General features: G+C 42.2%; 2 protein-coding genes across 3 annotated transcripts; both read left to right on the forward strand.

The window, feature by feature from the left end:
* The first annotated feature begins 25,237 nt into the window (after positions 1 to 25,237).
* hyal4 (hyaluronidase 4) lies at positions 25,238 to 48,797 on the forward strand. Its single transcript, XM_015965658.3, has 4 exons — positions 25,238 to 25,374; positions 41,814 to 42,803; positions 44,004 to 44,093; positions 47,778 to 48,797. The coding sequence occupies exons 2-4, from the start codon at positions 41,847 to 41,849 to the stop codon at positions 48,276 to 48,278; spliced, it is 1,548 nt and encodes a 515-aa protein (XP_015821144.1). The 5' UTR covers positions 25,238 to 25,374; positions 41,814 to 41,846; the 3' UTR covers positions 48,279 to 48,797.
* spam1 (sperm adhesion molecule 1) lies at positions 25,240 to 56,312 on the forward strand. 2 transcript variants are annotated; one of them, XM_070544500.1, is made up of 4 exons: positions 25,240 to 25,374; positions 52,254 to 53,169; positions 54,675 to 54,764; positions 55,455 to 56,312. In XM_070544500.1, the coding sequence occupies exons 1-4, from the start codon at positions 25,367 to 25,369 to the stop codon at positions 55,782 to 55,784; spliced, it is 1,344 nt and encodes a 447-aa protein (XP_070400601.1). In that variant the 5' UTR covers positions 25,240 to 25,366; the 3' UTR covers positions 55,785 to 56,312. The 2 variants fall into 2 exon arrangements, with proteins under 2 accessions (XP_070400601.1, XP_015821145.1); XM_015965659.3 differs by lacking the exon at positions 25,240 to 25,374 and adding an exon at positions 48,921 to 50,064 and having other exon boundaries at positions 55,455 to 56,311.
* Positions 56,313 to 72,089: the final 15,777 nt, after the last annotated feature.

The raw sequence follows: 72,089 nt of genomic DNA on the forward strand, positions 1-72,089 counted from the left end.
ATCATTAGCTGTAGCTCAGTGTCAGGTTGTCTGCAAGTGAAGCTGGTGGAGACTAAACACGGCTCCTCTCCTCCTACCGAGTCTCTGAGCTAACATTTTACCTTGTTGGAGCTCACACGTGACTTTTAGAAGAGTTTAGAGTAAAGTTAAAGTCCCATCAGTTGTCACACGCGCTGATGTGTGTGCAGAATTTGTTCTCCGCATTTGACCCGTCCCCTGGGGGAGCGGTGAGCTGCAGACACTCTACCACTAGGCTGTTTGGTACGACCCAAAACATGTGTGATTCTGTCCTGATTCACCTTTTATCCCCCATGTTTAGTTTATTAAATCTATGTTTTATGACTGAACTTACAAAATGTACAGAAATTCAGCGACAGAATATAAAAGTGGATGCTTAAGATGCAATGTTGATGTGAACGATTCAATGACACGTTTTACTTAATTTTGGGAAGTACCCCTGTAAACACCAAAAACTCACTTAGATCTCAAATTCACGCTTTATTTCATCACCTAAAATAAATTGGTGCTTTATGCATTCATATGATAACTGATGTTGATGATGAAGTGTCTGTTATTGACTTGTAATTTCCTTGTGGTTAATCTGGAAGCTGCAGCAGATCCAACACAGAGCTAACCAGCTAACTTCAACTAAAGAAATAATAAAATTAGTAAATTGTTTGTATGGATACGGCACTTTTCTCGGGTTCTACAGCCCCCCAAGACGCTTTACACCACCGTGGTGGGTCGGGCGTCAGATGGAAACGATCTTGAATACAGGGGGGGAATCAATGACCTTGTCAGCTGTTCTGAACAGATCCATCTTTGCATCAATGCCATCAAGACAAAGAAGCTGGTGATTGACTTCAGCAAGAAGTCACCCCTAAATCTCTGGTGGACATTCAGAACATTGAATCAATGGAGTACGAATTCCACTGATATGAATGTGCTCTACAAAAGGCTCTAAGTCATCCTCACCTGCTAAAGCAGCTGAGATCTTCTGGGGTGAACAAGTCTCGTTTAAGGACCTTCTACGACACTGTGGTAGCATCTGCTGTCTTTTCTGCTGTGGACTGCTGGTGTGGGGGAATGGCAGACTGGGACAGGGGGAACTTAACCAACTGGTCAAGAGGGACAGCTCTGTCCTGGTCTGGGAGGAGAGGAGAGGATGTTGTCTCAGCTGACATCCATTCTGGATAACTCCTTCCACCCAGTGCATGAGACAGTACGAGCACCGAGCTGCTCGTTCAGCAGTAGACTCCTACACCCACAGTGTAGGAAGGAGCGCTACAGCTGGCAGCTGTCCGACTCCATAACAGTTTAGTACTGGTTATTTATGCATCTCCTGCTTACCTGACATATAATCTGTTTAGTTGCTGTTACCCATTCTCAGCTTGATTGTACGGTGCATACGTCACCAGGATCATTCACACACACCCCACACCTGAGTACAAACTTCTGTACATTGTTATACACATTCCTGTGATTTTAACCAGGACACACATATTTTGTGTGATTGATAGCTGGTGTGTATAGGGCTATTTTCTGTCTTCTTTTGTATTGCTTTTGCTATAAGAGCTGTGTAACACTATTTCTCATTCATGGGATAATAAAGTTCTATTCTATTCTATTCTATTCTATATTTCTGGGCTCTATTTCCCTGGTTTTGCTGCCTCCCCATCAGCGTCATCTGCCGCTGCTGCCGCTGCTGATTACAGGGAAAGTAAGGAAGTGGCTAAACATTTATATCCTTTATACACAAACGGTTAGCAAGGTCTAAACAACTACAGCTCATGATCCAGATGGATCGCACATCACAGCTTCTAAAGACAATCAGACAAACACAAGATCTAAACCAGCTCTGTATCTGGTTCTCTGAACTCCTTGGCTGTGACTACTAACCCTTAGAGAACACATAATTTAGTCCTTTGAAAAATGAAAGTATGCATTAAAGAAAGAAAGCTAGTTGGTACTGATGAACTTGTGTGATTGTAGGTTCAAATCTCTACTGAAAAGAAGGAAAAACAAATTGTGATGCTGTAGATGCACCACTGAGAATCCACCTCACATTTCAACCGTTTCGAATGAAATGAACGTACAGAAAGTTTTGGCAACCTTGTTAATCTTCATGATTTTCCTGTGTAGATTGTTGGTTGTTGCGATACATTATTTCAGTTAAATTCATCATACGGGGGCACACAGTGATATATGAGAAGTGAAACAAAGTTTATGGGATTTACAGAACGTGTGCATTAATTGTTTAAATAAAATAGGTGCATGAATTTGGGCACCACAAATAGAAATGAACTCAATATTTAGTAGAGCCTCCTTAAGCAAAACAAACAGCCTCCAAACTCTTCCTATAGTTTCCAATGAGAGTCTGGATTCTGCCTGAAGGCATTTTGGACCATTCTTCTTTACAAAACATCTCCAGTTCAATTCAATTCAATTCAATAATTTTATTTCACTCAAAATTTAAATATACAAACTGTCAAATCAGAATACAATTGCCAACCAGAATATAAGCATTCGAGTGAAATGGGGGAGGAAGAAGAAAAAATCTTATATGACCTACCCCCTTTAACTAAGACAAGATAAATTACAAAAAGTACAAAATGGCCTTATACACAAAAAGTAAACCGCTCTCTTTCTTCCACAAATAATATCAATACTAAAACATTAATCTTCCATCCTCAACTCACCAAATCATATGATTTTAGCATTTTATCTTCATACATTTTTTTCAATTGATCAGTAATTGTAAATTTTTTTAATTCATCATCCAGGTTATTCCATAATTTCACACCATATATTGAAATACACATTTGCTTTAATGTAGTACGAACAAATATCCTTTTAAACTCTGGTTTCTGTCTACTCTTATCATTTTTTGGGATCAAAACAAAGAACCTTTGTAGATTAGTTGGCAGTAAATTATTTCTAACCTTAAACATAATTATTAAAATTTTCAAGTTAACTAAGTCTTTGAATTTCACAATTTTAGATAGAACAAAATTTTTGTTAGTATGTTCTCTTGGATTTGCTTCATATAGAATTCGCAAAACTTTCTTCTGTAACCGAAACAAAGGATTACTGTTTGTTTTATACGTATTGCCCCAAACCTCAATACAATAAGTTAAGTATGGTAAGATAAATGAATCATATAATGTCTGAAGCATTGAAATTTCTAGAAAACCTTTGACTTTGTTTAAAATTCCCATACTTTTAGATATTTTTTGTTTTATATATTTTATATGGGATTTCCAAGTAAGTTTATGGTCCAAGAGAACCCCTAAGAATCTGACTTCATTTACTCTATCAATTAAAAAACCATCAATAGACTATGTAACTAAATAATTTGTTTTTCTGTTACCAAAACCATGAATTTTGTTTTATTCCAATTGAGAAATAATTTATTGTCATTAAACCACTTCTTAAGTTTAGACATCTCACCAACCATATTTTGAATAATAATTTCTAAATCATTTCCAGAACAAAATATATTCGTGTCATCAGCAAACAATATAACTGTGATACTTTGGACACATGACAAATGTCATTTATATATAGAATAAAAAGCTTAGGGCCCAACGCTGGCCCCTGTGGGACACCGTGTGTAATCTCTAGTGAATCTGAAATTTCATCGTCTAACTGTACAAATTGATTTATATTGGTCAAATAACTACTTAACCAGTCATGGGCGATTCCACGTATCCCATAATCCCTCAGCTTGGAGAGTAAAATACTATGATCTAATGTGTTGAATGCCTTTTTTAAATCAATAAACAAACCCACTGTATATTGTTTTTTTCTATTGCTGATGAAAGTTCTTCACTTAATTCCAATAAAGCCAGGGATGTAGATTTATGTGATCGAAACCCATACTGACTCTCACTCAGGAGGTTTTCCTTCTCAATAAAGTTATCTAGTTTCTGAACAAACCATTTCTCAAGCACTTTAGAAAACTGAGAAAGCACTGAGATTGGTCTATAATTATCAAACTTATGTCTATCACCATTTTTTTATATTGGAATTACTTTTGCAGTTTTCATTTTTCCTGGAAATGTACCGCTAAGAACAGACAAATTACAGATATAAGTGAATGGTTTAACAGCATAATCAATAGTTTTCTTTACAATCATCATGTCAATCCCGTCACAGTCTGTGGATGTTTTATTTTTACTTTTCCTAACTATCGTCAAAACTTCATTTTCACTTACATCCCCTAAAAACATAGACTGTAAAATTTTGCTCCCTCCTTGTATTTTCCAGCTTCATTAGTTTGTGTTTCCAGAGATTTGGCCAAACTTGGTCCTATTTTTACAAAAAATGAACTAAGTTTATTCACCACCTCAGCTTTATGGGCTCGACACACGGGAGGCGACATCGCCTCTCCTCCATTCATTTTCAATGAGACATGCGCGACAAAGCGATAATCGCGGGTCTCCCTCCTACCAAGCGAAACGCGAAAAACGTGCGTGTGAAATTTTGCACTTGTGCACGTGTCGTGCACGGACGACCCAGCGGCGCGATCCCAGAAAGTTGAAACATTTTCAACTTTTCATCGCTGTCGCTCGGACGAGGACCAATCAACGGAGGTTTCATTCACTGACCAATGAGCGGACATAATGCTCCGCACATCTCTGAGCAAACATGAAGGAGAAGTTGATTATTATTATGTTTTATATAGTAAAATCAGAAGTAAGATTTCACAAAACTCTAGCAGCACCTTGCAAAACATCATATCTACCACTTTTTAAACTCTGAACCGCTTAAATAACCTTAATTACCTCCAACCTGACACAGCCAATCACAACAACGGAAGTTTCGATTTCGCCATGGAACAGAACACGTAGACGGCTTTGCCGCTGGCCGCTGCCGCGGATCGCCTCCCGCGTGACAGGTAATAAAAGCGACAGCGACAAATTTAGCTGATCGCGGTCGTTTGTCACCTCCCGCTCGACACACGGGAGGCGATCCGCAGCAGCGGCCAGCGGCAAAGCCGTCTACTTATATCACTAATTAGGAGACCACTGTTAGCTGTCTTATCAATTTCACTTGTATAAATATTTTCTATTAATGTAGCACAGGTACTGGTGACTCTAGTAGGCTGAGTGATCACAGGATATAAACTCCTGCTGGACATCACATCCATAAGTCTCTAGTCATTTTGTTTCTCTGGTTAAGTAAATCAATATTGAAATCTCCACATATTAACCAGGATTTGTTGTCATTTAATCCATCTATGAGAGTTTCACATCTTTCTTTAAAACATTGCAAATTGGAGCCAGGTGTTCTATATATACAGGCTACAGGTTCATTCAGGTCTGATGCTTCTGAGCATGGACGGCTGTCTTTAACTCACACAGAGATGTTCTATAATATTCAGGTCTGGGACTGAGATCTACCTGTTCCTCTGCATGAATGCCTGAGTAGATGTTGAGCAGTGTTTAGGATTGTTACCTTGCTGAAAGATCCATCCCCGGTGCAGCTTCAGCTTTGTCACTGATTCCTGAACATTGGTGTCCAGAATCTGCTGATATTGAGTAGAATCCATGCGTCCCTCAACTTTAGCAAGATTCCCAGTCCCTGCACTGGCCACGCAGCCCGCAGCATGATGGAACCACCACCATGTTTTATTGTAGGTAGCAGGTGCTTTTCTTGGAATGCTTGTTCCTCCATGCATAAAGGCCCTTGTTATGCCCAAATAACTCAGTTTTAGTTTCATCAGTCCACAGCACCTCGTTACAGAGTGAAGCTGGCTTGTCCAGATATGTTTTAGCAGACCTCAAGCTGCGATTGGTGATGTGGGCGGAGAAAATGTTTCCTCTGCATCACTCTCACGTGCAGCATCTCCTTGTGTAAAGTGCATCGAATAGCTGAACGAGACACAGGGACTCCATCGGCAGTAAGATGTTGTAGGGATTTGGTGCTGGTCTGTGGGTGACTCTGACTATTCTCACCATTCTTCGCTTCTGTTCATCTGAGATTGTGCTTGTTCTGCCACTTGGAGCCTTAACTTGAACTGTGCTTGTAGTCTTCCATTTCCTCAATATGTTCCTAACTGTGGAACCAGACAGCTTTCTGGACCCTTCCCCTAAACCATGATGGTGAACAATCTGTTTTCAGGTCACGTGAGTGTTGTTCTGAGACCCCATGTGGCTGCTCTTCAGAGAATATACATAGAGGAGGGAAACTTTTAGTTGGCCCCCTTAAATGCTCTTTCTCATAACTGGATTCACCTGTGTATGGAGGTCAAAGGTCACATAGCTTACCTAACCAGTTTTTAATTCCTATTATTATTTCTAAAGGTTTTGGAATGAATAACATGACAACAGTGTCCTACTTTATGCACCTGTCTAAGTTTGTTTAAACAATTATTGCACATTTTCTGTACATCCTATAAAATTAGTTTCACTTCTCAAATACCACTGTGTGTGTGTGTGTGTCTTACATGATGCATTTGACTGAAAATGTTATTATAACAACCAACAATTTATACAGGCAAATCATGAAGATTAACAAGGCAGATCTCTGTCTGCTCGTACAGTCAGGAATCCTAGCAGAGAGACGCTGGAATCGAGGGTGCAGCCCAGCTTCAGTCTGTTGGATGGGAATCCAGTCGACCACTGAAATCCACTTCCTACATCAACACATCAGCTCTGTGGAATTTGTCAAGGACTATAAAACATAGAGTTCTGGTGGGAGAAGATGACTTCAGATCCAATAATATTGTTTGGCAAATCTGGCCAAATTCTAAGGTTGGGAACAGTGCAGCAACTTCTGTTTATTACATTTGTTTACAGCTGATCACATCAAATAAGATCTTGACCTCAATATGGGTTTTCTACAGGATAAATAAAGGTTAAAGAATGTAAAGTTAACCTAATATTATCTCATGTTCAAATACTTGATAATCACCTATGCAGTAATTATCCAATAGGAGGCTCCTACCTATTTGATTAGTTACATCCAGGTGGAGAAATCTTTTGGCCAGGTAGTCTATACTGTTTATGCATTTTGATGTGAAAGTACTAGAATAAACCTTGACTCAAGTAAAACATCCATCCATCCACTTCCTCTGCTTATCCAGGGTCGGGTCGGGTGGGCAGCAGCCAGCAGAGAGGCCCAGACTTTGCTCTCCCCAGCCAATTGGGAGGCCCTGAGATGCATGAAAGAAAGGTCAGAACTCTGGAAATTTTAGAGACATGTTGGAGACAGTTGGATGTTTGTCTCAGCCCAGTGAGAGATTAAAGGATGATTTGAAAGGAAGATCTTAGTTGTTATTTGGTAACAGTTTAACACAGACCTGTATCATGCTACTTTAAACCCTCCAGAGCAAAGATAGGCACAATACCTGAATAGATTTTACTGTTGGCCCTATTGAGAAGTCATTTTTAGGAAATACAAATTGTTTCTGTTAGCCATTTTTTCAATTCTCAAATGGAGGTGAGTTTCAATGAAACCCCTGCGCTACATCACCATTCAGCTAGCCGTTAGCATTTTGGTTACACTCACAGCAAAGCCCTGTCCATCAGGTGGCTTTAACGCTGGAATGGTGCTGGTTTGAAAAAGTAATCTGTCTGAAAACCCACTCTGGGGGGGAGGAGCAGGCTGCTGTGACGTAGCAACAATCCCAGACAACTATCTGCAGACTGCTGGGCACAAAGGCTACTTGCAGCTGAGACATGCGTGAAGCCAGCACCCTCTTTGGGGATGCTCTTCACAAGGAAAAAACAATATTACAACATAATATAACATATTTGCTGTTCTTACCAGCAAATAGTGGAGTTTTAGGTACATAACAATCAAAGTTTCACTTCTTCTCTTTATGTTTAAATGAAACTGGTGTTAATGGTTTCAGTGCAGAAACCAGCAATATGGAAAGTTCTTTATCATGCTGTAAGGTCTGAACATGCACAGGCCCTTCCTTCCCAGGAAACTGAATGCCTCATTATAGAAGAGGTCCTAAAAGCACCAGGGGCATCAATAGTGTCTGAGCCCAGACATTTTCATAACACAATCCATATGTTTGGCGGGAGCCCTCAGTCACCGCTGTTGAGAGACGTTGAGGTTTTAATGTGGGGGTGGGGGGTTGGGGGTGGGGGGGTGGGGGTTGAGTGAGACTTTCATCTGCAAGAGCGATGGAAACAAACCATGCAGCTTGGATCACAACACAGGCCAGAGGAATTCAATACACCCCAGACGCCCACCATCTACTGTGAGAATGTGGTTTTACACACACACACACACACACACACACACACACACACACGCACGCACACACGCATGCACACACACACGCACACACACACACACACACACACACACACACACACACACACACACACACACACACACACACACACTGCCTTGGAGTGAATGTGTATTACATTCAGTTTCCAAATGTTTGAATTGAACTGATACCACTAAACTGGTCATGGGTTAAATGGGACATTCCTTTCTCCCTGTTAGTGTGGATGTAATTGGGTGTGTGAATGACGCCACCATTGTCTGAAACTACACAAGTCCATCAGCTGTTTAGATCTGCGGTGATGCTGCATCACAATGAAAGTTCCCATTCTCTTCATGCTTTGTCTAAAACCTGCATGGCTGCATGGTGGTACAGTGGTTAGCACTGTTGCCTCGCAGCAAGAAGGTTGCAGGTTCGAAACTCGGCTACGACCTTTCGGCACAGAGTTGCATGTTCTCCCCATGCATGCATGGGTTTCATCCAGGTACTCCGTTTTTCCCCCACAGATAACAACATGCCCTATAGGTTAAAAATTGTACGTCGCTTTGGATAAAAGCGTCTGCCAAATAAATAAACATAATCATAAAACCAACCTGAACTATAAACTAGCTATTCTCTCAGCTTAGGTGTTGAATGTTGGAGTTTCCAGTTGGGCATTGAAGCAGCATCAGACACTTTGTTTAAACACAGCACAAGCAGTGGTTCTTTGCTTTGGCGCCTACATGCTTAAACCAAACACAAAGGAATGGATGCTGATGCCAATACTTTATTGATCCCATGTGTGAACTCAGCAGATCTGTGTCTCTCTGGCTGTATATGTTGTATTGTCCCAGTCTGGGTCTAACATGTCTTACAACAAGGCTGTACCTAAAAACAAACGACTGTGGTACCAACAGCCAAAATCACCAAAATGATGCTTCTGTGCTCCGGCAACGTCAGGTCACCTCACCGTCATCAGCCGTGTCCCTAAATGAACACAGCTTCTCTGGTATGTCATATCTTACGCACAAGCCTCAAATGAACACTTGTCCAGATTTGAACCGGAAACAGCACTGCTTCGTTTCTCGTAACCCCGTGCTATTGCTGTGGCTTTTGTCACCTCTAATGGAGAATAGGAGTGATCGCTGCTCGTTTTCTCACTCGTTTCCTTCGAGCTGTGCATCAGAGTTACATTTCCCTGTGTTCTTGGCTTAGGTGAAGTGCAAATAATATGTTGTCCATAATATCATGAGGTTGCTGCTGCTGACATTTGTGTGTTGTTGAAGTAACAGCGGCTTAGTAACACCAACAACATCTATGTGGCATTCATCAGCACAAGCTGCATTTAGTGTTTTCTGCTGCAGGTGCGAGAGGCTTTTGCATTCTTTTATGCAGATCTTTGCGGCGGACATGTTTTTTGTGCAATGCACATGTGATGCTTGCTTTAACGTTCTGTTTGAAATACCAAACAACTTCAACAGGCTTGGAAGTGTGAGAAAACTGAACATTTAGACCTCACAGCATTCCGTAAGACATCACTCCACCGGCAGTAGCACAACTTTCCACGACATGGCTTTTCTCCTCATAAACACCTGTGAACACCATAGATAGACTGCAGCAGTGTCACAGGAAAGAGGACACCAGAGAAGCACTACAATATTGCTATGGAGCATTTGCCATTTTAGTGACATAATACTGGAGTTTGCAGAGTTGTGGCCCTCTCTGAGTAGCATATATGCCACATAAGAAACAGTGAGATCAAAAGGCCCAGTTTGATTGGCTTGTAGTGTTAGCTCAGCTTTTCTGTGTGTGAGCTTTTCGGCTAGGAACTACGTGCTCTCTTACACAATAATAATGTGTGACCAGGCCCAGTGAGCTACTTCTGCAGCTAAACTCAACGATGGCAGCTAAAAACAGGGCTGGGAGGACATGAAAGAAACATGTAGCACATTTCTGACATCAAAAGATGTAAACATTTTATAAGATCAGCTTGTGATAAAATCAGCATCTTAACATCTGCATATGAAAGTGATAACTATACAAAGAGTCCCTTGGTACTGGAGTGTTTGTCGAGCTACTGGTGCTGATGATGACTTTAGAATACAATGTTGCTCAGATTTCTATTCATCCCTCTAAACTACCCTCTTCTACCCACACAGACAAGTGGAGCATGTAATTACAAGCCGCAGTCCGTCACAAATGATGGCACAGCCCACTGTCTGTCAAAATGTCTCAAACTGCATCATCCACCTTTGGCCTCCTTCAGCACCAGGAACAGCACGCACAACCACGTTAACTGCAGGAGGAGATGACGTGACAATGCACAGAAAGCATCTGAGGTGGTTGGAAATGCGGAGTATGCATTTTGGACAAATGAAGCAGAGATGAAGACACTGGATGTCAAAGGGATGGACCTGATGGTCAACACAGGAGCCACGTCACACATTATAACGGGCGTCTCAAAGTTCAAGAGTTTTGACAACAACCTCAGGGCCGAGACATATTGTGTGGAGCTGGCAGACGGATGGAAGAACACTGGAGTGGCCAAATGCAGAGGGGATGCAGTAGTGTGGCTGCAGGACAGCAGAAGATGACGTCATCAGGTGATGCTAAGGGGTGCCCTGTGTATCCTTTGATATCCCCTGGATATCTTCTCTGTAAAAGCTGCCACATCCAGCAGAGCTACAGAGATCTTCAAGGAGGACGAGAATGTTCTACTTCACAATGATGGTGCCAAAAAAATCCCCAAACATGTAGACAAAAAACTTTGTTATCTGCACACAACAGAGAAAGACAGTGATGATAAATGTCAGAAAAGCAATGATTTACAAAATTGGCATGAGATACTTGGACGTTGCAATTATGCAGACATAAAGAAATTGAAACATGGTGTTGATGGGATGGATATTAGAGAGGAACACAAAGAAGGTGTTGAATGTGAGATATGTACCCAGGGGAAGTTCATCCAAACCAGGAACAGAAATCCCGATTCAAGGTCCAAAGCACCATTTGATTTAGTGCATAATGATTTAGCCAGTCCTATAAGCCCAATGTCAGTGGAAGGGCATTCTTATGTGTTTTGTATTTTACGGGTGACCTCTAGTGCAATGTTTGTTTATTTCTCATCTCGTCTTGTCTCGTCTTCTTCCATCTATCCTGTCCAGGTCGCAGGAGCAGCATCCCAACTAGTGAGTTCCAGACCGTCCTCCCCCCAGCCATCTCCACCAGCTCCTCCGGCAGGATCCCCAAGGTGTTCCTGGGCCAATTCTGAGATGTACTTTCTCCAGGGGGCCTCCTGCCAGCAGGACGTGCCTGAAACACCTCCCTGGGGAGGCGTCCAGGAGGCATCCTAACAAGATGCCCAAACCACCTCAAACTCCACACCCTCAACACCACGGCTGCACCTAGAAATCCTGTCCATAAACATTATGAACAGAACCGGTGACAAAGGGCAGCCCTGGCGGGAGTCCAACCCTCACTGGGAACAGGTCCGAATTATTGCCGGCTGTTCGGATCAAACTTACACTCCTCTGGTACAGGGACTGAATGGCCCTTAGCAAAAGACCATCCCCTCCATACTCCTGGAGTGTCCCTCACAAGGTGCCTCTGGGGACACGGTCATAAGCCTTCTCTAAATCGAAAAACACATGTGGATTGGTTGGGCAAACTCCCATGACCCTAGCAAGGGTAAAGAGTTGGTCCACAGTTCCACGGCCAGGACGACAACCACACTGCTCCTCCTCTATCTGAGGTTCAACTATTGACCGGACCCTCCTCTCCAGTACCTTGGAGTAGACCTTTCCCAGGAGGCTGAGGAGTGTGATTCCCCTATAGTTGGAACACCCTCTGGTCCCCCTTTTCAAAAATTGGGACCACCACCCCGGTCTGCCACTCCACAGGAACTGCCCCCGATGACCACGCAATGTTGCAGAGATGTGTCAGCCAAGACAGTCCTACAACATCCAAAGCCTTGAGATACTCAGGTCGGATCTCATCCACCCCAGGGGCTCCATCGCTGCGTAGTTGTTTGACTACCTCAGCGACTTCTGCCCAAAAGATTAGACAGTCCATCCCCAGATCCCCCCGCTCTGGTTCCTCCTTGGAATGCATATCAGTGGGATTGAGGAGCTCCTCAAAGTATTCCTTCCACCACCCGACTATAGCCCCAGTTGATGTCAGCAGCTCCCCGTCCCCACTGTAAACAGTGTGAGCAAGTTGCTGCCTTCCTCCCCTGAGGTGCCGGATAGGTTGCCAGAACCTTTTTGTAGCCGATCGATAGTCTTTCTCCATGGTCTTGCCAAACTCCTCCCACGCCCGAGATTTAGCCTTGAATTTTGAATCAAATTCGGTCCTGCGGATGTTTTTCCATTTCTAGTATTTAATCTGAGACTAAAATAGAAAATGTGAAAAACACGACATGTTTTGTTTTTTGAACCCGTTTTTAAAACAATAAAACAAGTCCGTTTTTGGTTTAGAGGCTCTGATGGGATGGCGCTCCGAGTCTCAGCCTGACCTGCTGGCTACCATCAAGCTGTTGTAACATATGTTGGGCACTCTGGATTGTGACGTGTGTTTTGCTTATGTTCCGACTCATGTCGGGGTGGAACGTAATGAAGGGATGGACGTTGTGGCTGAGAGCGCACTTGGGCGTCTGGGTGTGGACTTGAGGGTGGAGTTAGGACAGCCGGAGTGCCGCTCCACAGTCGGATGAGTGGCTTAGGCATTATAGAAAGCCTCCTGAAATGCGGGGAACACTGGGCGGGCCTATTATGATGAGATTCGTTGCAGGTTGGACAGTCAAGATTCAGGGCTAATTTGTGGCAGGAGGAGTTCTGTGGTCAAGACCTGGTCGCAGTTGGGACGTAGATGTCTCTGTGGGGGCCTGTTTTTGGTAGGAAGGCACCCAGATGGCAACTTTGATTGCGGGGTGCTCTTTTGTGGTGCAGCCGTGATACGGTGGAACGGCGCGCATATTTGGATCACTGGGTGCTATGGGAGTTACTGTATTCAGTCTGAGGACCCTGTTGTAGGTGGGGGAGAGGTGCAGGGTGGGGAAGCTGCTGAGTTTTCTGTGAGTGATCGGGGTATTTGACAGGCTGTGGGGGGACTGGTTGTGTTGTTAGTGTGGTTGTGGCAGCAATCTGCCTCTTGAGTGTCCAGCCAGCCTTACCAAAGAAGAAGAAGATTCCAATGGGAGGTAATGAGAGTGGGGGCGGGTGCTGATTCTCCTCTCCTATCAGGAGGAAACAGTGGAGCCCTGGGCCATAACACTATTGCTCACTCATAAACCAAAACCCAACATACTTCCTCACCTGGATTCATTCCTGACCAGGAGTTGTTGATCCACCTTTTCTCCCTGAATACCCTGTCCTTACAGGTTTGGAGGTGCCAGTCTAGCTCTTGCTGGAGGTCCTGGTTAGGTGAGGCCAACATAACTACATCATCCAATAAAAACGGCGTTGCAGTCTGAAGATCTTCCAACACTTGGCTTCATCTTCAAACTCATAATCAGAAACTTCATGAAGGCTGTGAATATAAACAGAGATAAAAAGCTACTGTAAAGTTGAGTTTGACTTATTATGTCCCATCATTCTGGTTGCATCAATTCATTTTGGTTCAGGTCAGATTAGTTTATTTGAGTTGTAATCCAGTTTTTATCCAACCCATCCATTCATTTTCTACATCTAAGTGACTTTCTGTGGAAAGTCAGGGGTGGTGAGGGTCCTTCTTCAGAAACCAGCTGATGCACTCTCGAGAGGTCAACATCGCAAGAGCAAATGGTGATAAACAACTAGCCTTTAGAGGTAATTTAGACTCACTGGTTTACCCTCAAATAAACGAGAACACGTAAAACCCAAACTGGGATTCTGGTCTGGTACCCTCTTTCTGTTCTGAATATTCGTGGTCCAGCTGTTGAAGACAGTGACCATTTAAATGAAGATTCTCCAATAGAAGTTTCTATGAACATCTGTGAATTTTATTACTACTATTAATATAGCATGAATTAATGTAGAAGGCTATTAAAGTTTTACCTTTCTTATTTTCACTTGGAAATTTAACTGTCAATCCAGTTGGTCCTGTTATAATTCCAGTGGATACAAACGGAAACAGAACGTATCTCATAGTGAATACACACAAGACTGAAGCCCCAATGAAAGCACGTAGAAGTATGAGAAACAGCTAAACTGCTGCTGTTGCACTGACCTGCACTTGCAGACAGATCCTATTATTACTGTGTGAATTTTGAACAACCACCAGAGGCCAAATATAAGGTTGAGTAACGTTCAGGCACAGCATTTTGTTTATTTGGTAGAACCCAGATGTTAATATTTTACAGATTAAAGCATCTTAAAGATTTGGGGCATCAAGTTACTTCCATAATAATATATTTAGTAGCAAACTTTAGAAAGTAAAAGAACACAAACCGTAGGAGAGGGGAGAGCGGGCAGCAGAGGGCGACAACGTCCTCTGCTGCCCGCGGATAAACGAAGAAGGAAGTGACGCGCCACCATCAGCGTCAGCCTGAGGAAGTCTGCAGACGAGGCGTAGCGAAAAAACAGGTAACGGAACTGTTTCTGTGTTTTAAAAAAAGAACGACAGCATGGAATTAGAAATAACGCACAGCAAGAACACACCTAAGATGTTCAAAGAAAAATACGGACAACAAGGAACGAAGGACTTCCGCCGTTTGGAGCGATTACACCAGAAATGTGCACGTCTAAGAAACCACCTTCGCTTCTGTTTAAGATGCCGTGACGAAAACATCACGCCAACAAGCCTACAGCTGAAAATACCAATACCGGACCAAGACAGCACAAAATATAATAGAAAGAGCACAAAGAGCACTGCTCAAGGAGAGGATAAGAAACGTCACAACCAAACAGAAGCAACACGAACTGGAAAGAAGACACCTGGACTTAAAAAGGAATTACAAACTGGATAAACAAATGGAGGAACTAATTAAAGGACACATGAAGGAAAACAGGAAAAAGAGTTCACAAAAGTAAAAGGAAGACACATAAAGAAGTTAAACACTCATAAACAAGAAAAAGAGGGGAGAAATACAAGGTAAGTCCACACCAAACTCATGGGCATGTAACATTTCACAATACGAACTAACAGAAGCAGAAGAACAGTTTGTTCAAATAAATAATGCTAAATCTGAATTAAAAGATATTTATTATGGTGTGCCACAAGGGTCAGTCCTCGGAGCTAAACTGTTCATATTGTTTATTAATGACCTGGTAAATGTGTCGAATTTACTTGGCACAGTTTTATTTGCGGATGATACTACATTGTTTTATTCAGGATTAAATATACATGAAGTAACTGAAGTGATAAACAGTGAATTGATTAAAGTTAAAAAATGGTTTGATATAAATAGACTGTCACTGAACCTGAACAAAACAAACTTTATACTGTTTAATAACAGAAGAAGCGGTGATGTATCTTTAATAATAGATGGAATGGAAATTCAAAGAGTAAAAGAAACCAAATTTTTTGGAGTCCTGTTCGATGAGAGTCTCACGTGGAAATCACATGTAGGTTATATAAAGGGGAAAATCGCCAAAGCCATAGGTGTATTATATAGAGTTAAGTTTCTACTAAATTTGTCGGGGTTGTTAACATTGTATCACTCACTGATTGAACCAAATTTATTTTATTGTTTAGAAATTTGGGGAGCCACTTGCAAAACCTTTGCACAACCATTGTTCATTTTGCAAAAAAAAAAAAAGCATTGAAAATCATTAACAGTAATTATAGAGATCACACTAATAAATTATTCATTAGATACAAAATACTGAAATTTCCTGACTTGGTAGAGTGGAAAATATTGCAAATAATGTACAGAGCGAATACGAATAATCTACCAACTAATATTCAGAAAATGCTTCATAAGAGAGTAAGTGGGTACATGTTAAAAGGAACTGATGTCTTTAAGAAACCTAGATTCAGAACCAAAGTTAGGGAATGTAACATTTCTGTAAATGGTGTAAGATTGTGGAATGTCATTAACAATGAATTTAAAGAATCAACTACACTTGCAATATTTAAAAAATCTATAAAATCTAATGTATTTAGTAATTATGAAAAGGAGAATTATAATGTCAAAGATTAGACGTGAAAATATTAGAAAGTGACTGAGGTTACACTGTGTTTGTTTGGCAGATAATTTTATTTCGTAAAAAGGGGCAGAAATCATAAGATTTTTTCTTCAATCTGCTCCTTTTCATTCAAATGTTTTTTTTCAATATGTTAATGTATCCTGTATTTGTTTGTGTTTATTTTATACATTGTGAATGAAATAAAAGAAAGAAAAAAAAATAAAGCAGAGGAGAGCATATTAAAGAAAGGTTTAAACTTTGCAGTAACACCAAAAGAAATACCATATGATGAATTCATTGTAGCAACAGAACTAGCATGTCAACAGATCACAGATGAGGGAAAGAAAGAAGAACTTAGAAATAACGTAGTTGGGATATTAAAGAACAGCCAAATTCAACACAGCAGTATTACAAAAGAAGAACAATCAGCCATGACAGCTTTATCCAAAAATGAACAGATAATTATTCTACCGACAGACAAAGGAAGAACTACAGTAGTTATGGACAGAGAAAAATATAAACAACAGATGAAACAGATGCTAGAGCACAAAAATACATACAAAATACTTAAAAAAGACCCAACAGAAAACATTAAGAAAAACATGAAAAAAATACTGAAGTCACTACAAGAAAAAGGCAAAATAACAGAAAAAATGTACAAACACTGGATTCTACGGCAAACATAACACCAAGAATATATGGAACGCCAAAAATACACAAACAAAACACCACTTAGACCAATAGTTGACAGCATAGGTACACCAACATACAACATGGCAAGAGATATCAGCAAAATCATCAGCCCGTTATTAGGCAACACAGATCAACACTGCAAAAATAGTATAGAACTGGCAAAAGAACTAAAGGAGATTACAATAGAAGATAACGACATACTCATCTCACATGACGTCACATCCCTGTTCACAAACACACCAACCAAAAATACCATAGACATCATAGTTAACAGAATCAGACAGGACAAGACTTTACACAAAAGAAAAACCTCACAGCAGATGACATAGCACAACTGATAGGACTGGTAGCTAACTCCACTTACTTCACATATGACAACACAATATACAATCAACTGGAAGGCTTCGCCATGGGTAACCCGTTATCAGCCACACTGTGTGAGTTTTTCATGGAAGATCTAGAGCAAAAAGCCATAGCCACCGCCCCCCCCAAGCAAACTATGGAAACGCTACGTAGACGACATACTGGAAATCATACCAAAAGGACAAACAGAAACACTAACACAACACTTAAATAACATTGATGACACAGGCAGCATAAAATTCACTTATGAGTCAGAAACAGAAGGCAGCATAGCATTTATGGAAATGAAAATAACCAGACCGACGGGACCCTAAACATAAACACATACAGGAAACCAACCCACACAGACCAATATCTATTATGGACATCAGAACACCCCACCATACACAAAATGTCAGTAATCAGAACACTATATCACCGAGCAAACATAATAACAGAAGAAAGAGACTGTAAACAAGAGCACAAACACATACAACACGCTTTAATGACCTGCGGATACCCGACATGGGCAACAAACAAAGGAAAGTGGCAAACAACAACAGAAAGAAAAGAACAACCAAAGTAAAGAACCAGAAACCCAGAAAGACAAGAACCAAAACCAGTGATAACCCTACCATACATCAGAGTCATAACAGAAAAAATAAGAGCAACAATGAAAAAACACAACATAAACACACCAACAAAACAAACAAAACCATACACAACACCCAAAAGACAAAATATTAGCTGGACTTAAATGTGGAGTCATTTACGAAATCCCATGCAAACTCTGCAATAAAACATACATAGGAGAAACCGGACGCCAACTCAACACACGAACAATAGAACATAGAAAGGAGTGCGAGAAAGAAACAAGTCGAAAACACACAAGAGCAGCAAAAGAAGAAGCAGAAAGCACAATAAAGAAGTCAACCATAACAGATCACTGCACAAGAGAAAACCATATAATGGACTGGGACAACACAAGGATCATAAACATTGAACAACAAAAATACAAAAGATGGATTAAAGAAGCTATCGAGATAAGGAGACGTGGATGTGGGACCATGAACAGGGACTATGGAGTTTACACGTTGGACCGCGCATGGGACTGCATCGTCGGAGAGGGGAGAGCGTGCAGCAGAGGGCGACAACGTCCTCTACTGCCCGCAGATAAACGAAGAAGGAAGTGACACGCCACCATCAGCGTCAGCCTGAGGAAGTCTGCAGCCACAGACGAAACGTAGCGAAGAAACAGGTAACAAAACTGTTCTGTGTTTTAAAAAAGAACGACAACATGGAATTAGAACCAAGACACAGCAAGAACACACCTAAGATGTTCACAAGAAACACAAACCTTTTTCTGCAGATGTGTGTAAATACTGTTTAGTTGGATGACATATTTACTTATTGTGAAAACACAGTTGAAACAGGAAAATCTATGTGTACATTTCACAGAGAAGCTCACAGGGATGGGGTTTGCTGCAACTTTGTCTCTGGTTGTAAATATGTGTGGTCAGCCACTGGAATCTCAGCTGGGGCTGGGTTAAAGTGCTGGGCCCACATGTCATGTCATTGAATTAGAGCAGCAAGACGAGTGAGACACTGGTTAACAGTTCTGCAGAAGAAAATAACCATGTTGACACATTTTTAAGAGCTTTGGAGACACACCCACACACAAACACACACACACACACACACACACACACACACACACACACAGCTTCCCGGTTTGCTGAGTTTACGTGGTCACAGTTCATCAGAGACTTAGACACCACCAGTGAACTGCTTGGTCTGGAATCTGCCGAGCCAGGTTTGAATCCACAAGATCTCACCAAAGCATCACATTTGTACATGCAGGGTCTTCCAGGATGGTAATGTCACAGTTGGGTGAAAGTGGTCATGACCATTTGAAAAGTCTGAACTGGACAACTGAAGTCACGGTGAAGAATGAATGAAAAAGAGGTTGGAGCAAGGTGAGTTTTACCACCCTTCAATACTTACTATGCAGTTCTGAATCTGATCTCCAGACAGTTTCACATCAAATAGCACCTTCCAAACATAGCTCATGTGTACCAGGACAACAAATGGCAGCATCAGCGCCATGGACCTAAAGGCTCAACAACCTGATAAAAAAGGCTGGTTGTGTTCTAGGGACTACTGTACAACCACTGGAGATGAAGAAGGATTCTTCATAAAGAAAAAAACACCAAACAACTCTGAGCATCATCTACTTAATACATCATGCTACAACAGAGCATCCAGACGGGGAGTAGCTGCTCCTCAGCTGGGTGGTTCAGGCAACTGGTTTGTTGGCATGTTCCCATGGACTGTTCATCTGTCCCCCTTCAGCTGCTTTAGACATCACATAAGTCAGAAGACACTTACCAAAGTTCACATTTTAAGGGGAATCTTGACATTAATTTAAAGAACAAGATGACAAACTAAAAAAAAATGTAGATGAGGGGTAATGATTATTTTTTATCTTGCTAAAATCAACATTGACCCATGCTTTAGTGGGTCGGTACGCAACGGTAAGCAGTACTGACACTTCTAATCTTTACCGCTCAGGATACCGGGACCTTTTTCCACGGTACTCAACTCAACTCAACTTTATTTGTAAATCGCGCCTTACAGGAAAAAAGATGCCACCAAGGCGCTACACAGATCAAGTAAAAACATAAGACATTAAATCCAGATAATAAAAACATTGTATAACAAGATACAGATAAAAATACAGTGAGTGCACAGATTGCTATAAGAAAAACCATTTAACGTTTCAAAAACCAATAAGAGTATTTTAAAACAAATCCTTACATCAATGGGCAGCCAATGAAGCGCAGCCAGGACAGGGGTAATGTGGTTATACTTGCGCCTGCCCTCTAAAAATCTGGCAGCAGCATTCTGCACCATTTGCAACCTGGCTATTGAGCCCTTGCTCACACCGAATAAAACAGAGTTGCAGGAGTCCAATAATAAAAGCATGGACTACCGTCTCAAGATCATGACGTGACAAACAAGGTTTGATCTTTGCCAACTGATGAAGGTGGAAAAAGGAGGAGATCACTCCGTTGATGTGGGTATCAAAACTACTGTAAGGGCACTATCCAGTTTAACACCAAGATTAGTCACCGATGTAGTCAGCTGGCCATTAAATGGCCCACAGTCAGTTAGGGAAGAGTCACAATGTCTGCTTGGAGCAAACAATATAGCCTCTGTTTTGTGATCATTTAGGCTCAAAAATTTTTCACTCATCCAGGTCTTGATCTCCCTCACACCGTTCGTAAGAATAGAAATAGAGAGACCACTTGACGTGTTCAGAGGCAGGTACAAGTGACAATCGTCAGCATAAAGGTGGAAGTGAACTCCAAGCTCACGACAGATGTCACCTAAGGGCAGAATGTAAACAGAAAACAACAGAGGTCCCAATATTGAGCCCTGTGGTACCCCCCAGGGTAGATCAGAGTGCTCAGAGGAATAACTTTCCATCCCTACACACATTTGTCAGGTATGATCTGAACCAATCCAGGGCTAACCCTGAAATCCCGACATATTGATGTAGACGGTGAAGCAGCACTTCTTGATCAATCGTGTCAAAGGCAGCCGTGAGGTCCAGCAGAAGTAACAACACAGAATTACCGTTATCAGTCGCTAGATAAATGTCATTGAGCACTCTAACCAGTGCAGTCTCCATGCTGTGTAAAGCTCTAAAGCCAGTCTGGACAGTCTTAAAAATGGCATTCTCATCTATAAAAACCAAGAGCTGGTGGTAAACACATTTCTCTAGTACCTTACATAAGAATGGAAGTTTAGAAATGGGCCTGTAGTTTGCAGCCAGCAAAGCATCCAGTCCAGGATTTTTGAGCAAAGGTTGAACAACCGCCTCTTTGAAATCGTCAGGGATTATACCAGAACTGAGACTCATGTTAATTATGTGCAGTATTAAAGGGGGGACTACTGGAAAGAATTCTTTAAAGAGGCGCATTGGCATCACTTCATCTGGCGAGCCGCTCGCCTTAGCCTTCCCAGCGATCTTGATCAAGTCATCAAGACTAATTGGTTGAAATGCTACCAAACCTCTGATGGCAGTAACAGAACGGCCACATACCGGTGCCCTAGACATGGTAGCCCGGAGCGCAGCAACTTTCCCCATAAAAGAGTCACGGAACTCATCACACATTTTAGCTGAAGCCTGCACCACATGATGATCATTTAATTTCAGAACTGAGTTAATTGCTGTATACAGTACTCTGGGGTTGTTTGAGTTTAAAGAAATGAGATTGGAATAATACGCAAATTTCGCAGATCTAACAGCCTCTTGGTGAGATTTCCAACTGTCACGTAGAGCAGTTAGGGAAACATGCAGATTATTCTTCTTCCACTGTCTCTCGCATCTTCTACATGTCCTTCGTGCGGCTTGAGTAGAGTCCGTCGACCATAAATTTACCATACGCTTTCCCCTCCTGGGCCTTAACGGCACAACAGTGTTAAAGATAGCCTCACAGGTCTCAGTAAAACAAGTAAGCAATCCATCCAGTGAGGACTCGTCTGATAAATCAAAGAAGGCATGGTCAAACAGCGAAGTGAAATGAATTGCAGTGTCAGAGTTAACATGACGACTATACCTACTGGGGGCAACAGGTGCCAGCAAATTACTATGCAGAGTAGTCTCAAATAATATGGGATTATGGTCTGAGAAAACTGCATCCTTAATAGTCAGATTATCTACTGAACACCCTAGTGATAACACAAGATCCAGTGTGAGGCCACATTAACCCACTGCGTAAAAGTCAAAGAGTTCACAAGGTTGATGAAATCTGAGACTAAAGGTTTTCCAGGACAGCAGATATGAATATTAAAGTCCCCCAGTAGCAATATCCACTCGTATCTTGGAGCCCGGGTTGCTAGGACTTCTGAAAACTCTGGCAAAAAATGCTTATTGTATTTCGGGGGTCTACATACTACAGCACAGAGGACTAGTAAAGGATGACCAAGGTCGAATAAGCACAGTTCAAAACTGCTATTAGGAGACCAGGACTGCAAGTGTTTCATCTTCAGATTAGCTTTATAAATAACCACCAATCCACCGTCATGTTTAGTGGTCCTCGGCATGTTAATAAAAGCACAGTCAGCTGGGATCAGTTCATTAAAAACAGCAAAATCATCCATGCCTCCGTCACACAGAGGATGTCGAGAACATGCGTTGTAAAAAATTCATTCACAATGAATGTTTTGTTAGCCACAGACCTAGCATTGACCATGCCCCACCTTAAGGATACTTCAGAGCTGCTGATGGTGGAAGAAGCTCTAGTCAATGATCGCAGATTCCTCAGATTAGCTCGTCTCCGACTGAATCTGCGAAAGGGTGGGGAGCGCTTACCAAACTCCCATGAACAGTCGGCAACAGGAACGAGCCACGGATCCACCGGATCCACCAGATCCACCACACGCCACGGCGCCAGGAACCGAGTGGACGAACACAAGACCACTCGCAAACCGCCAGAAAAGGCAAGCTTCAATGCTTTCAGCTTGACGAGCCGTCCACCCCAACAGCCTCTCCTCCTACGTTTCCTCCTAGCAGAGTGCGTAAACAGCTGTGTTTCCCAGCACGCCGAAAGGCCATCCAGGTAGAGGGGGGAGAAAATATTCCGGTGCTCAACAGCTTCAGACGGTAAAAATCCAACCGAAAAGCCTATTTTAAATAGCGTATGACGATCATACACCAATCTCGGGTGAGCGGGTAACACGTAGGCCAAAAACAACAAAAATACAAAAAGTAGAGGAGCTGACAGATGCCAAGCCGGCAACACTGGCGCCATCTTGACTGGGTAGCTTGAAAACACTTGGCTACGGTGTGTATTGGTAGTTTTTTTGGTCATTTATTAGTTGAAACCTCTGAGTTTTCTAAAAAATAATCTTCAATCTTCATTCTTCAAGAGGTGAGGAAATCAGAGATGAGTTATCCATCACTCTGAATGTTCCCACGATGATTGACAGCAGCAGCATCTGACCTTCAGAAAAGGAAACTGCTTAGTCAATCACCTGACCTAAACAGCATTAAATTAGCCTCCAAGAACAAAGTAAGGCACCGTGGAACATGCCTCCATCTAAAAGGCTAGGTTATCCAGAGTTATCTCTGTAGTAATGCTGCTATAGGCTTAGACTGCTGGAGGACACACTGACCACTTTCCACACTCGACTACTTTCATCTGCAATTTCTCTCTTAATTTCATTATTTTCTGCAATTTCAGCTGTTAACTTTATTTTCTCTCTAAGTGTTTTTCTCCCCAGAAGAAGCTACAATGATGTTCTGCTGAGCGGTGGTGGCCTCATGGAGGGGGCCATCGTCTAGCACACTGCTGCTAACCACTTAAACTTTCTCCCTCTCCTGATAATAACATTTTACTCTCTTTGACATTGGATGTGCTACTACTAGTTTACCCGTTTAATTATAGATCCACTAGGATAAATACAATAAAGTTTATCTCTCACCAAATAGAATATTTACCAAGAAATCTCAATGTAACCATAGACACACTACTTAGTGTGTGTGTGTGTGTGTGCGTGTGCGTGTGTGTGTGTGTGTGTGTGTGTGTGTGTGTGTGTGTGTGTGTGCGTGTGTGCTCTGTCTTCTCAATCCCCAGTGAGTCGTGGTGGATGGCTGTTTATACTGAGCCAGGATTCTCTGGAGGTTTCTTCCTGTTAAAATAGAGTTTTCCTCTCCACTGTCGCTGCATGCTTGCTTAGTATGAGGATTGCTGTAAAGACTCTGACACTAGTCAGTGACTTGATGCAACCTGCTGGGTTCCTCATATAGGAAACCTTTTACTGATTGGCTTAATGAACTGACCTGTATTGGAATGTTTACTGTGTGAAGTGTTTGAGATGACTCTTGACATGATTTGGCGCTTTATAAATAAACTGAATTGGACTGAAGTGACCAACCAGTGGTGAAATAAATGCACCAACAGGCAGGTGGATCCATGGAGGTGGAGAGATGGCATCCAAACGGGAATATAGATGAGGAGTAAGCACAAGAAAGAAAGAGTGAAAACACGAGGAGTGTGTTGTTGGAAAAAATGAACAACTTTGTGGTCAAAACATCGCAGCTGTTGCTAATCATGAAACAGAATGATATATGTATATATATATATTGTATATATGTGTGACTGACATCTGACTGGTGCATTCCAGCCCAAGTGTTTCAAACGATGTGCTGGAGGCGTCCTGTTTGGACTTGTTTTGATGAGAATGGGTTGTGACAGAGAGCCATCATGGTTGGAAAAAGAACCTCTCAGTTATAATCTGGAATTCTACTGGAAAATGTCATTCCATGTGTGTGTATAGGAGGTGTCACAATGCAAAACAATGACTTAAAGTCCAATTCTGTCAAAAACCTACATGAATGGTTTCAGCTTGCCCAGTGCTGTTGCTTTATGGAACAGTGAGGAGAGGACAGAGGTTTTGTTTTCATGAGGCGTGTTCGTCAGGGTTCTCTTTACAGACCAGTAAAAACCCGGTGATGTTTGGGACAAGTTTCAAACAGAACGATGGGGAACGCTGAACATGTTTACGGGAGTTCTCCAGATTGATTCAAACGGATGAGCTGAGACTTTTCTTCCAGAGAGGATCAGACTTTTCAAAGAGCTGAGAGAGCTCATATGGATTTAAAACCTCTCTCTCTCTCTCTCTCTCTCTCTCTCTCTCTCTCTCTCTCTCTCTCTCTCTCTCTCTCTCTCTCTCTCTCTCACTCAGTCTCTTAATTTTGTTCCTGTCTCTCTCCCTCCTTCCCCTCCCCTTTCCTGCTCTCTAATCGCTGTGTTGTGTTGTGGTGCTGACGCTTTCTCTTCTCTCTCTCTCTTCCCCTGTCTTGGCTGTATTTAAGTGGCCAGCTTGTGTTTCAGAGCAACAGAGGGAGCAAATTCAGTCCTCTTGGATGTAAAAAGCAGAGGGTCACCATGACCCCTGCTGTGACCCCTGAGGATGAAACTCCACCATGCACAGGTGAGTTTTTGAATTGTGATTTTTCACCACAGTGGTGCTGAGCTTGGACTGTCCTGCAGATGAGTTTAGTTGCACGAGTAAGGAAGTTGAAGCGTATTTTTAAATACCGGCAGAGGCAGCCAAGCACCCTTGGTGTTACAGCCTGGCTTCAGTGTTTAGGGTGATGCAGAAAGGAGGAGGAAAGGGACGCCCTGTCATGCAAGGAATGTTGCTCACCCTTAACAAAAATCCACAAAACAAAGAATCAGAATCAGAATCAGACAGCTGCAGAGTTTTTAAGTTACTGAGTGGACTTCTTGTTCAGCAAGCTTCCATTGTTGCAGACCCATTAAAAGTCCCACTTGGTGTCTTCAGCAGACGCTCTGACTCATAACAGCTCACAGTAAAACAGTCTGAACAACATGGGAGGTCAGAGTTTAGAGGGATGAAAACCAGATAAAAGTTCATCACAGAAGCCCATAAAAAGTTACTTTTCATTCAGCCAGCATGTTGCTTTTCCACCTCCACAGAGAGACAGGGCATTAAAGAGTCTCAGGTTAAAGATCAAATGCTCTAGCTAACAGGATCTCGGTATTGTCTTTAAGCTTAGCGCTAAAGATGGACGAGTGAAAGAGGAGCTTCAATGTCTCACAAAGAAAATGTAAGGACTGAAGCATCCTTCTAACCAAAACCATCTGTGATTTGTGATTTTACCTGATAGAAGGAGGTCAGATTCCACAAATGATACATCTTGAATCATATCCAGTTTGTTTTCGATTTGTTTGATGTAAATGAGATATACTACTCACTTGTAAGTCGCTTTGGACAAACGTGTCTGCTAAATACATAAACATAAACAATATTTTGGTTTGTTCTTAGCAATTTACACAGCAACACTATTAATGACTGTCAGCAGTTTGAATTAGTCCAGAATTAGTCTCTTTGTACATTTAGAGATGAAAGACAAGACTCCAAATTTTCCGTCAGTTGAAGTTTGCAAACTTTGAGAACAGTCAGAGTCAACCCACAGACCAGCACCAAAGACCAACATCCTCTTGCTGCAGATGAAGTCACTGTGCATCATTAATGGGACACTTGGCAACTTGTATATTCTCTGAAGAGTAGCAACATGGATGTCTCAAACAACTCTTAAATAACACATCATCACATACAGTTTCTCCTTGCGTAAAGTGCACAGAATAGTTGAACGATCCTCAGTGATTCCATCTGCAGCCAGGGGTGGACTGGGACGACAATTCAACCCTGGCATTTTAATGAACATAAAAAGAGTGTGGGGTGTGCGTGTGCGTGTGTGTGTGTGTGTGTGTGTGTGTGGGGGGGGGGGGGGTGCTGCTCGCGGACTTGTCTCTGTTCCGCCAAATGCGAGAGCAGGAGGTGGAGGCATCAGGCCAAGCTGGGTAAGCTTGACGGTGCCAGGATGCCAGATAGGCCAGTCCATACCTCTTGGCAGCAAACCTCTGATTATTCTGGTCTGATTGAACTCTACCCAAGTGGTTATTCTTTCCTTAGCCAGCCCCGGGGTTCTGGTCATGGTGGAGTTCTAGCTTTTGTTTTTAGAGACCATCTTCCATGTAGCTCTACAACCTCTGGTCCCTTTGCGTCCTTTGAACTGCAGCTGATTAAAGTCGGCATGAGGACCCGATCTACTGTGCTGTGGTTTATCGTTCACCTGGTCCAAACAGTTCTTTCCTTCAGGAGTTTAGTGACTTTCTATCATCCACTGTGAAGCTGTCCCGACTGGTGATTGTTGGTGAATTTAAAATTCCATTGATGATGCCTCAGACCACTTTGCTATGAGCTTCTCCAGCCTCATGGACTCCTTCGTTTTACCCAGCATGTTTCTGGCCCCACACACACCAGGGGGCACACTCTGGACCTTGTTTTTACAGCTGGTTTAAATGCTCACAGTGTTTGTCCTGAGGACGTTTATATTTCAGATCACTGCTGCATTTTTTTAACTTGTCAGTTTCTGCGGCCCCACCTTCTGCTTGTCGTTTGGTTAGTTCTTGTTTCCTTAATGAGAGCACAGTTGGCAAATTTTGTGCTAATCCACCCTGTTCTGATAATGGTCCAGATTTCTTAACTTCTCACATTAAAAAGCACTGTCTCTCCATTCTGGACAACATCCGTTGTGTCAGAACCAGACAGTTCCTGCAGTGAACTCTACTCCCTGGTTTAAAGACAGCATTCACAGCCTGAAGTGCCAATGTAGAAAAATTGTGCGCTTCTGGAAGAAAACTAGTCTCCACGTCCATCTGCTGCATCTAAAACAGTGTTTCCCAATCCTGATCCTCAGTGCCCCCCTGTCCTGCATGTTTTCTATGTTGCAGTTTGCAACGGCATTGTTTCTCTGCTGCCACACTCCTGACTTAAATGAATGCACTGACTTCTCACTCATCTCAACACGCGAATAGAAATTAGAAAGGAGTGCGAGAGAGAAACAAGTCGAAGACACACAAGAGCAGTAAAACAAGAAGCAGATAGTACAATGAAGAAGTCAGCCGTAACAGATCACTGCACAAGAGAAAACCATATAACGGACTGGGACAACACAAGGATCATAAACACCGAACAACAGAAATACAAAAGATGGATAAAGGAAGCTATAGAGATAAAGAGATGTGGATACGGGACCATGAACAGAGACGATTGGGTTTACACATTGGATCGTGCATGGGGCGACAACGTGCTCTGCTGCCCACATATAAACGGGGAAGGAAGTGATGCCACCATCAGCATCAGCTCTGAGGAAGTTTACAGCCAGTAAACGAAACTGTCAGAAAGGTAAAAAAGAAACCTTTTCTGTGTTTTAAAAAAGAACCAAAAAATACAGTTATGCGACTAAACACAGCAAGAACATACCAAGGATATTGAGAAACACTTATCTAAAGAACCTTCTGACATCCTTTAACTCTGCAGTCAGAGAGGCAAGGGTTGTCTATTCTCCAACCTGGTGTTCCAGAGCTAAGGGAATTCCAAGGTGCTGTTTAACACCATCAGCAGTATAGGGAGCCAAAGTCACTAGAGCACCACGGGTCCCCAGAAGAACGAAAACATTAACTCAAGTCAACGGGGCTAAAAATGCTATTTTCTAATTCTGCTTGTTATGTGCCATGGATTTCACACATGATGTCCGTGAATTTTAAAGACACATTTTGATAACAAGAACGCGCTTGTTTTCGAACCGGGGTGGGGGGGGGGGGGGGGGGGGGGTGCTATTTTTGGTCTTGTGTGAAAAAAAAGTCCAGGACTACAAATGTGCTTCACGAAAGTGACGTCATCATACCAGACACGGAGAAAACTGTGGGAAAATGGCTGTAAGTTGAGCAAACTTCCCACAGGATGAAAGAACCACCATAAATCTGGTCATCTGGAAAGTAGCAGCTACTTTGGGGAGAGGAGATTATGTGGTGACATCACATATGCGATGTGTCGATTTCTAGTTTGTAGTCATGCTAATTATGAACTTTTACAAGCTAATAGATCTCAAAGTACATGACTGGCGTGGTCGAAACACCCATCATTACTTTTCATAAAATTGCTGTACAACATATATGTGATCCAAGGCGTAACGCAAAGAGGATTAGAAAATAGCGTTTTTAGCCCCGTTGACTTGCGTTCATTTTTTCGTTCTTCCGGGAACCCATGATGCTGAAGTGACTTAGGCTCCCAATTGGCTCTCATTGGATTGTATGTGTATGTGTGAGCATGAGGGAGGGAGTGTGACTGTGTCTGTGTATGACTGTATATGTCAAGTGGGGTCTTGGACTCCTCCCCTACTCCTCCCCTCTCCTGGGACTTCTTGTGCAGCTACTTATCTTCGCCTGCCGCCCCCCTGCCACATTTGGTGTGGAGCGTGGTGCCTTGGTCTTCCTGAGTGCTTGTGGCTCCAGAGTGTTCTGCAGCATAATCAGCACGTTCTCTTTGAACTTGATATCAAATTTTCGCCTCCTCTTCGTCTCCGCACGGTTAAAGTTACCCTCGCAGTCTATCAATGCCGGCAAATCAAAAGTGAGACGGATGACACAACCGCCCCCCGTACTTGCTTGTTACCACATTCCACCTGGCCACAATAAAAAACCGGCCATTATTCACCTCCGCCGACTCCGACACCGGCCAAAATGTGATACCCGGATGTTAATTGAATACAGGCTAATATTAGAGGATTTACGGTAATATAATATAATCTCATATAAAAATAATATCATTAAAATGACGCAGTGTCAACAACTCAGTGTGTTGATCACCACACCATCTGATGCGTTGACTCTTTAGGAAGGTCACTGGTTGATGTTGCGTTTCAACAATAATTTTCTGTCCACCAATGTAGTTCGAAAACTACCCACATGGTGGATATCAATACTTTTTCACAGTCAGAGTATTTTAACTCCAGACCGGACAAGTTCTTACTAGCATAGGCCTATCACAGTCATACACCTGATAGAGACCGGAACGCAAGCAGTGGGTTGAGAACCCAACCTCAAGGTGGAACTCCTTATCACAATCAGGAAGCGCCAGGCATGATCTGAGCATAACGCGGCCGTTAAGTCATCCATGGCCTGCTGCTGCTGCTTAGTCCACTCAAAAGGCACATCCCTTTTCGGCAATGTAGTCAGAGGTCTTGCCATCTCAGCGTAGTTCTCTATGAACTGGTGAGAGTAGTTTCACACACCGAGAAAACTTCAAAGTTTAGAGACGTTTGTTGGAGCTTCGATTGTGGCAACGTACTGGACTCTACCATCTTGAGGCTGAACTCCCTGTGGTCCCACTAGGAGGCAAACAAACTGTAATTCAAACTTGCACCACTTACCTTTAGTGAGGGAAATTTTTGCACCTGGTGCTGTGAGCTGATTCAATGACGTGGTCCAGCTCGGACAGGTGGTCATCCAAAGTATGTTTATGAATCAGAATATCGTCGACATAGATGATGGTACCTCGCTCCCGAGAATCGGGGCAAGCTTTGTCCAAGAAGATGTTGAACTCAGAGGGTGAGTTGGAGCAACCAAAAGGACACAGAGTGAAGGTGTATTGGCGCTGTGCAAAGGTGAAGGCTAATTTATATTGGTCAGATTTATGGACAGGGACTGTCCAGAATCCAGTCGCAATGTCAAGGGTGGAAAAGCATTTAGCGTCTCTCACCTTCAGGAGTTCCTGTTCCAGGCGGGCCATCGGTCACCGAGACAATGGAACTTGTTGGTTGAGTTTGCTGTAGTCAATGGTTAGTCACCACTTACCATTAGATTTCCTTACCGGCCACAACGGAGCCGAGTAGGTGCTGTTAAACATAATGAGTTATAAATGATAGCTAGTGCTTTATCTAACTACTGTTAGCCTTAGGCTAATATCAAACATGATTAAACAGAAATTTACAATGACTGTAGAAATTATCAAGACATCGAGAGGAGCCAGTTGAGGTGGCTTGAGCATCTGCTTAGGATGCCTCCCAGGTGAGGTTTTCTGGGCACGTCCAACTGGGAGGAGATCTAAAGTAAGACCCAAGAATTGCTAGAGGGACTATTTCTCTCAGCTGGCTGAATTTTTTAAACTAGATTCAAAACCTTTTATTCAGAGGGTCTTAAGGTTAAGGAACTCCTATTATTTTTTTTAGAAATCATTTAAAATGTATTAATTAGGAGCTTGCTTGTATACAATTTAACCAATCTTGTTATTTTTTATGTTGTTTCTAACATTAATTTGAACTACTTTTGTATTTCTGGACTGTGCAAAAATAAACATACTGGGAAGCGTATATATATATATATATATATATATATATATATATATATATATATATATATATATATACATATATATAATCTTTTTACAGGAAAGTATAACTTGAACACGAGCCAGCTACTCCTGAGTGAGCGGAACATTTTGATATCATGTTTGTTAAGTTAGTTTAAACAGCAAACGATGGAAAAACAGGATTACTAACATCAACCAGAATAATCATAACATAAAATATTTATAGTTTAAGGTGTTAGTGTTTAACTTCTATGCAAACATCCCATAATTTGTGTTCTACAGGGTAGTTTACATGCTGAAGGTCAGAAGGTTAGAGCCTTTCCAATCTCAGAAACGTCTTCTCAAATAATGTGCAGATGGTTTAATAAACCTTGATGTGGCCATGCCTTTTGCTGTGACAGTTATAAGCTAATTGTAGCATATTTATAAAGGTTTCACTGATCAACAAAGTGAGGAATTAAAAGCATTTTTCCTGAAACCTGATTCAATGACTTCCATTTTCAGCAGGAACATGGAAAGCTTTCATGAATCAGTTTTGACACAACACTTTGCACAGGTACACCATCTAACAAGCCAACAAAAAGTGATGCTCATTCTTGTGATTTAGGCAAAATCGAGTTTGAAAACCCCGTTGTTGGAAGATTTGCTTTCACCCATTCATTTGTTTTTCTTTTCCTAACAAATCCACCCCAAACCAAACACGCTCATCGTATTTGTCTGGGAAACAGAGTTCTGGAGTCTTGGGGTTCCTCTGTGATTGTTTTTGGCTTTGTGGAGTGGAAATATCTCAGCCTCGATGGTTCCTTTACCCAAGCTTTTGTTTGGGATGTGAATCACCACCACATTCAGTCACTAGCAACATTTCTACAAATGCTTCCCTCTACAGTGTTAAACAGCTTTGTGTGAGTCATGGAAACTCCTGAAGCAGAGTCGTGTTAGTGAGCATGTGCAAAAGGAAGAAGAAACAAGGTTTGCTCAGCAGCAGCACAAATGAACAGAAAGGAAATGTTTCCTTTGAAGTTATTTACAGTATATGTTGCTAACGCTTCCTCAGTGGGGTAACATGGAGCGAGTGTTGATGTCCGCCGGTCAGTGGGTGAGAAGCGGGGACAGAATGAGACAAAGAAGACATACAACCGCTCACACCATTAGTGCTACTAAGCTGAGCAGGTGGGAGGGAACCCCGGAGAACACCCACACATGCATGGGGAGAACTTGCTAACTTCAGGTCACAGTGGAATTTGAACCTGTGGCCTCATGGCTTTGAGGCAACAGTGTCGCCACGCAGCTCTGCAGAGTTTAAATATATTTGCAGCCTGTAGCATGTTTATTGACAGGAACATTAGGTAAAACAACTTTAAATGTTAGGTTCATTTGGTGCAGGACACAATGTAAGGTCCAGGTGCCGTAAAGGTTCTTTAATGCATCCAGGAGATAAAGTATTAATTGTTCTGTCCTTGCTAGGTTCAGTTGGCTTTGGGACCTACTTCCATGACAGATGGCATATGTGGGGGAATGTGTTATTTTGGCTCTCACCCCCAGGCCTTCCATCAGGGGTTCGGCTTGATTCCCAAACCTCAAATTCTGCCTCTTCCTCTCCTGGCATCTTCATGTGTTCTATGAGTGTTCTTGCCTTCCTGTTCTTTAAATACATCTTTGTCTTACCTTAGTTGTGGCAGAGCTTTTGTTTGTCATCTGTGAGTAAAAACACGGATTCTGTTGTTGAGATTTTGTTGAGGATCGCCCTGACTCACACATCTAACCTGGGTTTCATAGTCTTTACACACACACACACACACACACACACACACACACACACACACACACACACACACACACACACCCTCTCTCTCTCTCTCACACACACACACACACACACACACACACACACACACACCCTCTCTCTCTCACACACACACACACACACACACACACACACACACACACACACACACACACACACACACACACACACACACAGGGGTGCAGATAGGATTTTCAAACTGGGGGGGGACAAAGTTCCAATGTACCCTCCCCCAAACACACACGCACGCACACACGTACACATACACAAACTATTGCAAGCACCTTAACTAGAGCTCAGTCAGTTTGTGTAATTACATCCGATGGTTTACGTAAAAACTAACTATTATATATGTGTTTGAAGCCATTATGCAACAAAGCTCTGCCTGATCAACACTATCCAAATCAGTCATTTGTTATTCTCCCAATCAGTAACTAACCAAACCTCATGCTTTATGCAAAACATTAAATGATTTTCAGGATACCAATCTTTACAGGAAACATAAAAGCCCTAAAAAACTGCACATAAAATATAATAAGAAAGGATATTCACTTATCACTTAGAGCAGTAGTTCCCAAACTTTTCAACCTGACCAACAGATGTTCCTTCATATTTGTACGTTATTTAGAAATTTCACATTTGTAAAGTTTTAATTTATATATACATACATAAATCTCTTTTGAAATTTTATATTTTACTTTATTTATGATTATGTGGCACACTTGACTTCCATATATAACCCATAGGCGTCTGCCTGTTTTTACGACTTTTCTTTCATATTGTCGCTACGTCTGTCACGTTAGCGGCGTTTTACCACCATTTCTACATCCATCACGTCCCAGAGAAGGTTAAACCAACATCAAACCCAACTTTTGGAGCTCGTAAACTCCACACACCTTTCGTGCAGCACCAGCTGTCTGATGCGGCAGCAGCATCAATCTTCCCAGCTGGATGAGTGAATTTCTTCATCAGAGTCAATATTCTGCTTCATAATCAGAGTCAGTCATGACCAGACAAAGTGATCAGTCAGCAAAGACCAGACCTGCCGGCAATTATACATTTTATATATTATTTGCGCTCTTCATGCTGCGCGCTCCTCTCCCCGACTGGGAGCCTCTCGGCGGGAGGCGATTTTCAAACTCTAAAAACTCCCAAACTTTGCTCAGCCTGAAGGTTACACATCTCCACTATCCTCTGATGTAAAGTAGTAACTTCATGAGGCATCATATTTGTAGATGAGACTTGTTAAAGTCAGCAATGAGGCTTTGGCACGTATAACGAGTAAGTCCCAACACACAACAACGTAATGAAACTAGAACCAACATGCATAAACAGACAGATCGGTCCCGCCTACTTACACTGATGGTCTTTTTTAAATACGCAGTAATCGCTGCTTGTCTTTTTCGCTTCATCCTGCATCCTAGCAGCAACCACTTTGGCGCCTCTGGAGTCGTTGTTTGTTTACGTCATGCTGCATTCAATGTAATTGGAAAAAGGAGCTTCAAGCGCTTAACCTCCGATTTTGTTTTCTTTCTGGCCTTAGTGCGGGGGGACGAATCGGGGTCGATCTGAATCTGGGGGGGACAGATCCACCCCCCGTCCCCCACCCTATTTGCGCGCCTGCGCACACAAATTCTAAATTAGATGTTTTGCTAGGAGCTCTAAAGAGATATTCATCAAAATTTCTTCAGATGAACCCTCAGAACTTTTGTCAGCTGACCATGTCTGAAGTGGAAACTGCGATTCAAATTCAATTCAAAAATACTTTATTAATCCCAGAGGAAACTTGATTGCTGTAGTAGCTCAGAATAATAATAACAATCAAGTCATCAAAGAGTTGTTGTATATTACAATGGCTGTTGGCAGGAAGGATCTCCAGTAGCGGTCAGCGTTGCAGCAAAACTGAAGAAGCCTTTGACTGAAGACATTTTTCCGTTGTCGGACAGTCTTGTGAAGAGAATGCTCAGGGTTGTCCATAATTTTCTTGATTCTCTGGAGAATCCTTCTTTGCATTATCTCCTCCAGTGGTTCCACAGTTGTCCCCAGAACAGAACCAGCCATTTTTTATTAGGCTGTTGAATCTTTTCAGGTCCCTGCTTCTGATGCTGCTACCCCAACAGATGATAGCTGAAGAGATTACACTCTCAACAACAGACTTGTAGAAGATCTGCAGCATCTTGCTACAGACAATGAAGGACCTAAGCATCCTCAAGAAGTGCAGTCTGCTGTGTCCCTTCTTGTAAACGGCTTCGCTGTTCTTTCTCCAGTCCAGCCTGTTGTCCAGGTAAACTCCAAGGTATTTGTATTCCTCAACCACCTCCACTTCTTCTCCCATGATGGAAACAGTGTTTGACTCCTACCTGTTTCTTCTGAAGTCTAAAATCATCTCCTTTGTTTTGTTCACATTCAAGGTCAGATGATTGTTTCCACACCATGCCACAAAGCGCTCCACCAGCTCTCTGTACTCAGCTTCCTGTCCATCTCTGATACACCCGACAACTGCAGAGTCATCTGAGTATTTCTATAGATGACAGGTCTCTGATTTGTACTGGAAGTCTGAGGTGTACAGGGTGAAAAGGAATGGTGAGAGTACAGTCCCCTGTGGTGCTCCAGTGTTACTGATCGCCTGGTTTGATGTGCAGTTCTTCAGCCTCACAAACTGTGGTCCCTTTGTCAGGTAGTCTTTAATCCAGGCAATAGTTGAGGCCCCCACCTGTGTCTTCTGGAGTTTCTGGCAAAGTACATCAGGCTGAATTGTGTTAAATATACATCAGGCTGGATTGTGTTAAATTCACTGGAGAAATCAAAGAACATGACCATCACAGTGCTGCCTGCTTTGTCCAGTTGACAGTGGATTGGTTGAAGCAGCTGGATGATGGCATCTTCAACCACAACTCCATGGTGATAAGCAAACTGCAGCGGGTCCTGATATGTCCTAGTTTGCTTATTCAGGTGGACCAACAGGAGTTTCTCCAGGACCTTCATGATGTGGGATGTCAGAGCAACCGGTCTGTAGTCGTCACTGACTGATGGGCAAGTTTCCTTTGGAACTGGAACAAGGCAGGATGTCTTCCACAGGACTGGAAACTTCTCCTGGGCCAGGCTGAGGTTGAAGAGGTTCTGCAGAATCCCACAGAGCTGCACTGCACAGGCCTTCAGTACCCTTGGGCTGACACCATCTGGACCTGCAGTCTTGTTCCTGTTCAGTCTCTCGTGCTGCCTCTTCACCTGACTTCTAGAGACAGATAGGTGGGAGGGGGAGGTAAATGGGGCAGCAGCATCTCCTGGTTGAAGACAGATTTATAGAACCAGAAGACTTCATGACTGCGTTAGAGGACAAAAGAGCTGGCATGTGACAGGAAAATGTTGGATCAGAGGAGGGTGGCATAACTGATTGGCTGGGGACAGGCGAGGAGGATGCTGGGTTTGTTCCTGAACTGAACCTATTGAAGAACTTGTTCGGTTCATTGGCTGTGTCCAGGCTGCCATCTGTGCAATCCTTCCTCTGCTTGAAGCCTGTGATCTTTTTCATCCCTGACCAGACATCTCTGATAGTGTTCCTCTGTAGTTTGTTCTCCAGCTTCTTTCTGTATGACTCGTTGCTGTCTCTGATCTTGATCTTTAGTTGCTTCTGTATACTCCTCAATAATTCTCGCTCCTTGAAGGGTCTTTTTTTCTCATTTAGCAGATTCTTCAGTTCACTGGTGATCCAGGGTTTGTTATTAGTGAAGCATCTCACTGTTCTGGTGGGTATGATGTTGTCCACACAGAAGTTTATATAGTCAGTGACACATCCAGTCATGGCATTGATGTCCTCTTCATATCCTTGGCAGAGATTCATCCAATCTGTGGTCTCAAAACAACCCTGCAGGGTTTCTTCAGCATCCTGTGACCATTTTCTCACAGTTCTTGTCACAGGTTGCCTCTGAACAAGTGGTTTGTATTCTGAGCTGAGAAAAACAAGATTGTGATCTGATTGTCCCAGAGGAGGTCTTGTTTTGGACATGTATGCATTCTTTACATTTGCATAACACAAATCCAATGTCTTATTTTCTCTGGTGGAGCAGCTGACAAACTTTTGAAATGTTGGAAGTGTAGCAGAGAGCGAGGCATGATTAAAATCACCAGATATAGCCACAAATGCATTGGGGTGCTGGGTTTGTAGCTTAGCGACAACGGAACTGATGGCATCACATGCACTTTCAGCAATGGCTGAAGGTGGAACATAAACGGTTGCCAAGACAACACTGGTGAACTTTCTTGGCCAATAATATGGGCGACAACTTACTGCCAAGAGTTCAACATCTGGGCTGCAGCGATGACATTTCGCTGACACATGACCTGGATGGCACCATCTGTTTATGACAAGCACTGCCACTCCACCTCCTATTCTTTTCCCGCTCCTCTTCAGATCTCTGTCTGCCTGTACAGTCAGGAATCCTGGCAGAGAGACGCTAGAATCGGGGATTTGGTCCTGCAGCCACGTCTCAGTGAATCACATAACACTGCACTGCCGATACCCTGGCTGAGTCCTTGAAAGGGCTTGGAGTTCATCCATCTTGTTGGCCAGTGATCTCACATTGCCCATTATAATCTATGGAAGAGATGGTTTGAATTTCCTCTTTCTCTGTCTCAGTTTTGCTCCCGCTCTGCATCCACGCTTCTTGCGTTTTAGCTCATTTGGGATTTGTGGCTTTAGTTGATGTATTATTTCAGCCTTTCCAATCTTAGTCAGCTGCTCCTGATCATAAACCAGCTTGTTGCCATGGTTATGCATCATAAAAAATGCTCAAAAAGTGAGAAGATTGAAAAAATGGCAGTAAAAATACTCTAAGCTTCACAGCACCAGTAACAGAAAAGCAAATGGTCCAAAAAAACCCAGATTTCCCTAAGACGCCAGAAGAAAAAACGTCCAAAAAAGGCTAAACTTACATGCAGTTAACAGAGCTACTCCAACATGCAGCCACCCAGAGCAGCGCGAGAATTGGAATTCAAAGTCCTCTCTCAATTTTATTACAGTGATAGTAAAACTACCATCTCTCGTGTGTTGGTTAAATAAGTGGAGCCAGTCCATGTCACAACAAAAACACACAGCAATGCTAGACTGTACGACGGCTCCAGGCGACTCTAGATAAATAAGTCATCTTGAAACAGAACTGAACTGTAAATATAAAATACATTCTGTCTGATCTGAAGGCTCCTTTTCCATCTTCTGTTGACTTAAGAACCACTAATTAGAGCCGGGATGCTTTGACCGTGTTAGTGCTCTAGGAGGGCTTGATGGGTGTTTGAGTTATTCGGACCAAATAAACTCAGACTCCTTTAGATCCCCACTGCTTCAGCTGTAGCAGAATCACAAGTATTTATTATTGTTAGCGTGTTTAACTTACTGCTGCAGTTAGATGTGTGGACTACCAACAGCTAACGCTGGTCTGCAGAAACGATCAACATTAACATCATAAACAATCCTAAGGGGACTTTATTTTGTACATCTGTCAATGTTATTGCTAATTTATGAAAAATACAAGGCTATTTTAGTCTGCTTGTTTCTACTGAGTTCATGTGCAAAATCCCTTATACTTTACAAGATGTGACTTCCTGGACAGATGACAGTATCACGCTTCAGTCTTGGCTGCTCTTGGTCTAGCTGTTAACTAATCAGTCCTGATGGATGTGAACTGTACTGAACACAGACCAAACAGGAAGCTTTCTGCTTAGAGTAGGATTAAAATGTCGCCAAGTTTTCAACACAAATACTTAAAATGGCCAGAAAATCCTTTTGGAGTGCTAAAAACAACACTGGAGGAGTGACATAAAACATCAAAAGTCTTTGAACCATCTGTTGTTTTGGAGGAGTTAGATGGACTCTCTCACAAAGGAAGCTCGTTTCCATTAATGCACACCTGGTTCAATGATACACGGATGAAGACGGATTGCACACCTCCAGCAATGGCTGCAAACATTAAGTGCAGAAAATATCACTGGACCATTCAAGTGATGTTGAGATAAAAGCAGGTTATAGCAAAACAACAAAAATAATCACGTCAGGTCTATGTATTTATCAATGATTTATTCTAAAATGGCTTAAATTTCTCATAGCTGTGGTTTTCACATCCATCACATGTTCTTCATCCAGCATTTCATCTGACTGAAACAGGAAACCTCTAAAGAGCATCATCAGAAGCATTCCTCTGGTTTAATCATGTGTGCCAGAACCTACAGATGGAAGTGATTTCTGCTATGACCGGGTCTACCATGCCTAAGCTTTACTGGTACATTACAGCCTGGTTGAAAAATAATCAGCTGCTGTTGAGTGAAGCTGCTAAATTAATTCCAAACCTCCAAGAAGAATTGGCAGGAGCAAAAAGACAGGACCAGCTTCCAAACCCAAACCCAGAACTAATGTGGCTTCTCTCTGAATACAAAGGCTCCAGAAAATAACCAGCAGGTTCAGCTTGTATTTTCACAGCAGCCATAAGAAGAAATGTATACACAAAACAAATTGCTCCATTTTTAAAAACATGTCAATTCTTCTCAAAGCCACAACAATTGTGACTGTTTTGGTGAGTTTTTGCGGCTGTTGGTGTAAATTTCAGAACTGCAAAATTACAAGACAGACAAGAGAAATTGCTGTGTTATTACATCTGTTCCCACTAGCACCATTTTGTTGGAAAGTAAATGGTGGCTCAGGGGCTTTTAGAAAGAGCAGTTGACATTTAAATAATATTTAAAGTCCAAGTTCACTTGTATTTTCAACTCTTCTGCTGAGGTCTCTAGAAAAAATCAATGCCTTGTGGGTCAATCTCTGTGGGGAAACAAGCTCTGGCGCTAATTTTTTAGGAACTAGGAGTTAGCCAGAGGAGAGGGCTGCAGAAAACAACAAATCAAATCAAATCAACTTTATTTATAAAGCGCTTTCACATGGCCAAAATGGACAAACAAAGTGCTGTACACCAATAAACAGGATTTTGAATCTTATTTTGTGACATTTGGACATCTCTCCTCTGATTGGCTAAAAGAAACACGACAGACTCTGTTTGTTCTGCAACACAGATGTTTTGTCTCCACAAATAACTCAAGTCTGGAAGAGTTCTGCTGTGTGGTGGAATTGCTAATGCTAACAGTTAGCTTCTGCTAGCTGAGACGTTCTCTGCTGTTTCCTGGACACTAAACCAACAACAGCCTTACCATCATGAGCCAAGATGGCAAGTTCATAAATGTTAAGTGACAGTGTGACGTAAATCTGTCTGGATTTTCTGATCCTAGTTTCACCATCTATTTCCTATCAGTCATTAATGCAGGAGATAGATGCAGGAGGCTATTTATTAATCTGGCCTGCATGCTAAACTCAGTGTGTGATTGTATTTCAAAAATAACAAAAAAAAGTTCTCAGTGAACTTGGTCTTTAGAAAGATAAAATAAAATAAATCCTACATTTCTCTTGTGCTGCATCATTTACTGAACCCACATAAACCCATCAAACACAATCACCACCTACCAGACTATAATGAATCAGGACAAAAGATCCTGGACGAGCCCCCAATGGGCAAGACAAGTACTTCACATTACATGTCTAATTTAGCTATTCAGGCTTTTTATTTTTAGCTGCATTTTTAGATCAGCTTGTCAAATATTCACTCAGGTAAATGGCCTCTGACACAGAGCCTTCTAGAGTCCTGAAGTATGTATCTAACAAAATGTTATATAGTGTTATAATGATATTGTTGTTGTTATTACAATAGTTTAATATTATTGTTACCTCACATATTACCAGAGGGTGGCGGGGTATGGGCTCAGTGTGGTGGTTTTAATGTAAAAAACAGGACTCCTAAAGCCGTTCTCTCTGCATAAAAGGATAAAACACACCTATTTTTTCCGAGTGTTGACTTTGTCTTGAATCACATTGTGCTGGAAACAGATTTAATGTATAAAAAGTTAGAAAGAGCCTAGCTACCGGAAATGTTTATGCAGCTGATTCCGGTTTTGTGTTATCATTATTATTTACAAAAGGTTTGATGCTTATCACTACCAAAGCTGCTGAAGAATGTGCATGAAGCAAGCGCGTTTGTCGCTGCTCGTGCACGTATCACCTTGATGAGACACGTTTAGCAGCGTGACAGGAAGATAATCATTAAACTGTTGGTTTAAAACATCACAGAGGTGACATGTGACCTCTGATTGTTTGTTTCTAAATGCTGTGTGTGTGTGTGTGTGTGTGTGTGTGTGTGTGTGTGTGTGTGTGTGTGTGTGTGTGTGTGTGTGTGTGTGTGTGTGTGTGTGTGTGTGTGTGTGTGTGTGTGTGTGTGTGTGATGCCGAGACAGCACCAACTACATCCTGCTGAGACTTCTGGCAGAGAAGCCGTTCATTATGGTCTTCAGCTCTGGTCACAGAATAACTAGATGTGGCCTCAAAAGCTGTGGTCTACCCAGCTCAAGTACTCTTTTCAGTATTTGGGTGTCGGACTTCCGTTTTCTCCCCTTTGACCTTTACATGTGCATGGACTTGCAGAACACCTTTATCGTCTAGGAGTTATTCCATGAGTAATTTAGATAGAAATGTATTTATTTATTTATTTGGCCTCGGTTTGCTTCATCAGCTGCAGCCAGAGTCTGAGTCTCCGCGTGTTTGTTGTGAACTGAAGGTTTCACCCCGTGGTTTCATTATTGATACCGTCTAAAACAAGAAGCTCATTTAAATGATGTCAGAAAATAGTAGAACGAGCACAACATGGATGAGAAGCAGTATTTTGCTGGTAGACACACTCACACAAACCGGCTTTGGAACTGCAGACGGGACTAATATAAATGTTTGGAATGTTTTTAATCCAGGTTAAAGAATTTTAAACTTCTGTTGTTCTTCCTTTCTTCTCTCTTCATACATAATCAGGATGACTGACAGCTGACAAGCTTGAATCCCAGAATGCTCGTGGTGCCAGTGGGTAGGACATCCTCCTCCCACCATGTAGTACCTGTTGCACTTACCTTCTCCTGGCTGCTCCTGCTTTTCCAGGCCACCTTTGGCCAGAAGCCAGCAAAACTTCCATTGATTAGCCAGAAGCCTTTCATTGCTGCCTGGAATGCTCCTCTAGATATGTGCACCATCAAGTACAACATCACAACCAACCTGGACCGTCTTTTTCACATCCAGGGAAGCCCACGGGCGGACTGGACCGGCCAGAATGTGACTATTTTTTATGCAAACCGGCTAGGCTTCTACCCCCACTACACACCCCAAGGCAGCCCCGTCCACGGCGGCCTCCCTCAGAACTGCAGTCTGGACCTGCACCTGCTCAAAGCTTACCAGGACATTGTTCACTTCATTCCCTCAGAAGACTTCCGTGGGCTAGCTGTGATTGATTGGGAATTCTGGCGGCCTCAGTGGGACCGTAACTGGCACAAGAAGGATATCTACAGGCGCAAATCGAAGGAGCTCGCTATGAAGGCGTACGTGAATTTGACTGCCACCCAGGTGGAGGCGCTGGCAAGGCACAGGTTTGAGAAAAGTTCCAAAGTGTTCATGCAGAAGACAATCCAGCTGGGAACACAGCTTCGACCCAATGCTCTTTGGGGGTTCTACCTCTATCCAGACTGTCACAACTATAATTTGCATGAGAAGAACTACACTGGCCTCTGCCCCCTGCTGGAGAGTATGAGGAACGATGAGCTTCTGTGGCTCTGGAACAGCAGTACAGCGCTGTTTCCCTCTGTGGCGATCCGGAAGAGTCACACCAACAGCATCAGTAATCTGCACTTCGCCCAGCACAGGATCAGAGAGTCCCTCCGCATCGCCTCGCTGACCTCCAGGGAGTACGACCTTCCCACCTACGTTTACCTCAGGCTGGGCTACCGGGATGACGCCCTGGCCTTCCTCACCACAGTAAGCATCTTCCATTGGTTTTATAAACCCTAGAGAACACATTCAAATAGCACAAGTCATCTGTAACAGAAACATGTAAAAAATCTAACAAATCTATACCTAATTTCGCTCAGCTTTATATGTAAACTGGCTCATGACTCTATTCCAACCCCAGGGTGTAAGGTGCTCACATGTTCCAAATGCTGAACGTGTATTACTTCTTTTCCTGATTCTGCATTTGAACATGCTAACCTGGACTTGCTTCTATTGGCATAACTGAAAACCAACCACTTTGAATAAATGATAATAATAATCATAATAAGGTAATTAAACAAAACAGCACCAGAAAATACAAGACAGCCTTAAACAGTAGACTGAGTGAGCTCTCTGCTGCCCTCTTGTGGAGATTTTATGTAACAAAATATGATGAAAGACAAACAACCAACTCACAAATACAATGTAAAGCTTAAGATTTACTATGAATGACTCACATTGTAAAGAATTTAATGACACAGACCAGTACGAACAATCAAATCAAGTGTTGGAAGGTGATTTTATTTGCTAGAAAACAACAGAGGTGGGTGATAAAATACTTCAAATGTAAATGATAAATGACCCGCACTTGTATAGCGCCTCTCAGAGTAAGGACTCCAAAGCGCTTTACACTACAGTGTATCATTCATCCATTCACACACACATTCACACACTGATGGTGATGAGCTACGATGTAGCCACGGCTGCCCTGGGGCGCACTGACAGAGGCGTAAACCAGGAAAACATTACAGAAACGTGTGGATGGTTATGACACTAACAGTTACAATGAAACACTGTTATCAGAAGATAAACAACATTTCTATAAACAGAAAATAAAATTTGATTCAAAAATCAATAAGAAATGCAAAGTTGTATAAAAGGCTAAACACATAAACATCAACATAAGACATACTGAGAATGGACCAACAGGGATACTCCCCCTCCAGATCTATTTGCTCTTACTCCGTGAGCTTATTTATAGTTTGGTATATTACGTAAATATTTCTTTTGAGTCCTCTGAAAGCCAAGATTCTGATAGAGCTATAACAGAAAAATCTGGTGGTGGTAGTGATGATGGTGGTGGTAGAGAGTATGATGAGGATGATGGTGGTGGTAGTGATGATGATGATGATGATGGTTGTGATTCTAGTGATGAAGAACAAGGTGTGATGTGTGTTTCCCCCACAGAAGGACTTGATTCATACCATCGGAGAGAGCGCTGCTCTGGGTGCTGCAGGGTTCGTTATTTGGGGTGACCTCAACTTGACCTCTTCCAGGGTAAGTGTTCTTTATGTAAACATTTTCTTTATGACAAAAATGTCACCGTAGTGGAAACTCTAGTTTTCTTTCTCCTTCTTGGTCTGTGCGGAAGACCAAATAGGCATCTGCTGTGCATAATCAGAAGCTAGAAAGCTGACACCATTGGTGGAGATGCGTTCAAAGACCTTCCAGTTTCAAAAGGATCATCTACACAACTGGATTGTTAAGAAAGGAATGTTTCCTTATTTATTTCAAGTGGACAGGATATCCCACAGCCTTCTGTGCACAAAGTATCCATGAAGATCCTTTTGGTTTGCTAAAAAACCTAAAAAACCATGTTACTGGTTGACTCGGCCACTAGGACGGTAGTTAGGACTGATTTTGTGTGTTTTAGGCTAGTTGATTTAACTGCAGCAGCGGAGGCAAAGGTTAAAGCATTATTGTGTTTTTACAGTAACGTGTCAGTATGCAAACTTTAACATTACTAGTCAGCAAAACTGTGATCGCATTAACTTCCTTCACAGATTAGTTATGAATGGTAGCAATCAGAGCTGAGTGATGAACCCTCACCAGATCCGATCCAAAATCTGTCTGGTCGTGGTTAAAAAGTTTCTCTCTCGCCTTTCAGAACATCTGTGAGATTTTTTGTATCTATCTTAATGCATCTAGGCCAAGCATGTCCAAAGTGTGGTCCAGGGCCCATTTATTGCCCTTTGAGTGAATTTTGCACGGCCTAATTAGATTTTTAGAATGGTGGACTTGGACACTTTAGCAGGCTTGAATCAACACTTTTAACATCTTTATGTCTGGATTTTGTTGAAATTTGATCAAAATTGGTCACATTTTTGAGCAGTTTACATGTAACAAATCACCACAAATAAAATTTAGGATAAAAAAAACTTTTTCGTTACCCTCGATGACTTGATGGTCTTGGTCCTTCTCTTTACAAGTTTAATATTAAGCCCAGTCGCCTAAAAGATCCTCTACCAACATCCACGAGAGCAGGAATTTACTTGTCTTAAAATACACTTTATTAAATGTCATATAATATGTTAATGTTTCAGCAGCTGAGGATTATTCTGATGGATTGAGGATTATTAGTTGTTTCATGTAACATCGACCCTGAGCCAAAAGAAAAAAGCTGCATAATAGCAGAATAGTCTGCTAGTGAAACATATGGCCACTGGGTAGCGCCGTAGAGCCGCTCTGGTGAACTCAGGTTATGAGTGTGTTGCAATGATCACTTCAAATGATAAAAATAGAGTTTATCCCATTTGCCGCTGAAAGACAAAGGCACAAAAACGGTATTGTGTCTTCGTTTTACTGATGTCACTGTGATGACAGCAGAGCAGTGGAACTAAAGGCTGGACACACAACTCAGTCATGTGCTGTGTGTTTATTTTAGTATTAATGTATTCATTCAGAAATTATAGTTTTTGTATTCATTGTTTTAATTTAATTATTTTTTAGGGGTGGGACTCATTAATAATAATCTAATTAATTAGAGACTTTGTAACTAATTAATCTTAATTACTTGCATTTTAATCATTCGGGAAAATGTGTCTTCAAAGCACTTTTGAAAATGAAAAATAATGAGGCATTGAATCAAACATTAGACATGGTTATTATCACTGTAAGCTAAAGCTTTTTTATTTAGAAAAATGCATTTTTTTATTCAAATGTCACTGTGTGATATGAAACACGACCAAATCAACTAAAATGTACAATTGAAAATAGAAAACACCTCAAAGGGTTCCTGCACCTTTAAATGGTCTCAGTCTAGTTGAATTATTAAAATAAATGAGCTTTGCACCAGATTCTAATTTTTCTAGTTTCACTTGTTTGTGTAATTATCTGTTTTTTAAGTGTTTCTACTCATAATGTAGTAAAATAACTGAATAAATAAATACAAACATATAGCGCTCCAGACATCTGCTTCCTGAGCACGGCCACAGTAACGTTATCAAATCAAGTGTCGCCACCTCAAAAACATTTTTAACGCGCGATCTTTCATGTCGGCTCATTTCCTTTTATGTTTTCTGTCTTTTATTTGTGCCTGATGCTTTTCACTGCTGTGGAGTGGAGCGCATCACCTGTTTAGTCCTCTGGTGACGTCACCTCACCAGAGTGGCCGGTGCGGCCGGCGAGCAGTGCACACTCCGCTGTTTTAGCAGTCAGTAGATATTTTAGAACTGCAGTTCAAAGGTAACTCATAAGGTGAATATATATGAACCCAGGTAGCAGTTTTTCTTTAGGATTGAGAGGAGATGCAGGAAGATAATAAACAGACAGGACAGAAAAATAATCAAATAAAAACAAGTAAGTTTTTGTACCTGGTGGTTACAACAAACAGACACCATTGAAGGTAATCAGAAGTGAGGAACAGAAAATTAAATGATTCTTTCAATGTTTAGAGCAGCAGGAACTCTGAGGCTGCAGGCGCATCAGTGAGTTTGCGGCCGCTGCACAGGGGAGGGGGGAGATGGCCGAAGCAGGGGAACAGAAACTACCGTTCTTAAAAGAAAATGTGGGCGCAATTTTATTGTCAAAAACTCCAGCCAACCAATCCGCTTCAGGTGTATGACGCCATCAACGACTAGTCAAAGTCGACTCGATTTTCATTACCTGACTGTCGACTTTAAAAAAAATTAAGTCACGCAGCCCCTAATACACACACACACACACACACACACACACACACACACACACACACACACACACACACACACACACACACACGCACACGCATGCACGCACACATACCGGTGAGCTAATGCAAGCGCACTTCTTCTGTGAGATGACAATTTTGATTGTTTTACTAGAAAAACCAGCAAATGAAACATTTACCTCTCATCCGGACGTTTACATCTTCTCACAACACAAACAAGAAAGCCGTAAAATGTTCGTAATGCAGAATCGCAGCGGTAACAATATGTCATCAGTGCTCCGGTCTTGGGTCTTCCCTGTGGACAAAAACCATTAATAACGCTGATTTTGTCCACATACCGGTCCCAAACGTCTTCTTAAAACGTATCCCTGTATCTGCCGCATCCATTTTGGAGGATTTTATAATGTTGTTCAACATTTTCTTTCACCCAGATCTGCTTCTTCTCTGCGATAGTGCCGCTTGTTTCACGGTTTGCACTCATCAGCCTTCCAACATGGCCATGCACATCCCAGAAAGCTATGCATAATCACATGTGATCACAAGCCCTATTATCAGAAACACCAACCGGTTCCAGTTGGATGACTGGAGGAAGAAGGGAAAATAAAAGATCATAAAGAGGAAATAAAGATCTGATGACCAGGTGAGCGGACCTTCCTTAAATGGGAAGTCCCGCTGTCACGTCCAGAAGGGGATGCTGCAGACCCGCAGATTCACGCCTGCAGCAGCGAATCTGGTGTGATCACAACTTTCTCATTCTTCGCTGCCTCTGATTGGCTTAAACATCCGCCCTTTCAACTCCCCATCAGCTGATGACAGCTTTATCACACATCACTGCTGAATTATAGTAACACATGCAATTATGGCGACAGTCTCTTGTCTCTGAAACATACAAACCAACACAATTGTTTAGAAAATGATCAGAAAGATTTTAGAGTGTTTCTGTTACTCTGATACATGTTGTTTGTGATTGTTAGGGTTAACTGCTGACAGGAAGACCTTCACACTGATTCAGACTGTTTGCTTCTTTTTCACAGCATAACTGCACTTTGGTGAAGTCCTTCATAAACCACCGCCTTGGTGAGTACGTCACCAACGTGACAAGGGCCGCTGAAGTTTGCAGCGACTTCCTGTGCCAAGGCAACGGACGCTGCGTTCGCCGTGACCCCCACGCTCACCATTACCTCCACCTGAGTGCTGACACCTATCAGATTCGTCCCTCTGGGGATGGGGACTTTTCTGTAACTGGCTGGCCATCGCAGCATGAGCTGCAGCTACTGACTGAGAGATTTCGCTGCCACTGCTACGAAGGCCATGAAGGAGAGAATTGTGACAGCTTGAACAAAGTGAAGGAGGACTATACGCCACAGAGGAAGCATGAGAAAGATGAGCAAGAGAGGAGAAGAACAGAATGGGAGGATGAGCAGGGGGACCAGCCGGACTGCAGAGAAAGTGCTGCCCTGTTGATCAGCTGCTGTGGACACATGATGCTGGTGATGCTTCTGTTGAACTTACTGCTTGTAGAGGTGGTTGTGTAGTGTTCAGAAGGAGTATTGGAATCAAGTGCAGCTACAGTGTGTAACGGGTGCTACTTCTTAATGACAACAATGCAATACTGCTTATAAGGTGTACGGTAAATGTCATTACAAGATCCTTCAGATCTGTTTGGAGCCATCTGCATGTGTGATGGTCTGACAAAAAAAAAACTATACATTCAAAGAATATTCAACACAATTCAGGTCAAAACACCAGATTTCATTCACAAAACTCTTCAGTAGTGTTCAGGTATTGACTCCAGAGTGGAGAAGACACCGCTGGCGTCCACAGTGGCCTTGGCTGTGATGAAACATGAAAACCACGTAGAAGGTGTAGGGAGTATTGGCTCACTGGTATTAGCATGAGTGCAGCCATCTAACCAGGACTGTCTTTCACTGGTGCAGCTGTCTGCACTTCCTCTTCGGTGGACTGCTGAGTCAGTTCTTTCTTAGTAACTTAGTTATGTTCAGTAAACTGATGATTTTCACCATCAATAAAGAGAAAGCTTGATGCAACAATCATCCCGTCTCAGTTCTTTTCAGTGAAAGCCAAAAGGCTGTAGTTACTATCACGTAATCTAGGGTGACCATATTTCCATTTCCATAAAAGAGGACAGGAGATCTGTTCCTACTGACGACATCACACAAACACTTTGTATTGACTTAGAGACAAGAAAAGTGAAATATGGGACATTTAAGAATATTTGTTTTTATAATTATTCGAAACAATCACCAGGACTAACTCTATAATGATGGATGAATATGGATTTGGATGCTGAAGTGTTGGTGTGTGTGTGTCAGTTCAGAATCTCCATCTGATGCAGGCGAGTCTGGGTGTAAGATGTTGTTTTGACTAACTAACCACGAGGGACTTCAGGAGGAAGAGACATGAAACGCCATCTATGCTGAACTACGTACCTTCGGAGACTCCCGTGTATGATCCGGAATGCCAGGACCTCGGACCCTCCTTTGGTGCTGGAACTGATAGCACAGCGTCTGCAGCAAGACAAACCAGTCTATGGATCAGAACGTCTAGCTCAGAGAAAAGTCCTGTAGTTCATCAAACACAGAAATCATAACATTGTAATTTCACAGATTGATAACCTGATTATTATTGACCAACAGTTGTTTTGATTAGCTTTATTAGAAATAAAGTTCTTTGATTAATTAATGAAAAGCATTCTTCATCCTTCTTCTGTCTTCTTTGCTGGAATGTAAACACCAGGAACAGGCGCACAACCTTGGCAATTTGTGCACACTGTCACTGTGTCAAAGGGCAGCTGTTAAGGGCAGAAATGTCATATTCATAACGCTACAGTGCATAAGCATCTTTTTTAATGAGGCCCCTGAGAAGGGGCGGTGTTAGGCCCGGCTATGGGCTCAAGCCCCGAATGTTTTATGAAAAGATTAGTGCATGTTATGTGTGTGTGTATGTGTGCGCATGCACGCGTGTGTTGAGCCCCGGATCATCTTCAGTCCTAAATCCGCTCCTGCCCCTGAGCCTTACCATTGAGGTTGGCCCTAGTCCTTTCACATGCTAAATGATGAATATTATTTATTTTGGATCACTAATCACCTTTTAATATGATATTTAAACACCAGTCTTTGCAATATTCTATACAGTTGTTTCCTAAGTGTGACTGTGTGAGGCATAAGAACCCAGATCAGATATGGATCGATCAGAATGAAGAAACTACAGCAGTTCCTCTCATGCATGAGTCAACAAACAACCTCAGAACAGTTAAAACACACTGACCAGATCAGGACTAGTCGTTGGGGAAAGCAGCAGGTAGGCTTATGTAACTTCTGTGCACATAAAAATATTGAAACTGCAATGTTTGACTCACATCATTGTGTAAATAGATAGTGTTCATTTGAAGTCTTTTGACTTTTCGGTAGCCAGGAAGAGATTGGTTAGTTATTATTTATTAGAGCAGAAAAAACACACAACAGTTTTCATGAATGGTATTAGGGAAGGCTAAAATAAGCACTGCCTTTTCTCTTTTTGGTTGTAATTTATGATGTCATTCTTATTGTTTGAAATATGTTCTGTTAACGAAGATAGTGAAAGTAGTATTTGAAATGTTATTTAGATAACACATCTTAGGCATCCCAGGTGTAAAACAGAACACTACCATTGGTCATTCATAACTCCTCAGTTTAACTGGTACTGGCATTATCCTGGTACACAATAACACCAATGCAATACTCAGTATGTGTTTAATACCGATGTAATACCAGATTTACATAGTATGTCTGTCTCTTACAGTATGCTGCACAGTGCTGGAATCTAGGTTTCATTTTTATCCGTGCTTTTTTTTTATTTATTTGAAAGTTAAAGTAATAGGTTACTGCCTATGTGTACATACATGTTGTTATTAGTTTTCTTAGAACTGTTCTCTAAATGTATGGGCTGCTGTTGTTGTAGCGTTAATGTAATGAATCTCCTCAGTGTGGGATCAGTGAAGTCTATTCTATTCTATTCTATTCTATTCTATTCTATTCTATTCCACAATACGGAAATTGACTTGACACTAAATTTTCAAAAGTAAAAAACTTATATTTGATTTTTGTAAGTTAGATTCTGTAAAGTGCTGTTCTGTAAAAAATATTTGATTGTTAAACGTTAATAATAATAATAATAATAATAATAATAATAATAATAATGTATAAATTGAACATTATGGAAAGCTGATCCTACTTTAAAAAATGTAGCAGGAAAAGCTCTTTAATGGCTTTCTCTCATTTAAAAAAACTGCTTGGTTTCAGGTTTTTTCATTTCTTTATTAAAAAAGAGTCAAATACAGTTTTCTTGACTCTTAAACCTTCATGCGTCATGCTTGGTCAATGTGGTATTCTGATTACTATGGCAAAAGCATCATTTCTAGCACAATTACCCTTCCAAATGGATAAACCCAACATATAATTTTCCTTTTCAGGTGAAAGCACAGCAGAAGCACAGCAATGTACACAATCCTCTAGTGACACATGGTTGACTTTACTACAGTTTCCCATCTACAGTTGAATTTTTTGAATCAATATCTTCAGATGTTAATCACCGTTAGGGTTTTTTAAAAGCACACATTTTTTAGTTTTCTAATTATTTAAAGTTGAAATTATCCAGTCTTTATGTTTCCAGGAGAAGGGATCTTCAGAGCAGGTGGCCATGCCCATATCAGATTGCTTTCAGGTGAAGGATTCAAGCGAGGTTCAAAAGACCCTTTAAGAGTGTAATGGCAGAGTACCTAGCCCAAACCAGTTAAGTGGGCTCCACAACCCGTAGGCCCACTACCTACAGGAGGAACACAAAGGCTCTGATGCATTGTGAATCAGGTGGCAGATGAAGGGCAAATGCCTTGAAAGTCCCATCCCAATCTGCATTTGGCATTTGGGAAATGACATGTCTTCATATTGATCAGGGAATGCCTGGTGATATCGCTGGTGGAGGTTGCCGGAGAAAGAGAGGTTTGGGCTTCTCTGCTGGTGCTGTGTGACCCATAATTGGATAAGTGGGGGAAACGGACAGAAAGTGACAGAGTGAAGCATTTTAGTGGTGATTAAAACTTGAGAATATTAGTAATAAATAAATATATTAAATATGAATATTTGAATATGATTTAACATTTATAATATTTCTTTTATAATATTGGAATTAATGCAGACTGCAATAAAATGTATCGGCCTGTTTAGGATTAGGCTCAATAATATTTCTGTGACATTCCGACATTGGTTTATCAGACTGAATGATTTATCGATTTATCAGTCAGCTTCGACAAAATGTGCCGAGAGGTCCAAATGGCAGATTCCACGTACATAACATCGGTGTTGTTTAAGTAGCGTTGCTGGACCCCATCAAACAAAGTGTGGGTTGGTGGGTGTGGGGGTCACAACTGACATGAGATTTTATATCTTTTTGGTGGGGTGACATGATCTTCCCCAGTCCAATCCTAAACTTTTGCTTTTGTTGCCTCCACACAGAGACATTACAATGGCTGTGTTCTTCCTGCCCATCTCCATCATCAGCTCCATCATCTCAGTTCTTGCTCTACCACCAACCGAACCACCGCTGATCCATGGCCATCCCTTTGTGGCCATATGGAATGCCCCCACTGATCAATGCAAAAAGCTGGAGATCCCACTGGATACTGCTGCCTTCCAGGCTGTAACTACACCCACCCCTGTTACTGGTCAGTTTCTTTCCATCTTTTATGAGGATCGTCTCGGCCTTTACCCTAAAATTGACAGCATCAAGCACAAGATCTACAAAGGCGGTGTCCCACAAAATGGAAACCTGACAGAACATCTGGCCAAAGCTCAGAATCAAATCAATCTCTACGTTTCCCAAGACTCCACTCCCGGGCTGGCTGTGATTGACTGGGAGTCCTGGCGGCCCCTGTGGAACCAGAACGGGGGATCAAAACGTGTTTATCAGAAGGTGTCTCTTGCCCATGCTCTTCTCATGGCTCCATTCTTATCATCTAAGCAAATTTCTTCTCTGGCAAAGAGCCAGTTTGAGAATGCTGGGCGCCGCTTCATGGAGCAAACTATCATCCTAGGCATCCGCAAGCGTCCGAGCCGCCGCTGGGGCTTCTACCTCTTTCCTGACTGCTACAATTATGGGTGGAGGAAGTCAAACTTCACAGGGGAGTGTTCCAAAATGACCCAGAAGCAGAACAACAAGTTGATGTGGCTTTGGGAACGAAGCACAGCCCTGTTTCCTTCAGTCTACCTCCACAAGAGCCTTAAGAACTCCCCCAAAGCTGCACTCTTTGTCCGCAACCGTGTTCAGGAGGCAGTCAGAGTGGCGGCCATGCCTAAACGACCCTACACAGTCCCCATCTACGTCTTCTCCAGACCCCTCTACCGAGATCAGACCAAGGCGTTCGAGACCCAGGTGATGACTTGTTTCGTAAGGTTCAGACTTAACTTGAGCTGAAATTATATTTGGAAATTTTCATCTTTAAACTTTTCTCTCAGACGTGGCATTTAGGTTCGGACTAAAGAGCTAAAACATCCAATCACCCTATGATGGTTATTAATGTAAATGTATAGCCACTTCTTTCTGTTATAAGTCCATATGGGCTGGGCACGAGTCGTGCATGGCACTTAAATAAAACTTATTCATTCACTCATAGTAATATAGTTATGTTCTTTAATCCTAATTGGGTTTTTGTTAGTGTTGTATGGCAGCTAAAGTCCCAAAATCATATCTTCAGAGATATATCAACAACTTATGGGAGGTGGAGTTACTCACATTTGCTGATCTGATGTTCATTCAGACTGTTCCACAGCTGTGGGCAGAGGTTACATCCACTCAGAACCCTAACCCTATCAAAAGAAAGAAAAGATCTTTTCTAAAGCGCCTCTCAAGATAAAAATCATGAGGCACTTCACAAAAACAAAAATTTAAAATATAAAAACGATTTTTGAAAAATGATCAAAAACATGTTTAAAATAAGCAAAAATAGACAATTGTGATTAAAAAATACAAAGAGAGAGAGTGAGAATAGGAAAGAGGAAAATCAGTGGATCTTGGGGAGAGAAGAACAAGGACAGGGTGATGAAGGTCACACCAAAGCCAGCTTGAACAAGTGAGTCTTCAGCTGCTTTTTAAAGGAGACCACTGAGTCCACTGATCTCAGGCTCAGGGGGAGAGAGGCCCAGAGTCTGGGGGCCACAGCAGCAAATGATCTGTCACCTTTGACCTTTACCCTGGTGCTGCACAACCAGTAGGCTTTTGGGATTGAGAAGATCACAAATGTATGATGGTGCTTGTCCATGTAAGGCCCTGAAGACCAGAACCAGGATCATGAAATGATCTTTAGGCTTTTAATGATACTTAATCATTCCTTTTCCAAAGTTGACTGATTTTATAATGCACTGCGACACATCTACCACGTGGACTCATAATTATACAAACATGTTTAAAAAGATTCAGCTTGATTAACAAAAGGTCAAACTTAATGTAACACTTACGCTGGTGATGAGTGGAAGTATGATTCCGACCACTACTGCCTGCCATGTGAATGTGTGTGAGTGAATGAGTGAATGAGTGTGTTGTGAAGCACCTTGAGGGGTTGTCGAACCCTAAGAAGGTGCTAAATAAATACATGCCATTTGCTATTTACTGCAGATTGAGCTGGAAAACTGTCTGTTTTATTATTCATAAATATTCTTTATCTGAATATAATCTTGATTTAATAAAAGAAATAAACTCGGAACGACCACTGGACTTTGTTTAAAGCGTGTTCAGAGAGTTTCTCTGACAACCATGTTGAAATACCAGAAGGATAAATTTATCTTAAAAGATATTTCAAGTCAAAGCAAACCCATTCAGCTTGTGATCCAGTCCAAAAATCTGTTTCCAGTCTATTCTTTTTGTGCTTCCTGCACTTTCAGATGGATCTTGTCAACACTGTAGGGGAGTCAGCAGCTCTGGGAGCTTCTGGGGTTGTGATGTGGGGCGGTACCAAGGACTACAACAACAAGGTAAACATTAAATTTTTAGTCAAAATAGGATCGATGTGTCTTTCTACTGTATTAAAATGTCTGACTAGACCAGAGGTCGGCTGCTCTGGAGTCAGATGTGGCCCATAGACCACCTGAAATTTCATATTTGAGAATTTAGAGAGCAAATTCTCAAATGTGACAATGCAACACAATCCACAGAAGATAAAACCGTCAGCTGTAAAGGGTGCAGACACATAGAATAGACTTTGATAAGGCATGTTTTCTGTTGGCTAAATATAAAGTATTTTCCTGTTGTCTCTTTAATGGGAGAAAAGAAGAAGCTAAAGGATGATACTCAAGGTTTCTCTGTCAGAACATGAAAACAGGAAATCCGATGACACAGCTTCACTCGGCAAAAAATGTAGAACGTCGCTGTTTCCTGTTTCAGGGGAAGTTGGTGGCTGGGGTTTTGTTATCAGAGCTTACAGATGTGTGAGGAAATTCTCACAACTTAACTTACGTATGACATTGTAATGTTTAATCCTTTCATGAATAGTGTACAGCCACTCACAAGCAGTTGTGTGCTGATTGTATGCTTGCACATAAGCCACCACATTAAAATCCAGACACCAACACCCACTATTCAGAGCCACAACAATAGATAATCCAGGATTTGTAACTTCTTCTTAGTGCTAGGACCCTGATTTTACTGCTTCTGCTCTTGTCCAGGCTGCCTGCCAGTCCCTGTCTGAGTACCTGAGCTCCACTTTTAACCCTTACATTGCCAACGTGACGGCTGCAGCCATGCTCTGCAGCAATGTCCTATGCCAGAGTCACGGCCGCTGTGTGAGAAAGAATTACAACTCCTCAGAATATCTACACCTCAACCCCACCTACTTCAGCATTCTACGAGCTGGTGGGCGGTACATCGCCGTGGGTCTGCCCACTGCCAGTGACCTCAACGCCTGGGTAGAAAACTTCACCTGTCAGTGCTACGCTGGGTGGAGCTGCGCTCCAGAGCTTAAGCGTCCCACCAGAATCCAGGTCATTAAGGTGTGACTTGTGAGGGCAGTTACGAGTGCTTTTCAATAGAGTAAATGTTTCCTGCAAATCACGATTTGAACATTGTCTGTGTTTTGTTTCTCTTTGGTCTTCATCAAATAAAGATGGACATCAAGCACAACATTAGATACAATTCCTGGATTTTTTTTCCTTTTCTTTTTTAGTAGTTGGCAATCAGTAGAATATTTGACAACACAAATTTAGTCATGACAGGTTTCCTAATAGTTCATTATTGTGAAATATAACATAATATAGATCCTGATTACAATTTCTTTAAGAATGAAATAAATGAATGTATTATTACACCAAAGAACAATTTAATACGAAGATGAAGTTAGATAAGAGTATAACTATGATTCAATACCAGAAGTGTATATGCAAACTTTGACTCCATCAGGGAACATAACATCGTTCAAGAGACCATTTACTGTAATTGCCCTATCAGAGACCTGGATAACACTTGGAAGAGAAGAAAACTTTGAACAACGAATTTTTTTCACCAACACAGGAAGTAAAAAAAAAAGGGGGGGGGGGGGGGCACTTGATATTGATAAAAATGTGAAACATAAAAGAGAAGAAAGGATGACGACTACAACTGGGGGAGTGCTGACTGTATAAAAGTTGAAACAACTATGGAAAGAAAGAAGAACATACCAGTTAGTTATATATAGAGAGCACCAGGCTCTAAGACTGAAACATTTCAGAATAATATGGACGAGATGTTTAGAAATGTGTACCAGAAGGGGTTATTTATTTGTGGGGATTTCAATCTAGACAAGCTCAATACAAATAAAAATAAAAGTACAGATGAATTTATTGATGTTATGTATAGCATAGGTTTATTTTCATTGATATGAAGACCATACAACTAGAATAACAATACATTGTGCTCCTTTAAAAGATAACATATTTACAAATTCAACGGAAGAATAAGTGAAATGTGGGTTATTAATAAGTGATTTAAGTGACCATCTACCAGTTACTGATTCTTATGACTGTCATTATAAAAACGATAGGGATTTAAATAATCATATGTACGATAAAAATAAAAACAGAACAGAGGTTAACCCTCTCAGGTTCAAAGTAAGTTTTGATAAAAAGATGAACAACTACGTCATTCAGGGGAACTTCTGAGTAAAAAAAAAATGCTCATGAAACACGTGTGTGGAGTAACCAGGTAGGAAGGTTTTAACATTGCAAATCTGCAACGCCTGCCTCCAGAGGGTTAAAGAGTCTTAAGAATGATCTTTTAAAGCAACATTGGAAGGTACTTTATGAACAAAATGAAATGAACAAAGCTTATGATATATTTTTAGGTATATTTAAAAATTTATTTGAAATAAACTGTCCAGTGATGAAACATATCAGTGGGAATAATTACAAAGAAACATCATGGATGACCAAAGGATTACAAAATGCATGCAAAAAGAAACACACTATACTGTGAATTCATATAAAATAAAACAAAAAAAGTATAAAAGATATAAAAACAAACTAACAAATAGTCTGAAGAGGTGTAAACATGAATATTTTATAAATTTTATTTAATTCACTTTATTTATATAGCGCCAAATCATGATAAGAATCGTCTCAAGGCACAAAGTAAATATTCCAGTACAGGTCAGTTATTTAAGCCAATCAGTAAAACGTTTCCTATATAAGGAACTCAGCAGGTTGCATCAAGTCACTGACTAGTGTCAGTGACTTTACAGCAATCCTCATACTAAGCAAGCTTTTAGCGACAGTGGAGAGGAAAACTCCCTTTTAACAGGAAGAAACCTCCAGAGGATCCTGGCTCAGTATAAGCAGCCATCCACCATGACTCACTGGGGAGGGAGAAGACAGAGCAGACACACACACACACACACGCACACGCGCACACACACACACACACACACACACACACACACACACACACACACACACACACACACACACACACACACACACACAGACACACACACACACCACGTAGTGTTTCTATGGTTACATTATGATGTCTTATATTCTATTTGGTGAGAGATAAACTTTATTGTATTTATCCTAGTGAATCTATAGTTAAACAGGTAAACTAGTAGTAGCACATCCAACGTCAAAGAGAGTAAAATGTTATTATCAGGAGAGGGAGAATGTTTAAGTGGTTAGCAACAGTGTTCAAGCCGATGGGCCACCACAGCTATATGGATCAATCAGATCACTGATGTATGATGAAGCTTGATTATGAGTGAGAAGGAGGATCTTAAATTATATTCTGAATTTAATAGACAAGAAATGTAGGAGACATATGATCTCTCTTTTTAATTATCATCAAAAGTCTAGAACTCTCTAAATAAGTTAGATAAGTATAGAAAAAAAACATAAAAGGGTATTTGGACGCTATTAAATTGAATAATCAAAAATAAGGGATAAGGGAAAAATAAATATCAGGATTTTATAGAATGAAAAAAACAGTATTGTCTTGTCTTGAAAACTCAGGTGAAGAGAGGGGCGGACCTGTCAACTGACCACTACCTGGTGGTAAGTTGGCTTCAATGGTGGGGGAGGAAGTCAGTCAGACCTGGCAGGCCCAACGTGTTGTGAGGGTCTGCTGGGAACATCTGGTGGAGTCTCCTGTCAGAAGAAGCTTCAATTCCCTCCTCTGACATATTTTCGAACATGTTTCAAGGGAAGCGAGAGACTTTGAGTCAGAGTGGGCCATGTTCCATTCTTCTAATGTTGAGGTGGCTGACCAGAGCTGCGGCCGCAGGGTTGTCGGTACCTGTCATGGTGGCAACCCCGAACACACTGGGGTAGGTGTCAAGCTGAAGAAAGAGTCCTATTGAGTCCTTTTGGCCTGTGGAACTCCAGAGGCAACTGATGGGTACCGGCAGTCCAAGCAGAATGCGACTCACATGGTTGGGGAGACAAAAATCCGGTTGTGGGAGGAGCTTGGTGAGACCATGGAGCAAAACTTCTGTATGGCTTCGAGGAGATTCTGGTCCACCATCCGGCATCTCAGGAGGGGAAAGCAGTGCACTACCAACACTGTTTACAGTGGTGAAGGTGTGCTATTCCAGACTTTGTGGATTAGTGGGCAAAAAACTTCGAAGGCCCCCTCAATTCCACCAGAATGTCTTCCAGTGAGGAAACAGAGTCTGGGGACTTTGAGTTGGACTCTCCAGTCACTGAGGCCCTTGTGTTGTTGTTATTGTTTTTTGTATGCTGTGTAATTCCTACCAGACACAGAGACAGAGGTGAAAGAGAGGGGGGGGGGGGGGGGGGGGGGGGTCCCCACAAAAATAAACAATCAATGATGAACAAGTGTCTGCTTCTAGACCTGCAGAAAGAGAAAAACAAACACACAACAAGCCAACAGGAGCAAACTGTCACTGCGTCAGGAATTATAAAATCAACATTGTTTTACTTAACAATCACACAATAATAAATCACAGTGTATTTAGTGCCAACCACAGCCTTAAGACATGCGTTGAAAATGTCCAAGTCCATACTTATGAGAGCACCATGTGAGCACCTGTGTGTGTACACGCGCTTGTATATGTAAGGTTTCTCTATAGGAGCGTCCAAAAGAGGGTGTGAGGAGCCACAGATCTGCCTTCAAAGATGTGCAGGAGATGGAAGGAGCTCCAAGTCTCAGAGATCCAGGAGCTGCCCCAGAGCACAGGAACTCCAGGGAGACTGTAACCAGAAAAGCACCAGCAACCTCTCGGGGAGCGCAGAGGATTGCCCCGCGGGTCACAACCAGCAGCAGGCAGAGTCCCAGGAGTTATCAGCTGCAAGCCCACAGGCTCACCCGCAGCCTGCCACCTGCAAGCCGGCCGAGCCCGGAACCCAGCGACCCGGTACCCAGGTGCGATTGAAAAACTATTCATTAAAAGATTTTGATGATTTTTATGATACATATTAGTTGCTGGACGAAAGCCAGTATGGTTTCAGGAATAACAAGTCAACAGCCCTGGCACTGGTTGATCTTGTAGAAGAAATGACAGAATGCAATGAGAATAAGAAGTATGCAACAGGGCTGTTCTAGATCTAAAGAAAGCATTTGACAACATTAACCGCAACACATTGATAAGGACATTGGAAAAATACGGTTTCAGGGGGATAGTACTGGTCTGGATAAAGTTATTTTACAAATAGGCACCACTTTTTACAAATAAATCAATATAAACGAGGACAAATTAGTATACCATGTGGGGTACCTCAAGGATCAGTATCAGGGTTTAAACTGTTCACAATATACATAAATGACATTTGAAGGGTATTGAAGTTTGCATTGTTTGCAAATGACACGATTTATTTTTGTACTGGTGTGAAATTGCAACAGACTTTGGAAGTGGTCACAAAGCAAACAAACTAAAAAAGTAGTTTGATGTAAATAAACTGTCATTAAGTTTAGATAAAACCAAATTCATGCTGTTTGGAAATCAAAAGAGATACACTGAAGTAAGTTAGTAATTAATAAAGTACATATGGAGAGAGTAAATGAAATAAAATTTCTTGGAGTAACCGTTTACCGCAAAATCTGCTGGAAGCCACACATCAAATATGTCAGGGGGAAGCTTGCATGGTGCATTGCTGTAACGGGAAAGACTAAGCATATACTCAATCAGAAATCACTTTATATATTATTCAACACGATACAGCCATATCTGAGTTACTGTGTAGAGAGCTGGGGAAATAAACAAACAATACCGATAATGCAGAAAAAAGGTATCAGATTAGTAACAAATGCAGGATATAGGGATCAGACAAATCAACTGTTTATTTAAACATGGGCCATGAATTTCCAGGACTTGATCAATTGTAAAACAGCACAAATTATGTATAAAAATAAAACAGCAAGGGTGTAGATTTGGCATGGACAGAGGTGACGTGTTCCCATCAATATCCAGCGATGACCAAACAGTCCCCACCAATAGTTTGACCGATTCCACTAAAAACAACAAGCCATTCAATGTCTTGTTATCCAAGAGGTGCAGAAAGGGTTAAATGAAGTTCTTTCATGAAATCCTACGTCCGTAACGAATAAGGCCAGTGTGATTGGCTGTGCATGCTGCCATGGGAGACTCTTGAGACAAACTACAGGGGCAGTTAGCCGAGTCAAAGCTAGAAGGAAAACATTGCAGTCATATGCTAGACTCTTGTCTTTGCAATGTGACGTTAGTGACACATCAAAAGAGCCAAAAAAGAGTGAGTGTAACGGTGAATCCTGAGATGATGACTTATGTCTTCAAGATGCTAAGCTGTCTTATAAATTAATAACAAATAAAAAAAATGGTAAAAGATTTTTAAAAAATGGATGATTCTAAACTTTCTGCTTTTAAATAAGGACAAGACGGAAGTATTCATCTTTGGACTGGAACTTCAGACAATGAAACTGCTTAGTCAATCACTTGATCAAAACGGCATTAAATTAGCCTCTGAGAACAAATTAAGGACCCTTGGTGTTATCTTTGACCAGGACATGTGATTCAAATCCCACGTTAATGAAGTTTGTAAAATTTCCTTCTTCCACCTCCGGAACATTGCTAAGATTAGAAGCATCCTTTCCAGGAGTGATGCTGAAAAACTAGTTCAAGCATTTATTACATCAAGACTGGATTACTGTAATTCATTACTCTCAGGAAGTCCACAGAATGTAGTTAAAAGTCTTCAGCTTGTCCAAAATGCTGCAGCTAGAGTTCTGATGAGAATTAAAAAGAGAGATCATATCTCTCCTGTCTTAGCTTCCCTACATTGGCTACCTGTTAAATTCAGAATAGATTTTAAGATCCTCCTTCTCACATATAAAGCTCTTAATAATCAAGCTCCATCATACATCAGTGACCTGATTGTTCCATATGTTCCTAACCGAGCACTTCGCTCTCAGACTGCAGGTCTACTGGTGGTTCCCAGAATATCTAAAATTAGGATGGGATGCAGATCTTTTAGCTATCAGGCTCCTCTCTTGTAATAATAATAATAATAATAATAATAGTAATAATAGTAATAGTAATACAAGGAAAGCCCTTGTGAAAAAAGTAAGAGTGTTTGTGTTTTCTGAACATTCACGAAACACACCCCTTAAGTTCGGCCATCACTTGTCTCTAACATGAAAACACACCAGGTGCCTCATTTATCAAATGTACTTAAGAACAGATCTGTGCGTATTTCGTGAATAGGAACAATTCTATGCATTGTGTGGTATTTATCATATTGTACTTGAGGTAGAAACGTTCAAGAGCATCTCTGACCGTGCATACGCACAGCATCTACTGGCAGAACAGGAAGCGCCATACCAGTCTTAGTTATTGTTTCTCATCCACAAATTTTATTTATCCAGTATGTAATTTTGTTAGTGGAAAAATGGCTTTTTTGTCTAATTGTGACAGGAACCGGTCCTCTCTCCCGACCACGTTTTTAACTTCTTTAACTTGTTTGGTTCTTTTGCGCTTCGGCAGCCAGTGTTTCGATCTCGTTGTCAATAAAGTTTTACTCATTTTTTTTTCAGAAAAAAATACAACAGAATTTCCACACGTGCTAAGGACGTAGCGTGACCAAATATGGTCGATTGTGGGCGTTTCTCTATGCAAATGGATGTCAACACGAGCACCTGAGTACACACAAGCAGGATTTATCAGCAGCTGATTGCGGGGGAACACCGCATGTTTCATAAATCAGACTTTGGGCTGTTCGGACACACATTCTAAATTCCATTCGTAGGATAAGATATAGGAACGTTTCTACCAACGTGTGATAATTGAGGCACCAGGTGTGTTGTTTTGCTTCAGGATGTTGGATGCAGTACCAAAACAAAGCACTAGAGGGCAAAAGCGCATGACCTCTGACAGAGATTAGAGAGGTAATGTACTGGAGGAGGAGGAGGATGTCTCAGCTGTTTTCATTGATTAATTTTTTCGTTCATCTCTGCAATTATAGTAAGAAACTATCTAATCTAATACATAGAACTAGCCTGAAGAACTAGTCAAGGTGGAATGGACATTAGCTGCTGTATAATAAACCTCAGTTGCAACGCAAGCTGGCTTTTGTGTGACCTTCTGTTGATGATTCCACGCTACCTTCTAACCATGCTGCTGTTTCTACTGATTCTGTTTTTCCCTGGCTCAGTTTGATGGGTGTCAGTCGGGGGGTGCGCCCCAACCTCCCTCCTGCTTTAATTATTTAAAGCGTTTTGTTTTAAAGTTTTCTTAGTTGAGTTAAAAACATGGAAGTTGCCATGTTCTTTCCAAGGTTTTCCTCATTCCAAATGAGCTTAAATGTGTCTCATTCAGAGGGCAAAAGAAATCTAATACATGACCAGAGTGATGGAGAGACTTCCAGAACCCCAACAAGGTTACAGATCTGAGACATTATGCGATAACGCTAATGGTTCTCATCTTTGGTTTGTTTCTAGAATCAATCAATCAAATATAAATGCATCTTCTAACAGTATTTCAAGGTTCTAGGTTTTTTCAGTGATGATTGTCCAGCCTTAGTCAGGGTACAGGGTGTAATCTGATTACTTTAGTGACAGTGGATTAAGGTTAGACTATTAAAGGAAGAGTCATGGTTTTGTGGTGGTTTTAACAACAATAAAATTCATCATGTTTACAAACTTCTTGCACAAATATTCCTGAATCCTTTTTAAGGAGAAGGTTCTCAGACCTGGTGGTGCCATCACAGTTTGTTCTGCCACAGTCTGGCCTTGGCTATCCTCCTGCTTGCATAATCTGTTGAAAGCTGTTGTCCCAGAGGACATAAGAGCTTTATTGTCTCAATTCTTCTCTTTTGTTGAGGATCGGAGCAAAATTTCTAGGTCACCGGCTGTGACTGAAGGCCTGATACTTGATTAGGGGAATGCACCCCCTCCCAGGGCGGTTTTTCACCCAGCATGATAGGAATAACACAAGTACAAATCTGCTCCCAGCAACAACAACTGGGCTGTGATTCAACCCCAAAAAAATCCAGCTTGTGTTTTCTGTCAGAGCAGACACATTATGGATGCTGACTCGAGCCGTTTGTCAAAAGGCTCTTTCACAGGAATAATTGGGCGGACAGGCCTTCAGATCCTTTCACCATTCATACTTGTTCTCATAATTATCTTCAACCTTTCACCTTCGTCTCTCAGGGAATGGAAGTGAACTCATTTTTCTCCAGGGATGAAATACCACAGCCATCTAAATAATTAATTTGTGTCTGCGACCCAGTTTAAAGACTTAGCTTTATTTTGAAAGTGTAACCACATACATATGTAAAATATTCCCATCTCACCCTCTGCGGGTGGTCTCATCCTTCTAAACTCAGGTCCTCTACGAGAAGTCTGGGAGCTTGAGGGTTCTGCCGTATCTCAGCTGTTCCTAGAACTGCACTTTTCTGGACTGAGATGTCTGATGTTTTTCCCGGGATCTGCTTTAGCCACTCCTCCAGTTTGAGGGCTACTACTCCGAGTGCCCCAATGACCACGGGCACCACCGATGTCTTCACTCTCCAGGCTATTTCAAGTTCTTTTTTGAGGCCCTGGTACTTCTTTAGATTCTTATGTTCCTTGTTCCTGATGTTGCATCACTTGGTATAACCACATAAACCACAATGGCTGTCCTCTGTTGTTTGTCCACCAACACAATGTCCGGTTGGTTCACCATCACCTTTTGTCAGTCTAGATCTGGAAATCCCACAGGAGCTTGGCTTTCTTGTTCTCAACCACCTTACCCCAAGATTCCACTAACTCCTCTCCGCCCCTGCCTTCCGCAGCCGCTCACTTCCGAACTCAGTTTTTACTGGTACCCGCTCTACAACGGCTCCGCTCCGGTGTGGAGACCTGAGGTGCGCAAACAGGCATGCGCGGGATTTTCGAGATCTTGCGATAAAGTCCGAGCAATAAACGCGGAAGTTAGATCCAAACACCCGTTGTGTGGGAGAAGCATCGAAATGAACTGTTTAATCTGCCCATCATTTGTGTTGAGAGATCAGCAGTGTTCGGATCAACAAAGGGCGACTACTTTGATAGTGGAAACTATATTTATGGCTTACTTTTGTGCATTTAAAGTTCAGCCGCCATTGATAGTTGTTAAAAGTTGTTAAACATGTGCATATGAAACAAAAAACGCTTTTTATTTATCGATTTATTGGGAAATAACGGAAGTTGTGCTCGCTCCCTTTCCTGTTGGGTGGTTGTGATTTCTGTCCATTGACTGCGGAGGTGCTCCGGCGTGCTGCACACAGACAGCTGGTGTGATCAGCTCTGAAAAGCATTGATCACAATTTGCAGATCACATCATGTTCTGTGTCCCTGTGGTCCCCAGCCCCCTCCAGGTTCCCTCATGTGTCCCCTTGTGTTCTCCATCCCTCTCTAGGTTCTCCTTATGTGTCTCCTTGTCTGCATCCCCCCTCAGGTGCCTCCTTGTGTTCCCCAGCCCACTCCAAGTTTCCTCTCAGGTTCCCTTCTAGTCACTCCCCGTAGTTTTCTATAGGTTCAGGTTTTCATTAGTCTCCTTTAGTGTGTGTGTTTTCCTTCTCCACTTGTTTATTTCTCCCTCACTCCTCAGGTCTTTAGTTATTTATATTTTGGTTCTCCTGTGCCCTGAGTCTTTTAGGTTTATTTATGTAGTCTCATAGGTTATGGCTTATTCCTCTTCTCTGCTTAGTTTTCCCTTCCCATTTGGTTTATTGATTTCATCAGGCTCTCCTCTGGTTCTCCCTCCCCACACACCTGCTCCTCGTCTCCTATCACCCAGCCCTGTGTATAAAACCCTGTCTGTGTCTCTCAGTGTGTGTTGGTTCATTGTCATTGTCAGTGTTGTTCTGTTCCTCCTCGTGAAACTCTAGGATCTTCTCATCAAAGAGCTTTTTGTTTTTGTTAGTCGGGTTACTGACTTTAGGCTTGGCTTCCTGCCCTTCTTGGATATTTGAATTTTGGACTCTCTTCCTAAATAAAGGATTTTACTTTGATTTCGCTCCTGCCTTGTGTCGTTTCTGCATCTTGGGTCCTGACCTCCTTCTGGCCCAAACGTGACAGATCACGTTTATTTTTGGAAAAGGTGGAAATGAGGAGGTCTTCAGAGTTTTCCGTCCACTGATCCACAACATCCCTGAGTAGAGGTCAGCAGCACACCATCACCACTGTAACCAGTGTTGGTAGCACACGGCTTTCCCCTCCTGAGATGCTAGATGGTTGACCAGAATCTCCTTGAAGGCATATGAAAGTCTTGCTCCATAGTCTCACCGAACTCCTCCCATTCCCGGGATTTTGCCTCCTTGACCACCTGAGCCGCAGTCCACTTGGACTGTGGGTACCTATCAGCTGCCACTGAAGTCCCACAGGCCAAAAGGACCCGATAGGACTCTTTTTTTCAGCTTGACAGCATCCCTAACCGCCAGTGTCCATCAGCAGGTTCGGGAGTTGCCACCATGACAGGCACCAACAACCCTGCGGCCGCAGCTCCGTTCAACCACCTCAACACTAGAAGCCTGGAACGTGGCCCACTCGGACTCAATGTAATCCGCTTTCCTTCGGACATGTTCGAAGTTCTGTCGGAGGTGGAAATTGAAGCTCCTTCTGACAGGAGACTCGGCCAGACGTTCCCAGCAGACCCTTACGATACGTTTGGGCCTGCCAGGTCTGACCAGCATCCTTCCCCACCATCGAAGCCAACTCACCACCAGGTAGTGCTCAGTTGACAGCTCCACCCCTCTCTTCACCCGCGAGTTCAAGACATGCAGCTGCAGATCAGATGAAACAACAACAAAGTCGATCCTCAAACTGCGGCCTGAGGTATCCTGGTGCCAAGAGCACATATGAACACCTTTATGATTGAACATGGTGCACAAAAGTCTAGTAACAAAACATCGCTCAGATGCAGATCAGCGGGAAACGATGCAGCTCCACCTGTTAGAACCACAGTGATCTCTCCCTATCAGGTGGTCCTTCCATTGATGTGGAACTGGAGCTAGGAGCAGACTGAACAGCGATTGGTTCTTCTACTGACACATGGAAAACCGTACATTTCTGAGCTTTTTTTTTTTTTTTTTTTTTTTTTTAATGTTCTCTACACACCCATCCTGTTCAGGGACAGTGGGAACTGGTCCCGCCTGAACAGGACCCTGGTGCATCGCAGTAACAAACACACTCACATCAAACTACCATGTAGACCAAGAACCACTTATCCTGACTTTCATGTTTTCATCCTGCAGATGGAAACTGGAGAAAATCCAAATAAGCAAAACCTTTCTGGAGCTTTAGGTTCTTTACTAATGTCTGCAGCAAGGAGCGAATGTAAACAGTTGTGCTATGTGAAACTTACAGAAGTAGCAGAAGTAAACCATCATGAAGGACATTTTTGCAGCTAGAATTTGTTTATTTCATCATAAATAAGGAGGGAACGTGGAAACTTTTAATGTTTACAAACATAATCTTGGTAACCTCAGCCTTGTCAGGACCCTTGTAGTGACTAGTGATCACAGTTGGGATAAGGTCAGTCAGGAGCTTGTTCAGCAGCAGAGCCTCTGTGTACCCATCCCTCTTTTGTTTCTGAATGAATAGCTCTGTCTAATTACTGGAGCAGCAACAGGGGCTGCCAGCCTCTTTTACAACGGACACGATCACACACGGCTGGTTCCAGAGAGCAAATCAAAGGCCAATGGGTGATGAGTGGAATTTGGTTCACACACAAAGAGTTCTGTTGTGAAAAACACAATTAGAGAGGAACGTTGTGTGTCTCTGTCCAAGTACACACACAGAGTCCAGTAAACCTTAGATTTTATAGCCCGTCTGATTAAACGGACAGAAAATGAAAGTTAAACTTTTAATTCCATGATGCAGTTAATCAGATCATTCTCATAGTTGTACACAAGAGAAAACTCAGATTTTTAGCATTGTTAGCCAAAACCTGATTAATGCTGCAGGAACCTTTTTAAGGATCCAGGTTATTTTTACTCCAACTCTTTTGACTACAGAACTCAAACAGGTAACCTGGGAAAACCATAACGCCCCCTACCACCCTAGGCCCAGACTTCCCTCTCCCTAGGCACTTTGGCCAGCTCGTCCGGGGGACTCTCGAGGCGTTCCCTGGCCAGCCAGAAAACAAAGTCCCTCCAGCGTGTCCTGAGTCTTCCCTTAGCTCTCCTACCGGTTGGATGTGCCCGGAAAACCTCACCAAAGAGGCACCCAGGAGGCATCCTAACCAGATGCCTGAGCCACCTTCACTGGCTCTTCTCGATTTGGAGGAGCAGCAGATCTACTCCAAGCCCCTCCCATATGACCAAGCTTCTCACCCTATCCCTGAAGCCTAATTTATATTTCTCTGTCAGCTCAACGAGGGAGAGACGCACGCACAGACAGAGACGTTTTGCACTCTGACTTCTCCGCCTCCTAGGGAATGTTGCAATGCAATTCCCCACCAGGACAACAGAGAGCGTAGCACTTTTCTGTGGTATCGCGTCATGGATCCTGTCCAAGTTAATGTGTGTATATGTTGTGTTTTTTGTATTTGAGAGACTTTTTAACTCAGACAAATTTGTCCCTCATTCTCCTCCTCCTCCTCTTCATGCGCTCGCCACCTCTAACCTCACGTTTCCCATCGTTTCCGTCCACAAATAAAACGCTTGCTGTGTGTCATTTCACTCCTCCAGTCATGGGTGAATAAAACATTCTTTCAGTTTTTCTGCGAGGTGTGATTCAAGCTTTTCCGTGTCTGCTGCTAGATATCTTCGGCTCTCCTTATGTTTTTGAGAGCGCAATAGCGGCGCTGTCGTCGACAGCGGCATTCTGAACAATCACGAGCTTGTGTTCTCCGTCTTGTTGGACGGATGTTTAGAAAAGAGAGCTCAACTCTGTCTGTCCTTGCGAGCCTGCTGGAGAGCCCTCAAACGGATGGATACAGGTGTTGCATGTCTCCATACCGACGCAGACGGAGAAGTATAAATTAGGCTTCAGAGTGAGCCCAGCCCCCCTGCGGAGAAAACTAATTTTGGTCGCTTGTATCCGTAATCTCGTTCTTCAGTCACTACACAAAGGTTGTGACCATAGGTGAGGGTAGGAACGTAGATCGACCGGTAAATTGAAAGCTTCGCCTTCTGGCACCTGCATCACTGCAGACGCAGCACCAATCTGTCGATCGATCTCACGCTCCATCTTTCCCTCATTCGTGAACAAGACCCAGAGATATTTAAATTCCTCTGCTTGAGGCAGGAATGTCCCTTATCTGAAGTAGGCATTTGACCCTTTTCTTACTCAAGACCATGGTCTTGGATTTAGAGGAGTTGATTCATATCCCAGCTGCTTCACTCTTGGCTGCAAACCACTCCAGCAAAAGCTAGAGGTCATGGTCTGGTGATGCCAACAGGATCACATCATCTGCAAAAAGCAGAGACCTGATCCTCAGGCCACCAAAACAGATCTCATTGACAACTTGGCCGTGCCTAGAAATCCTGTCCATAAAAGATGTGAACAGAATGGTTGACAAATGGCAGCCTTGGGGGAGCCCAACTCTCACTGGGAACAAGCCTAACAAGGGGCACTGTCCTGCATGTTTTCCATGCTTCCCTTTTAAACACCAGTGTTTCCCTGCAGCCACACACCTGACTTAAATGAATGAGTGATTAACAGGCATCTGCAGCACTTGATGTCCTCATGAGGAGGAAAAGTAAATCAGGTGTGCTGAAGCAAAGACGTGGAAAACATGCAGGTCAGTGTGCCCTGAGGACCAGGGTTGGAAAACACCAATATAGAGACCTAACTGCCCATATCAAAGGGTCTGGAACCCCATACTCACAAAGTAACCCCCACAGGTCCCCCCCCCCCAGAGACACGGTCAAACACCTTATCCAAATCCACAAAGATTGGTTGGGCAGGCACCCTTCAGGAGCCCTCCATGTGGGTAAAGAGCTTGTTCCACGGCCAGAATAAAAAAAACACATTGCTCCTCCTGAATCTGAAGTTAGACAATCCATTGCACCCTCCTCTCCAGAACCCCTGAAGAGATGTTACCAGGGAAGCTCAGGAGGGTGCTCAGCCTGTAGTTGGAATACACCCCGCAGCTCCCCTTGTTGAAAGAAAGAAAGAAAGAAAGAAAGAAAGAAAGAAAGAAAGAAAGAAAGAAAGAAAGAAAGAAAGAAAGAAAGAAAGAAAGAAAGAAAGAAAATGGCCTTTTATATAGAGCCTCTCAGGATAAAAATCATGAGGTTTTTTACAAAAACATGACAAAAAAATTAAAGTATAAAAGAGATTTAAAAAATGGGAGGACCACCACCTTGGTCTGGCCGATGTCCATGCGATATTGCCGAGCCACACATACCAACACAGCCCTTCAATATCCAGAGCTTTAAGGAACTTTTTTTAACCTGTGTAGGATCAACCCGTTGCCTAGGACACACCTAGAGTCTGTGGCTGTTTCTCAATGTCAAGGCGCCTGGCCTTGTGAGGCGATGTCTTGCGAGGCCAGGCGCCTTGCTTACGAGGACACGGTCCTTCCTTGGTCAAAGAAAACAATTAAATGGAACAGACTTGCATCACGTGACTGCGGCTTCCACGGCGGTCACGTAACATCACGTGACACGGGAGAGAACGTTACATTTTATATGTAGAAGTTTCAATGTAAAAACTTATACGTGCCTTTTACTTTTTAAATTGTGTATATATTTGTTAAATAAAATGTATACGTGAGTTACTACTAGCTAACCAACCATAGATAACTTCTTAGATCTAAAAAAAACATTTTAAATTAGCTGACTTACAATTAAACTTGAAATTTGCCTCCAAAGTAGCTGCCGGCTTCTGATCCGCCGTCCTTTTGAAAATATTGCGGTGTATTCTGAGAAATGTTTGACCAAGGCTAGGCTACAAGACACCTCCTGTGTATCCTTGCTCAGCTAGCTAAACGGCTAACAAACGGAGAACACATGCCTCGGTAGAACATGAACGTTGGAACAGGACTTAGCGGTTCCTGATGGCATATCTCCTAGGCAGCCAGTGCAGGGCCAAGACATCAAGGCGAGGTTCCTTGGCATTGAGCATCACACTGTCTTTCATGCTTTTGTCCTGTCTCCATTTGACTAGACTATTGTAATGCCTTGTTGCCTAAGTCAGGTCATGGTTGCACGGCTCCAGTTTGCCCAGAACTCGGCTGCCAGGTTTCTCACAGGCGCTAGATGCTGGAACATATCACTCTGGTGCTGGCTGGCCCGCCAGACTCGTCCTCTGTTTAAGTCTGCACAGATAACTAGTCTGGTTTCTCACAGGCAGAGAGCGACGTGAGGGGTGGGACTAGCCAGCTCAAAAATAACCAATCAGAAAAAAAGGCGGAAAAGCCGACTGTACTGCGCAGCACTGTAGTTTTATAGCTGTAGTCAAAAATGGCGTCTGGGGACGGCGCAAACATCTTTCTTTAGACCAAAGGCTTTTATTGCTTCTTCTTCTTGTGGTTTTAAAGACGTGTCCAAGTCATTTAGACCAGAGCAAAGAGCCACAGCGAACGCCGCTTCAAACACCATCTTCGTTGTTTATGACAAACTCAGACACACCATGTGTGTGATGTACGCTACTCAGCGCTGATTGGCTCGGTTAGAATTCTCAAGGGGTGGGGTTATTTGAATGGGGCTGGCTGGTCAGGCTAGGCTCCCGGTTCAGTACCAATCAAAATTCAAGTTCCTGCTACGAGTGTACAAGACTTGTCAAGGCAATGCTCCCCCTCATCTGTCAGCATGACTACATAGGCCAGGGGTATTGAATTCTGGGCCTGGGGGGCCAGTATCAGCACATTTCAGTTTTAACTCTGTTTCAACACACCTGATTTCAGTCAGCAGGTGATTAACAGGCTTTGGTAGAGCTTGATGAGCTGCTGCACAGATGATTCAACCACTGAATCAAGTGTGTTGGAGCACAGAAACCATTACAGTGTGCTGGATACCGGCCCTCCAGGCCCAGAATGAAACACCACATAGCCATGTCCCATCCTGGTTTCTTTGCTTGGCTGAGCAGGGGCTGTTGGTGGTCACCCGCTCCAAGTACAGATCAGGAGGGGATCGCGGATTTACAGTTCTGGATCCAATGTTCTGGAACGAGTTGCCTTTAAGCGTTAGGCAGGAACCATCACTTGAGGTCATTAAGTCTTGCTTGAACACAATTTTATCTGATGGCATTTCAGTGATTGGGATCATAATATTACCTGGATTTGTTGTTGTTTCTATTTCATTTAAGATGTTTTTGTATTAATTTTATGTTTTTAATCGATTTCGTTTGAATGTTTAATGCTTGTTTTAATTTTTCTTATCTTTAATGTTCCACGACACCATAATTGTTCTTATCACATGATTTTATGATGGGCTTCT

Source organism: Nothobranchius furzeri, chromosome 14, assembly GCF_043380555.1.
Source record: "Nothobranchius furzeri strain GRZ-AD chromosome 14, NfurGRZ-RIMD1, whole genome shotgun sequence".
Classification (NCBI taxonomy): domain Eukaryota; kingdom Metazoa; phylum Chordata; class Actinopteri; order Cyprinodontiformes; family Nothobranchiidae; genus Nothobranchius; species Nothobranchius furzeri.

Bases quoted from the DNA above. Each gene is read 5' to 3' on its own strand.
- hyal4 (XM_015965658.3), top strand. From the start codon at position 41,847: ATGCTCGTGGTGCCAGTGGGTAGGACATCCTCCTCCCACCATGTAGTA. The intron at 42,804-44,003 runs GTAAGCATCTTC...TTTCCCCCACAG, and splicing joins CCCTGGCCTTCCTCACCACA to AAGGACTTGATTCATACCAT. The intron at 44,094-47,777 runs GTAAGTGTTCTT...TCTTTTTCACAG, and splicing joins TCAACTTGACCTCTTCCAGG to CATAACTGCACTTTGGTGAA.
- spam1 (XM_070544500.1), top strand. The intron at 53,170-54,674 runs GTGATGACTTGT...CTGCACTTTCAG, and splicing joins CCAAGGCGTTCGAGACCCAG to ATGGATCTTGTCAACACTGT. The intron at 54,765-55,454 runs GTAAACATTAAA...GCTCTTGTCCAG, and splicing joins CCAAGGACTACAACAACAAG to GCTGCCTGCCAGTCCCTGTC.